This window comes from Lissotriton vulgaris, chromosome 3_1, assembly GCF_964263255.1.
Source record: "Lissotriton vulgaris chromosome 3_1, aLisVul1.2, whole genome shotgun sequence".
NCBI lineage: Eukaryota > Metazoa > Chordata > Amphibia > Caudata > Salamandridae > Lissotriton > Lissotriton vulgaris.
In genome coordinates, this window is record NC_141689.1 from 836,477,086 (window position 1) to 836,549,174 (window position 72,089).

The window sequence follows — 72,089 nt, forward strand, 5'->3', positions numbered from 1 at the left end:
TACCGGGGGAATCCCAAATTGGAGCTTGAGAATGGTAATAAGGGATATTTAAAATTCTTCTTATCGATTGCCAATTATCTAGGGCTGTCCGTAAAAGCTTCAAACAAATTTTTTTAAAAAACTTCTGATCTCCAAACTTAAAAAGAAAAAAATCTGAACTATGTGGAAGGTCTGATAACATGGCCTGAAAGAGTCTGCCATGTGAGGTGGAATCCAGCTTATTAACTAAGAGTCTAAAATTTTTAAACTGAAAGGCGTAGCAATAAAGAAGTAAATCTGGGAGTGCCAACCCACCAAGTTTAAGTCCCCTTCTCAACTTCTTCCAGGCTATTCTCGGGGACTTAGTAGCCCAGATAAAGGAGCCAATCCTCCCTTGCAAATTAGAAATATCTTTTTTGTTAAAGGTCAATGGAATAGAGTTGAATAAAAAGGTAATCTTGGGCAGGATTATCATTTTGACCAGGTTCACCCTACCATAGATGTTTAAAGGCAAGGTGTTCCAACGGGTCAAGAGCTTCCTGACTTCCTTTACAACTATTGACCAACTGGTCTTAGAAATTTCTACCAGATTATGAGTGAGATGGATCCCCAAGTATCTAATTTTTGATTTTGCTCCTGGCATCGGGGTAAGATTGTTCCAGCTCATTATGTCCGTTTTATCTTTATTGATACTATACCCCGATACTATACCAAAATCTTCGGCCAATGCAAATAGCCTGGGTATTGCCTCCTCTGGGTTAGACGTATAAAGAAGGAGGTCATCGGCATAAAGAGCTGTCTTAAGCACTAAGTCTCCCAATACGAATGGTTTGATTATTAAATCTTGCCTTAGAGAGCAAACGAAAGGCTCAATATAAATATCAAATAAGAGGGGGGATAAGGGACAACCCTGCCTTGTTCCTCTAGAGATATTCAGCCATTCGGACAGACTACCATTCACCAGAATTTTTGCCCTGGGACCCTTATATAGTGTCTCAATTCCTTTAATAAAGATTTACGGAAAACCAAGTTTTGTCATTGACTTCCACAAGAAGAGCCAGTTAACTTGATCGAACGCTTTTGCAGCTTCTATTGCTACAATAGTAAGCAGCGTCTTCTTCTCAATTGCTGTATCTATCGCTCCAATAACTTGAAATGTCAGTTCATTCAATTGGCGGCCAGGTATAAACCCCCTCTGGTCTGGGTGAATAATATACTTAATTATTTTAGCTGGTCTAGATGCCAATATACCAGAATAGATTTTTGAGTCAGAGTTTAAGAGCAAAATCGGTCGATATGACTCAATCTTTTTCGGATCTTTATTCGGTTTAGCTATTAGAGAGATTGTGGCATCTGACCAGGAGGTTGGAGTTCACTCTCCCTGTATAAATATTTTATTGAAAAGTCTTAGTAGCGGGACTAAAGTTTCTTCAATGTTATCTTTATAAACCTCAGTCGGCAGTCCATCAGGTCCGGCAGCCTTATTTCTAGCCATCTTTTTCAGTTGTGACCTAACCTCTCCCTTCGTAATCTCAGTAACTAGAAAAGCTTTATCAGAGTCACTCAACTGGGGCAACTCTCTCAAAGCCCACCAATTATCCAGCTCTTCCAGACCCCGAGCTATTCTTCTCTTGATATAGTTCCTCGTAAAAGGCTCTAGCCTCTCTTTTAATCTCTATTTCCTCTGTTAGAGGCAATCCTGTGCCACGCTGTGTTAAAAGATTGATATTATTTCTGCTCCTCTCTGTCCTTGACTTCCAGGCTAACAAGGAACCACATTTCTCACCATACTCAAAATTACGAAGCTTGCTTACTTCCCACTTATCTTTGATTATTTTGTCAGCTCTAGCTCTAAAGTCTGTTTGTAAATCTAATATTTCCCTTTCAAGACCCGGTATACTAGCTCTATCTTCGGAAGCAGCGAGTTGTAAATGCTGTCCTTTATTTTGATTAGGTTAAGCTCGTGAATATCTCTTTCTTTTTTAAGTTTCCTATTTAAAATCATATGTGAGCTATAAATTCCTCTAAGGTAAGACTTAAGTGTATCCCATACAGTTTGATCAGAAGCTGTATTCTCATTAAACATGAAGAATTCCAGCAGACTTTCCTTAATCTTATTTTTAATCTCGTCGTTTAGGAGGATAGTCCTGTCAAGTGTCCACCTGTACTCTGAGGGACTGTTTTTAAAGGTTATTTTTAGCTCAACCACCGAATGATCTGACAGTCCAACTGGAATATAAGAGATTGAAACAATATCGGCTAAAAAAAGATTGATCTAACAGAAAGAAATCTATTCTTGAGAACTGACTATACTTTTTGCTGTAAAAAGAATACTCTCTGAGATTGCCATGTTTGACTCTCCAAGCATCTAGTAGTGTATAGTCTTTCATAATATTTTTTAAGGCTAAAAGAGATTTATTTGGGGGATTATATTTAGCTTTAGAGGTGCGGTCCAATTGTGGATCTAGTAATAGGTTAAAATCACCTCCTAGTATGACTGGAACTGTGTGTTGTAACATGTATTTTTCAAGCTTTTGAAGAAAACAGGCATTATCTTCATTAGGACCGTAATATACCCCACATAGAAGTTTAGTGCCGCCAATTGAAATAACTGCAGCCAGCCAACTTCCTGACTGATCAGTCCCCCAGTCATGAATCTTAATCCCATTAGTAGCACGCACCACCATAGCTACCCCTCTAGTAGAACCAGTTTGTTTATAACCAAAAATTTCCTGAACCCAATTATATCTTACAAATATTTTCCTGCACTCTTCTGCTTCCAGATGGGTTTCTTGCAGAAGATATGTGCTAGATTCAGAATTTTTCAAGAATTTGCAGACCCTTTGTTGTTTCTTCCGGCTCCCCAAGCCATTCAAGTTCCAGGAAAGCATTTTACTACTAGTTTTCAAATTTGAAGCCATTATGTGGTGTGAATACACCCATCACCCAAAGTGGCCAGTGGTTACATTTGAGCTTAAAAACATGATGACTTATGGCAGATGAGGAAATTTTGTATCGCTTTTGGCCGCCATAAGTGTGGCAGGGTATGCTCAGACGTGAGTCCCTTGCTCACTTTGCCACTAGATTCAAGCAAGCCGGGCTGAAGACGGCTGGAATGCCAGAAACCGGTCCTCTGAAGCTTGTTTCCGGTCCAGGGAAGACATGGCTTGGCAGTTCGGGCTGGACTGTTCCCTTGAGGCACAGGGTCAAACTGATTTGCATATAGCCATGTCTGAACTGGGGTGGCAGAGTGGGCTAAAGAACGGTGATGGATTAAACCCAGATCTTTTGACTGGGTGTGAGTGTTTGATTGATTCAGATGCTCCTTCCATTACCACCCTCTTTTTTACTGCAACAGGGAACGGCGCAAAGCGCAACAAGGTCACACCTCAATTTCGCAGTGAAAAATGACCCTTTTTTCGCAAAGTGCCTAGCTGTAGTTTTTTAACCCTAGCTCTGCTGGAACCAAGGAAAACCTAGCAAACCTATACATTTGTAAAAACTAGACACCCAGGGAAATCCAGAATAGGTTGACTTGACTGCGTCCCACCAGGTTCTGTTACCCAGAATCCCTTGCAAACCTAAAAAAATCTTTAAAAAAACATATTTCCCCCTGGTGGAAGTTCTGAAATCTGCGTGGATCCACCTAACCCATGTTCCCCAAAGTCTTCCGAGAAAAATGGTACCTCACATGTGTGGGTCGGTCTAGTGCCTGCGACAGGAGATGATTCAGAAAAGGGGGTGGTGATGAACAGAATGTCTGAATTAAGCAGACCACTCTTACCCAGTCCAAACATCAGGGCTTGATCCATCACCGTTATTTATCTCACTGCACCATCCCAGCTCAGAACCTGGCTATATGCAAATCAGTCTGCCCAAAATGGGCATGCCAATGCCCCCACCCTAATTAAAATGTGCCCAAAAAATCCCTGGCGTGTAGTTGGCTTTTTGCCCCCCGGGGGCAGATTGGGGGTTATTGCCTCCATCTGACCCACAGGAAAGGCAGGAAGGCTGTAAGTTTTGCGGGCAGGGGGTGGGGGCACTTTCCAAGAAAATTCATTCATAACATCACCACAATATTGCCAGTAGGTGGCGCCAACGCCTCACTGTTGCGTGGTTCCCCCAGAGCTCACACATTAAGGCTGTAAATGTTGCAGGTGGGGGCACTGGCATGTCTGTTTTGGGCAGCCCCCTCCCTAATTAAAATTTGCCCCAAAAAATCCCTGGCGTCTAGTGGGCCTTTAGCCTCTCGGGGGCAGATTGGGGGCTACTGCCCCATCTGCCCCCCAGGAGGGGTAGGAAGGCTGTAATTGTTGTGGGGGAGGGGTTGGGGGCATGGGGATGCACGTTTTGGGCAGCCCCACTCTAATTCAAATTTGCCTAAAAAAATACTCTGGCGTCTAGTGGGCTTTTTGCCCCCCCCCCGGCAGGGCACAATGGAGGTTAATGCCCCTATCTGTCCCCCAGGGGGGGCTGAAAATCCACTAGACGCCAAGGAGATTTTGGGCAAATTTTAATTAAGGTGGGGGTTGCCAAAAAACAGGCATGTCAATGCCCCCACCCTAATAAAAATTTGCCCAAAAAAATCCCTGGCATCTAGTGAGCTTTTTGCCACCCACGGGGGGCAGATTGGGGGCTACTGCCCCATCTGTCCCCCCTGGTGGCAGGAAGGCTGTAATTGTTGCGGGGAAGGGGGTGGGGGAAGGGGCATGCCGGTTTTGGGCTGCTTCACTTTAATTCAAATTTGCCCCCCAAAAAAATCTGGTGTCTACAGGGCTTTTTGCCCCCACCCGGCGGGGCATATTGGGGGCTAATGCCCCCATCTGTGCTCCCTGGGCGGGCTGAAAGTCCACTAGATGCCAGGGAGATTTTGGGGCAAATTTTAATTAGGGTGGGGGCTGCCCAAAACGGGCATGCCAATGCCCCCACCCTAATTAAAATCTGCCCAAAAAAACCCTGCTGTATACTGGACTTTTTGCCCCCCCCTGGGGGCAGATTGGGAACTAATGCCCTCCTCTGACCCCCAGGATGGGCGGGAAGGCTGTAAGTTTTGCGGGGGAGGGTTGGCCCCACTCCCCCAGAAAATTCATTCAAAACATCACCAGAATATTGCCACTAGGTGGCGCCAATGCCTCACTGTTAGCAAAATCAGCCTCGTCAGAAAACGTGGATATCCCTTTTTGAGAGGTTATCTTCTTAGCCCCTCTGCCCCTGACTGAGTGTGTTGGAGCCCTCCCTCCACACCTCACCACAAACAGTGGAGCTGGCTGCTGTAAAGAAGTAAGCAGGGGAGCCTCTCTAGACATTTTACTTAAAGAGTTATTTATTTTTCCAGTCACCACCTCAGGGGAACTGTCTGACACTGTGCAGGCAATCACTGCAGCAGAAACCCCTTCCGAGGAAGCCCTCTTTTTAACAGTTAACCCGGTCCAAGCTTGACCTAAAACCCCAGGGGCCAATAAATCTTCCCTCACTGCCTGGCATAAAACTCTCAGGGCCTCCCTATCCTTATCAGCATTTTCACCCATTGTTAATAAACAAACAAGCCTCCCAAAGTGGAAGTAAATCAGTCAGGAGCGGCACAAAATGAGCGCGCTGCCTGCCTACCTCACTGCAGGACCCCCAACTGGCATCAATTAGAACACTGCGTTTGAAAACACTGCGTTCTAAAGCATGCGCCTTGCCTGCACAAGCTTGCTCTGGCGAAACTACATGCCGGAAGCTGCCTGGGGTGGACATTCTTTAAATGCCACCACCAAGCCCCCCATTGTGTACCATCCAGCTAGATTTTTCTGGGTCTTTGAATGTCGCACGTGGAGCCAGAAGCATCCCTATACCCAGGGCACGAGTAGGGGGTCCACGTGGGTGGACGGCGTTCCCCCACTTCTTTCACAGGGTGGATGCCATCCACCATGCCAAGATGTTGGGCCCCACTAAAAAAAAACCTGCACCTTGTTGTCAGCTTTTGATCACAACAACGTGCAGGTGGGGACGGGTCTCTCTTATTTCTGACTCCTGCTGGGATACTCGGTCATAACAAAGGCCGAGTCTCAGGGGTCAACAAGCTTCCTTTTTTTTGGAGTTGTCAGGAACCTCACACCTTATGCAAATGCAGGAGAGGGTTAACAAAGGCTTGCACCTTGTCAGCACTTCACACATACTTCGGAGAGGCAGCTTTTTACTTTGTTCTGGCTCTGTTTAGGAGTCTTGCATGCACTTGTACTTTCCCATTATTTGCACAAAATAAATTGCATTTATATACACTTTTTACCCTTGAGGAGGCGTTGTAATAAATGAAATATCACTATTTCTTTTAACGCACTATAGCTAAAGAAAGCTTAACGCTGACAAAAGGTAACATTGTTTTGTAAGTAGCGTACAAAAGTGTGAATCTTCTGCCTAAATCAGGAGGGTTTGCAAGTATACTCGAAATGTGCTCAAATGTACTCATGATACACCTGCTAAACATATTTGTGAGGGCTTTAGATCTGATGTCACTTCTTGTGATGCCAGTTTCGGTGATGTCACGCGCTGTGATGTCACACACCGTGATGTCACACGCGGTGATGTCACGTGCTGCGATACCACTTCCATACTGATTAACTAGGTGAGTCCCCATCTTCTTTTTTTAGGACTTGTGCCCTGCATATACCAGAGGCAATGACACATTTATGCGAGTCTGTTCATGCAGACATTTCCTGTGGCAGGCGCTTGCTTTGCTAGGATGCCCCCACAAAGGCAGTATGAAAGGTATGCCTTTGGTAAACTTCCCAACCCATGCAATGAGCACGGCTGAAAATGATTTGCTCTACCACAGCCCAAATGCCCCGGGAGAGAAGCTACTACATGTAAAACGAGAGTAAAATGTGTTTATCGGATGATGGTTAGTTGTGCCAGTAGGATGGATAAACTGGGTCACATTCCTAAGAGGCGCGGACAAAACAGCTCTAAAATACACCCCCTGGAAGAGGCCAAATAGACAGTAACCGCCCAACAGAGTTAAATAACGCACAGATCACCTAATTGTCTAGGATGTAAGATGTAAGGTGAAGTGATCGACGCGTCAGAAAGAGCATATGTACTCGTTTATGTTTTATGTATATCCTGTCTATGTAAAAAAATACAATAAAAATATATATTAAAAAAAACAGGTAGCTTTAGCTCTTAATGTGGCCAGCTGGCCGTTTTGAATGTACTGCTATGATCACATAGATTGGTGGAGTATGGAACCCAAGAACCCTGGCAACACTGACTACCACGGAATATCTCATTGTAGCCCATTCCACATATAAGATGGCAAATGACCAAAAACATAATCAAACAGTGAGTGTGGACGCACACACGCACGTGCGCACACACGCACACTCACACACATACCAGGGAGGGTAGACAAGTTGAAAAGGCATGATTCCTCTGCTATACACCACGCTAAGTTTTAGAGCGCCAGGGCAATCGGTAAACTTTCTACACTGACAAACTCCCCCCCCCCCCCCCCCCCCGCCCCTTCTGCAAGGCAAGATTATAGGGGCAGATGTACAAGAAAGGATGCATCTGTGAAGATGCGTCACTTTGAGAAACCCTTGCGCCTCTGTGGATGAGCACCATGGTGCAAGGATTGACAGATGCGTCAGAAATTCTGACGCATCTGTTGACGCAAAAGTCACGCATTGCTGGAGTCGTGTCACAAGCATGACACAACTCCAGCAATGCAGGGGGAGGCCTATCCTCAATGTGCTGTGTCATTCCTTATGCCTGCTTTAAGCAGGCGTAAAAATTTGACGCAGTGGCGTCCTAGAAGTGGCGCAGTGCAATCTTGTAGATTTCACTGTGTCACTTCTACAAGGCTTTTTTGCTTTGAAACGCCCACCCTGCATACATTATAGCTGACGCAGGTATAATGTGATGCAGGGCTTTACAGCGTGATGCATCTCCCTAGATCATCATGTTGTAAATTTTTACCCTGCCGCTGCGTCACAAAAAGTGAGGCAACTGCGGCGCAAAAACGACGCAAGGGGCTTGTAAATCTGCCCCTATGTATTTACCAAAATCATCTAAATGATGGCTCGAGTTGCAGGAAGCCGCTGAAACAATTACAGTACCATCTTTACGGCACCTTATTCCCTCAAGCCTCTTGCATTTTACATTGAGCCTGTAGTGTATATGAGGGCATATTGGGTCTTATTTACAAGCCCTTGTGCCGCCAGTACATCTTTTTTCCTATATTAAAAGTCACAGACCTGTGGCGCAATTGGCTTGTAAATAAGCCCCATTGTACTTAAAAACAAACACACGTCTCCCACGCCATTAGAAAATAAAATCGTCTCGGTCTAGTTTCGAAGAATTCACTTTCTTTTTCAATGAGATGTGACTAGGATACAACCTACAGGAATTCCAGGTGGTCCCCACGTCAGGCCCAGGTGCAACTTTAGGCGCAGTTGCAACAAGATCAGCACTTACAGCTCTCCAGCCCAATCAAGTCAATGTACCGCATACCATAAGACCACTATTGGACAATGTATTTATATGCATGTCAATCCATCCTGTACATGACCATCTGTACATGACATTGCTCATAGAATTGTTGAACTTTTACTTACTTTATTGCGTGCTACTCACGTGTAAAATGTTTTATAGCTTAATACACTTTATCAACTAAAATAGGCGCTTTCCAGATCTACCAGAATTAAAAATGACACATAGATTTAAAGGCTCACCCGTGTATCTGTCGATGAAAAGACTTTTAGTACTGACTAGTCATGCCCTGAAACAAATAGAGCGGAATCCATTTGCACTGAGGAGCTATACAAGTTTTACATCCATGCAATAATTCACTCGTATACAGACATGCTGTCAGGCCTACTTGAAGTCTGAGGTTGATATCTAAAATGCTGGACTGCCTCGTAAAGTAACTCTTCAATACAGCAGCTAAAGGCTAAGGGGCAGATTTACAAGCCCCTTGCGCCACGTTTGCGTCACTTCTAACATGGGAAAAGTGGGGCAAAAGTGGAGCAAGGAGCTTGTAAATTTGCCCCTAGATGTATCCAGAACAAAGCACAAAATAAAGAAGCTGTAATTATACACATTTGGGGTCCGATTTTACAAGATGTCACATAATGCACAACCTTGATGCGCTGCGCTATACGAACAGTAGAGGTCAGGCATGCACTACATTTAACATTATATAGTGTTCCTGTTTTCTCCTTGTGCTGACGCACAATGATCAACACAGACACCCTTGCGCCGGGGTACACTGATGTTTGCATTGTAGGTAGGATTGTTTTGGGGTATGTGCTGCATTCTGGAATCAAAGAGGAGAAATGAAGATATTTCTCCTTGTTGAGACTCTGGTAGGAAAGAGTATAATTCCGAGCCATTCCCAGGTCTACCAGTGTTGATAAGTCTGGTGCTGTGTCAGAATACATTGGTGGATGCATAGGAATCCCCACACTTCACCCATGTAACGACCCCACCATGCAGTGTAACACAAGGCAGCCTTGCATTATACCAGATTTACCAAGTCACACAGGGCCATGCAAGTTGGCCTTACGTGGCTTAATAAATCTGAATCTAGATTTTGCATCGCCCTGCACCAGCGTGCGTGGGCCAAGGGAAATTCAAAACGTTGATACATTTGGCACTGAAGGTAAAGGATTCATTTGTTTTGTCACAATTTACAAGTCAGTGGAAAGAAACTTAAAATCACAGAACATAAAACAAGTGACCATATGTTATGTATGTTAACTGTATATTTAAATGTTATATATTTATGTTATATGTACTGTTATTTGTTCACTGTTTTGGGAATGCCTACTTCATGTTACTGTGGCAAGGAACAGTCACATCCCTGGGCCATGAATAGTGAGAAGCTCGACTGGCTCATGTGCATTCCTTCTCTAGAGACCTGCAAACAAATAATAGCATTAACTTGCAGCACTTCCTACCACAGTCCTGTTATTTCAAGCACTGTACTCAACAAGTGTTTCTACTACCCAATTTAATATTGCTCAATGTATACACCTTTGGAGGATCGAAGGCTGACTTGACCTGAACAGGCTTCGAATGTGTGATTTACAAAAAATAATTCAAATCACTGAGCTATCTTGATGGCAAACCCATGGACTTATTTGTAGATCAATTCTCAGTTGTTCCTGATTCAGACTTCCATCCTTTAAGGGTTGATAAAGTTAGACTATTGTGTTAATTAATTATACTATCTTTTTAGGGTAACTCTAAAGTACACCTCCGTTTGGGATGGCATTTTGTAAATGATGACTGTAATTATTGTTATTACTATTGAATCAATGTTAACATGCACTGATCATTTCGGGGTTTGATTCGGATATGAGATGTAAACATCGCATGTTCCATATTCCTGGCCAAAGAAATTCAACAGACTCAATATAGTTTCCATCTCTTTGTTTCTTCTCTCACTACAAATATTTAGTAATGTCAGCTTTTTAGGTCTTGCCTACAACAATCAAATAGCTGTGTATTATTGAAGACCTATTGTGGACAATACCAATAAATACAGTAACCTTTGGGTACCCTACTGCTTACCACAGATTGATGGGCGCCACCCACACCTAGGGGCGTGGTGCCTTTAGTGGCATCTCGTGCGGAGTAGGGTGACCAACTGGCGTAGGTGCAAATTCAGGACAGTGAGTGTAAAAATTCAGGACAAAGGGTCAAAATTCAGGACCAAAATTGAGGACAAAAGGTCAAAATTCAGGACAAAAATCTTCGGGACAAAAGGTAAGTTTTACAGACACGTCAGAGGTGGTCGCGCAATAGTATATAAGTCAGTAAATAGACAACCATCTAAGTACAAGTAAAAATAGGTTTATATTAGGTTGAGACAATCATGTACTTCATGGTTTGTCAGTATGGCCGCAGCTTGCTGCCTTAGACAATTCAAAATTCGCATCTCACTCCAGTAGGTACATTAGTCACCAGACAATGGTGAACCACACCTGAATATAAGTGAGGCTGCTTTTATTGTTGATTGAGAACTACTGGATATACAAGGAACTTTGCAGTGCCAGCCCCCAGTAAAAAAAATGCCCCCCCCCTACTTTCAAGCCTCCCAGGGAAACACCCGATGCCCGGTCCGGCCAGTCGTGCCTTGCTACCACCCTTCAATGGTGCCCCTCATATTCACTTAGACCATCTCTCATGTGTATTTAATTTCTCTTATAGTGCTACTCATCCCAAGTATGTAGGGCAGGGTGTCGGAGTGCGTTACATCACACACACATTATATAGAGACAATGACTCATATTAACGTGAAAGTCAATGTATAGGAAATGTTACTTAAGATAATGGGTGCTACAAGGTGTAATCATTCTTTTATCTATTATTCAGTCTTTCACCATTCATTTTGTCCTTCAATCTATGCGCCCCTTTATATCCAAACATATTCAACTATTTGCAAACCTATCCACCATGTGTCCTTCCATCCATCATTTCACTCATCCATCCCTCCATCCACCCTTTCACTCATCCATCCATTATTCATCTACCCACCCTTTCACCCATCCATCTGTACAGTCATCCAACTGCTCTTTTACCCATCCATCTATTCACTCATCCATCCAGCCATTTACCCTTACACCCATCCAGCCATTCTTTCATTCACTTACTCATCCATCCACCCAGTCACTTATCCTTCCACCCATTCACCCTTTCAGTCATTTATCCTCTCTTTCTCTTATCCATCCATCCATCATCCACCCATCCTTCTACTCATCCATTCATTTATTCCATCCATTGATCCTATTACTCATCCATCCATCCGTTCTCTCAACCATCCACCCTTTCACTTCTTCACTCGTCTATTCTTCCCTTTGTCCATCTACCCCCTTTCACTCATCCATCCATTCACCCTTTCACTTATCAATTCAATTCAGCCATCCTTTTACTCATCCATCCACCCATTCACTCACCCATCATCTAAGCTTTCACTCATCCATCCATCCTTTCATACACTCAACCACCCTTTTACCCCTCCATCTACCCTTCCACCCATACATCCATCTATTTACCTTTTCCCTCATCCATACCTCTACTCATCCATCCATCCTTTCTTTTATCTATCCATTCACCCTTTCATTCATCCATTCATCCTTTCAGTAATCCATCCAGCCATTCACACATTCCTTCACTTATTTACTCACCCACCTTTTCACATTATGAGCTGAGCCTTTGTCTGCAGAGTTGCAGATAGAAGAGGCCCATCAAGAAATTCACCTAGCTATAGTTCCTAAAGCAAGGGGTGGGGTGCGGTGGGGGAAAGTTCACTATGCCCCTGCACATAGGCAGTCTGAAAACGTAGAAGTCATGAGTCATGCATGGTGCACAGTGCCAGGATGTGAGGTGACTGTGACCTGGTGTTGTTTCCAGGGCTTTAAGTGGTGTAAAAAACTGGGTGTTCGATGTAATTAGGGTGTAGTTTAAAACACCTAGGCTAAAAATCAGCGCTAGCATAGTGTTCCACCCGACTGGTATTATGTTGTTTATGTCATTGCATCCAGATATATATATATAATACAGCAAGTATCATTACACCAACAAAAACCAGGACTATTGGCTTTGTCAATGGTTTCTAGTTGCTTAAAATAAAAAAGCGGTACAAAAAGGGGTGGTGATGGACGGAGCATTTGAATCAATCAAACACTCACACCCAGTCAAAAGCCATGTCTTCACTGGATCGGAAACAAGCTTCCGAGGACCGGTTTCTGGCATTCCAGCAGTCTTCAAATTGGCTTGCTTGAATCCAGTGGCAAAGTGAGCAAGGGACTCACGTCTGAGCATACCCTGCCACCCTTATGGCGGCCAAAAGCGGTACAAAAAGGGGTGGTGATGGACGGAGCATCTGGCTGAAGACGGCTGGAATGCCAGAAACCGGTCCTCGGAAGCTTGTTTCCGGTCCAGGGAAGACATCGCTTGGCAGTTCGGGCTGGACTGTTCCCATGAGGCACGGGGTCAGACTGATTTGCATATAGACATGTCTGAACTGGGGTGGCAGAGTGGGCTAAAGAATGGTGATGGATTAAACCCCGATCTTTTGACTAGGTGTGAGTGTTTGATTGATTCATATGCTCCGTCCATCACCACCCCCTTTTGTACCGCTTTTGGCCGCCATATGTGTGGCAGGGTATGCTCAGACGTGAGTCCCTTGCTCACTTTGCTACTGGATTCAAGCAAGCCGGGCTGAAGACGGCTGGCATGCCAGAAACCAGTCCTCGGAAGCTTGTTTCCTGTCCAGGGAAGACATGGCTTGGCAGTTCGGGCTGGACTGTTCCCATGAGGCACAGGGTCAGACTGATTTGCATATAGCCATGTCTGAACTGGGGTGGAAGAGTGGGCTAAAGAACGGTGATGGATTAAACCCAGATCTTTTGACTGGGTGTGAGTGTTTGATTGATGCAGATGCTCCGTCCATCACCACCTCCTTTTGTATCGCTTTTGGCCACCATAAGTGTGGCAGGGTATGTTCAGACATGAGTCCCTTGCTCACTTTGCTGCTGGATTCAAGCAAGCCGGGCTGAAGACGGCTGGAATGCCAGAAACCGGTCCTCGGAAGCTTGTTTCCGGTCCAGGGAAGACATGGCTTGGCAGTTCGGGCTGGACTGTTCCCATGAGGCACAGGGTCAGACTGATTTGCATATAGCCATGTCTGAACTGGGGTGGCAGAGTGGGCTAAAGAACGGTGATGGATTAAGCCAAGATGTTTTGACTGGGTGTGAGTGTTTGATTGATTCAGATGCTCCGTCCATCACCACCCCCTTTTGTACCGCTTTTGGCCACCATAAGTGTGGCAGGGTATGCTCAGACGTGAGTCCCTTGCTCACTTTGCTACTGGATTCAAGCAAGCCGGGCTGAAGACGGCTGAAATGCCAGAAACCGGTCCTCGGAAGCTTGTTTCCAGTCCAGGGAAGACATGGCTTGGCAGTTCAGGCTGGACTGTTCCCATGAGGCACAGGGTCAGACTGATTTGCATATAGCCATGTCTGAACTGGGGTGGCAAAGTGGGCTAAAGAACGGTGATGGATTAAACCCAGATCTTTTGACTGGGTGTGAGTGTTTGATTGATTCAGATGCTCCGTCCATCACCACCCCCTTTTGTACCGCTTTTGGCCACCATAAGTGTGGCAGGGTATGCTCAGACGTGAGTCCCTTGCTCACTTTCCAACTGGATTCAAGCAAGCCGGACTGAAGACGGCTCGAATGCCAGAAATCGGTCCTCGGAAGCTTGTTTCCGGTCCAGGGAAGACATGGCTTGGCAGTTCGGCCTGGACTGTTCCCATGAGGCACAGGGTCAGACTGATTTGCATATAGCCATGTCTGAACTAGGGTGGCAGAGTGGGCTAAAGAACGGTGATGGATTAAACCCAGATCTTTTGACTGGGTGTGCGTGCTTGATTGATTCAGATGCTCCGTCCATCACCACCCCCTTTTGTACCGTAAAATAAAAAAGCAGCAACCATGGCTTTGTTGAATGTAATATTGAAAATACTTCAGTTAAAAAATGATGAGACAGTGAAAGAACAATAACCCGTTCGTTTTAACTTATTTTGCAGGCTTCTTTATACACTGTTTTCTCACGTTGCTAAAGTTGCAGTATTAGCGTTTTGCCTTTTATTTTACAGAATGTTCTGCTGTACACTGAGGCAGGGGGAGGCCGCCACATGCTTTACCAGCCCAGACTGCCCCATTGTCTCTCTGTATGTGGCAATCAGCCCCATACAGAATGACAATGGGCGGGTGGGGCTGCTCTTGTGCTCCAAGAGGAGCGCGAAGCGGCCCCATCAGTAAGGTGAGGCCTCTCATAGGGGAGCACTGCTGCTCCCTGTGATGGCCAAAATTAGAGACAAAAGGCGTCCGTAAAAGGTATCCTCATGGACAACGGACGTGAGGTCGAAATTACGGACTGTCTGTGAAATTTACGGACGGTTGGTCACCCAAACCCAGAGTAGAGTCTCTTCCGGTTACGCAAATGTGAGGCGGCATAGCTGGAAACCTGAGAATCCCCTGAGAGCATCACTAAGGTGTGCAGGTGACCCCTCCCCAAGAAAGAGATCAAAAGGTAAGGACGGGAGGGGGAAGCCCTCTTTGTCTTCCCACCACGGGTTGAAAAATGGACCGGAGCTTTAAGAAGTTAGAAAACAAACCGGAGCTTCAAGAAGTTATGATGAGTCTACCGATTGGCATGCGGTTCACCAAGGGGAGAGGGCCTCACAAAGCGTAGTTAATCAGAGGTGATTTAGTAGGAAGGTCACGTTGGCCATATACGGTCAGCAGGGATAAGAATGCGATGTTACGCTCACTCAGTAATTTGCAGAGTTTGACGATGCCGAGGGAAAAATAATTATTTATCTAATTTAATTTTCCCTCACCATCATCCCTTGAAATCCCCCCTACACAGCCCCACCGCTTTTACCTGCATGGAACGCGACTACCTGAAAGTGTGAATAAGTGACCAAAGTGAAAGAAATAAGGAGTTCTCCTTGCAGTGAGAAGAACAAGCCCAGCAGAGAGAGTCGTCAAGACTACCGTTGAAGGTTTTAAGGGAATTTTCATTATGGGATGTTAAAAAAAAGGGAAAAAAGACTAATTAAAATGGGTATAGCTTGAACATCTTAAAACTTGATTTGTATACTTAGAGAATAACAATGCAGGTATCACAAATCAGATATGGGCTTTGCTGAAATATTTTATTTGTTCTGTATTGAATTTAGATTTATCAGATTACGTCATTACTAGTGTATCGGTTCCGCACATCTAACAAACCCTCAGGCTATAATAGTACAAAGCATTTGTATAGAACAGTGTTAAACAATACTGTTAACTGCCCATCAGCTGAAACCAGGACAGCCTCCTCATCAACCAGAGAATACATGTTAAAATGTGTTCTGCCCTTCAGGTATTATTATTTTGCAGCAGTGTCAGGATTCAATACCACCCACTGCACTACATCTTAATCAATCCACAACCTAGTTTAAAGGTCCCGTTTTAATTAATTTCTATACTGTTTCCTGTCTGCCATTGTGACTCCTCACGCCTTCCATAGTTAACATACCAGTCTTATAGGGTGATCACTTGGTGGGGAGGCAAATTCTGGACAGGACTGTAAAACTTCAGGGCAAAGGGTCATAATTCAGGACAAAAATACGGGACAAAAGGTCACTTTTACAGACACATCCGAGGACAGGCCATTGCCCACTACTTTAACACCTTAGCAGCTATGGAACGTCCAGCTCCAGTGCTGAACGTTCCATTGCGCAGGTGAGGTTCGAACGTCCAACGGCCGACGGCAGCACTCCTGAGGTAGTGGTGCCGTCGGCCGTTGGACTAGGCACAGCACTTATGAGGTTATCAGTGCATTTATTTACTATTTTCTGAATAGCATTATCTATTCAGTATATCATTACCTCTAGGTATGCTACATTCAGGTGGTATATTATGTTCTTAATCAGAACTAAAAAGAAGCCTCAGCCAAAGTGTTTCGTTCCTTTCGGAACTTCTTCAGGGCTTTATTTTTTGTTTGTTTTGCCTCGATCAAGTCTGCTTAAGCCACTAGAAGGCTTTATCTTCGAAAACGCGTGTGCTTACGAGATCTCTAGCTCTGAAGCCAACTGCAGTGATAAGGGGGAGGAAGTGTCTTCACTTGTCTCTGAGGGTTGATCATAGTACCATTGGTGGAAATAAATTTAAATTAAAGATAAAAAAGTTCTTCCACTCTATAGATTCTATAGATTTTAGTGGTACGTAGATTATGTCAAGTGCAAACATTTTTTATAACTGTTCTTTCACACTCACTAGCTCAGCTTGGAACATGCCTACAATAACTCTTAAAGAGAAAATATCTTTGTCCTCAGAAAGCTTGAAGTGACTCCATCAATTAACACCTATATCAGCTTCTAAGCAGCCTTTACAATTGCAGATCAACCAATTGCAGACATTTACATTTATTTCAGGAAGCACACACCCTGGCAAGAAAGCTTGTTTCTTGTTTAGCTATCTGTCCCTCCCTTGGAATCACAGCACAAGAGACCCCCTCCCTTCCACTTCAGTTGGGGAATCTCAACTGTTGGTATTCACACTTGTCATTTAGCTGAAAGGCAAAAATTACAGACAAATGCCATCTGTTAAATCATCAACTACAGATGACTGATATTAGGGCTAAATTCCGGACAGTCCATGTGAATTATGGATGTGTCGTCACCCTGCAGTCCTTTTTAACACATTGCACACCATGAGTACCTTGTGGCTTGCAAGGAGGTTGGCTATCAAATTTAGCTAATTTGCTAGTAGTATTGTGTCCTTTGTCACATCTTTACCATCAATTCTGCACTGTGTGAGTAACGCAACCATCTCAGGTTTGGATCACTTTCTAACATCACAGACCCTATTCTAACAGTTGGTCCCTATGTGCTCTCCAGCCCATGGCAATATATTAGAACTAAAGATATGTTGTAAATTATGGGCAGGTGTTCACCCTACAGTCCTTCATAACACATTGCACACCTTGTGTATCTTGCAGCTTTCATGGGGGTTGTTTTTCAAATGTAATGAATCGTTAGTAGTATTGTTTCCAATGCTGTCCCTCTACCATCAAGTTTGCACTGTGTTAGTAACGCAGAGTTAGAAAATGGGTTTCTGGTTAGCAGAGGTATGCACCATGTCCAAGCAGGAACCACAATCCTAATCATGGTAAGTAAGATACACACTTTACATTAACCTGTTTTCACCCTCTGGTAGCTTGGCACAGAGCAGGCAGGCTTAATTTAAAAGGTAGTGTCTAAAGTATTTGTGTAACGCTTCAAACAGTAACAAAGTGTAAACACCACAAAAATACTCCACACCAATTTAGAAACATAGATTACAATTTTATTAATAAAATATAATCAAAAAGACAAGAATTCAATAAGTAGAAGTGGAGATATTATTTTTTAAAGATTAAATGTAAAAATAGCACTTAGAAACAATGTTATTTGGTCATGCTGGACTGGGGAAAAGTCAAGAGTTCAGGCTATGAAACTCAGGCCAGATACAGGAGCCACACAATGTCCACTGAACAAAGTAACTTGACCCTGGTCGCAACAGCGAGATGAGGGGTGCAACAAAGTGAGTCTGAGTTTGAGTAGTTTATTGTGTCAATTAATAAAAATTGTTACAAAAAATTCAAATCAAATCTCACTTAATTTGTTCCAGTTAATGCATACCTAGCGAGTTTTGATATGTTGTATCTGCTAAAACAAACAAACATGCTTTTTACAAGCAGGGCTTAAAAACATATAATATCAATAAAGTACTGGTATGAAGCCAATAAATCAATTCCCATATTGAAGGGTTATGCCCATTTTGTGCAAACTTTGCAAGTCTTGCAGGTGAGGGATGGAGTCACAGAGTTATAAAATGCATTCATACTTTTCTTCGGAATGTTCAAACCATATTGTAAGTAAAAAGTTTTGATGTTTTGGTAGAATACATGGGTCCGACAATGGCATGAATAAACTGAATACTAAATATACGTAGGCGGTTTCATTTCAATAAAGTAAAAGATGTACAATCCTAAATGAAGCAAGTGATGCGTCAGTGTTGACCCACAGTTGAAGTGATGCGTCGATATTCTTCATGCAGCGGTGGCAATACTCTGGTTCCGAAGACAATACGGCAAGCCAAGGGGGCATGGGTTCCACGATGCGCTGTGTTTCTCCACACAGTTGAGGAGATACATTGATCTTCCCACACTTCCCCGACAGCAATGCAGACGTTCAATGCGTCGGTTTGTTAAGGCGATGCGCGGGTTCCGAGTGCAATGCGCTAAATCTGCTTGTGCAATAGCGATCATGCTTCAGTTCTGCTTCCAACATACAGGAGATGCATTGGTTCAACTGGAGATGGCACCTGGGTCCACTTCCAATGGACGAGGCAAAGAAGCAGGTGGTGAGACTTTGATATTGGAGTCTAAAAAACAGGTGCCAAGCCAACAAGCCCTTGAAGATCACTCTGGGTTTAAGTAGAGAACAGATCTTTCCGTGCTGGGGGAGAGTATAGCAGGCAGCAGGGCAGACCAGCAGAAAAGCAGTTATTCCAAACCAGCAGGCCAGCAGAGTGACAGTCCGTGTAGCAGCACAGCAGTTCTTGTTACTGTCAGAGCTTCTTTTCAGTTCCAGAAGCGTCTCATTTGGTAGGGTCAGAGACCAACTGCTTATACCCAGCTGTGCATTTGAAGTGGGGGTGACTCCGGCTGCAGACTCTCCAAAGGGAGGTAATCCACCCTAAGTGTGGGAACAGGATAGTGCCAATTTAGGTGTAAGCGCCAGCTCCTCCCTCCCATCCCATCCTGCCCAGGATGAGCTATCAGAATGCAGATGGCACTCAGACACACCTAACCTTACTTTGTGTCTGGCTGTCTAGAGGGAATGCACAAAGTGAAGCTGCCACCATCCCCAGGTGTGAATTGGAGACAAGCTGCAGACACACAAAGCTTTAAAAGCAGAGAAATACCTACTTTCTAAAATAGCAATGCAAATTCTAACTTTGCTAGTAGAGGATTTTTCATTACCATTCCAAAGATATGAAACATGACAAAACAACTGCTTCTCAATCAGGAATCTATATCTATACTACTATTATAAAGGAAGAACTTTGAGGCTTTGAGGCGGGTAAACTCGGGAACCACAGCGCCAATCCACACACCCGATACATCGTTGGATTCCTCAGGGTGTGCAGATGGACATAGGCTATATAAAGTAAAAAAATACGTTATATTTAAAAAATTTACATTATAAAAAAAGTAGTCCCCTCAAAGTAGCGCCGGCCGCGACCTACGTGCTGACGTCAGGAGCACGGGGAGGAGCGGCATCCAGGAGCGGCGGACATGGCACGGGGGAGGAGCGGTGACGAGCGGCGAGGAGCGGTGAGGAGCTGTGACGAGCGGCGAGGAGCGGTGGACTGAGGAGCGGCGGCTGAGGTAAGGCAGCGGGGGTCGGGGCAGGCAGGGGGACGGGGTGATGTAAGGGTCCAAACTACCACCATCACGCTCATTAGTTTTACCTCAAACACAGCTCAGGAAGTTGAACTGCAGACCACCAGCGTTTCAGCGTTTCATCTTTAAGGGTTCAGGTTGACACGCAGGCATTATGTTACCATGCTGGAATCTCGGCACGCCGAGCTCCGTCAAGGGTAAACCCCGCTCAAAGAGACCCCACAGGCGAAAGTGATCTGTCAACCTCGGAGCCGTGTTTAAATGTGCCCTCTTTTCGTGGTACTTTTCATGTGGACGGGGAAAACAAACAGCCCAAAGTGCACTGCTGTGACTATCATATGTCGCCTTTTTAAGGCTCCGGGGGACAATGTTGGTGCAGGCGGGGGTCGGGGCAGGCGGGGGACGGGGCGGGCGGGGATGGGGAAAGCAAGCAGCCAGAGGAAAGCCAGGAAATCTGGTTCGGTTTATCCCCACTCTAAACACATGGAAATGGTAATTTCCAGGCGAAGGCTGGAGTAATAGCTGCAATACAGTGAGACGGTTTTACATTATAATGCACTGCTGTGACTATCAAATGTCGCCTTTTTAAGGCTCCGGGGAACAATGTCGGGGCAGGCGGGGGTCGAGGAAGGCGGGGGACGGAGAGCGAGGGGTCAAGGCTCATAGTTCTGCCCAACCCTTCTTATTTCAGCACAAGTTCTTCAACCCAATACTTTCTTATCAGCGTGCATTCTGACACCATATGGCAAAAATCCACTTGTGCTTATGGGCATTTTGGGTAGGAATATTTCACAATGTTAAATTCTACCTATCCTAATCTGGGACAAATACATCTGATGTACAAAATTAAGTTGAATATATTTAATTTGGAGGCTCCTCTTCACCTTTTTACTGTGCTCTACATTTCTATCAATTCCCATTTCATAATTTGTTTTCCCAAAGTGTTCTTACCCTTCCCGTTCAATTGCGAGGTACCTGTTTGGAAGATAGGGAACATTATCTATACTACCATTATAAAGGAAGAACTTTGAACCTTTGAGGCGGGTAAACTCGGGAACCACAGCGCCAATCCACACACCCGATACATCGTTGTAATCGTCAGGGTGTGCAGATGGACATAGGCTCTATAAACTTAATAACTATACGTTATTTAAAAATTTACCGAAAAAAGTAGTCCCTTGGAAGAAGCACCGGCCGCGACGTGCGTGCTGACGTGAGGAGCGCGGGGAGGAGCGGCGTCCAGGAGCGCGAGGAGGACCGGTGGAAATGGCGCGGGAAGGAGCGGCATACAGGCGGTGAGGAGCGGCAGACAGGCGGTGAGGAGCGACGGACAGGCGGTGAGGAGCGGCGGACAGGCGGGGAGCAGCGGTGAGCGGCGGATGAGGTAGGTTATTTATTTATTTAGTTAGGAGCGGTGAGCGGCGGAAAAATCAAGCAAAAATGACAATCGTGAGCAAGAGTAAGCAAACGGAGCATTACAAAAGTGAGCCAAACGGTGCATTACAGGAGGAAAAAGTTACGTGTGCAGGTTACAAAAGCGTACATTGTGAGCAAGAGGAAGCAAACGGAGCATTACAAAAATTAGCCAAATGGTGCATTACAAGAGGAAAAAGTTACGTGTGCAGGTTGCAAAAGCGCAGAAAGTAAACATAGAGGTATAGGAGGAAAAAGTGACGTGTGCAGGTAGCAAGAGGAAGCAAACGGAGCATTACAAAAGTGAGCCAAACGGTGCATTACAGGAGGAAAAAGTTACATGTGCAGGTTACAAAAGCGTAGAACGTAAACATATAGGTATAGGAGGAAAAAGTGACGTGTGCAGGTTACAAAAGCGTACAAAGTAAACATAGAGGTATAATACTGCAATATATGGAGTAATGCTCCGGGGGACCCACGGACAACGTCGGGGCGGGCGGGAGCCCTGAAGCCTAATTGCTCCCGGACAATGTCGGGACTGGCTGCTAGTTGAGAATAAAGTGGGGACTGCATATCTACATTTCCCATGTGCTCTCTTTTTTAACAATATCTCAGATGTAATGGCCTCATTCTCATCTGTGGCTTAAGTCTGTCTCACGGATGTACTCATAGCATTGTGTGCCAGAAAATGGTGCACTGCCACTACAAAATCACTTCTGATACGGATCAACGTGCCCAAGTAGAAGTCCCCAGCCACACGTATTACTCCCCCCAACCAAAGTGTCTTTTCTTACATTTTTGCCAGTTTGTTAAACTTCAGTAAGATCTCTTGTGCAAATACCATGTAATTACCAGACCTTTTCATATACCCTTGCCAGTAATGCCTTCCCATGCACAATTCTGTAGAATATAAGGTGGTTACTTTCATGGTCCCCAATAGTGGTTCAATAACAGATACCTAAGCAAGCCTGTACTTCCAGTCCCTCTTGGTCAATTTTTCATCTTAACCAGCACACTGACCAGAGCAGCTGTGCTGCAAGTAATGTGCTTCAAAATTAGGAGCCACCATTCTTCCGTCACTTAGTGGTCACATGGTTCTACCATCAGCTAATCTCATTCTGGATTTCCTTCAAATTAAATATAACTGAGCTATTTGGAGAGAGAAACTTGCTCCAGAAGGGAATTGATCCACTTATAGATAATACACTAAATTTCCTTCTAGAAGGCAGTTATTTTTGTTGTACATCTGAATGCCTAAGTACTAAAATTGGTCAGATTCCCATCACAATGGGGTCTCATACTCATTCAACCTATTCAGGTTATGGGGTTCACTGGGAAGAGCCAGACATGACCCCAATTTACATGTAGTTCCGATAGTTCACAAAAGCCTCCTAGTATTTTTAGTGTTCCTGGTGGCCTATGTTTGAGGTCTCTTAAAAACAACAGGGTATCATCTACGTAAAGAGTCCTTGTATGCACATCTCATGGCAAATATACTCCACACTCTCAGGCCCTCCTACATAGCACACAGACCAGTGCTTCCACCTCAAAGGCAAACAACAAGGGGGAGAGTGGGCACCCCTACCATATACCTCTTTGTATGGGTGTGAACCTAATATATTGAGTCCCCAAGATCCGTGGGACAGAATATCGAGTACACAATATTGGAAAAAATATTGACAGGCAAGTGGGTTTAGATTTTCTCTACCCAACTCCACATATATGTGTCTATGTGGTACATATATCTTCAAGGTACCTAGTAGTGGCATGAGGAAAAGTAAAGCTATTCTTCCTTATATGCACTTCGATGTAGAATATTTTGTCCCTTAATATCTTGTCATTGATGATCTTGTATCACAATCGTTTTGGTGTTAATGTTTAAAAGTATATCCTTTGTATTTGCTGCTGCTATGAGAATGTCTGGCCTGTATGGACTCACTCCATTGGTTTCAAAAACAAGAATTTAATTCATCTGAGGAAGCTCTCCCCATCCCCTCTTTCGATGCACCTCACAACGTTATATCCATTACTAGATGTTGAAAACCTTCTCAAAATCTAAGAAGGCACTGATGGGATCTAGTCTGTGGGAGTCCATTTTCAAGCACACAAAACAAACGCATCAGATTTAGATGGGTGTTATGCCTATGACTTAACCTGTTTTGATCCAGGTATGCAAAATCCCATTTGAGAAGACACCATTTATTTGCTATCATTTACCTCATGATCTTGTATTCTAAGTTCAATCAGGATAAACGTCAGTAAGACATAACATCTAGTGGGTCTCGGCCAGTTTTACGTAATTACACTAATGTGACCTACCTGACTGTACCGGTAATATACCCTTGTAATCAGCAATTTTATACATTTCCAGTAGATTTGGAGCCAACACCAATTTGTATGTCAAGTAGAACTCAGGAGGTTGACCAGCTGGCCCTGGTGCTTTTCCCTTGCCAGTTGATCTATGGCATCATATATTTTCTCTATATCCAAAGATGCTTCCAGAGCATTTCTCTGTATTGCAGTCAACTGAGGTGTGGGTGTCTCCTCCAATACAACCCACCTCCAGCCCATAGAGAGTCGAATACAGTCTCTCATAGTATGTCACGAATGAAACATTTATTTACGTATGTGTGCATAAGATGCAACCTGTCTCAGACTGATATCACATGTGGGTTTTCTTTCTTCATCTCTGCATGTTAACCATGCCAACAAGTGTCGGTCTCTTTCACACTCACTGTGCTCTCTGGTCACATATTCTTTATAGATCGCTCACTCTCTTCAGTCTGTCTACCAGCTTGGCATGTAGTTTCCCTGAAGTGATGGAATCGACCTATCTTTGGTGATAGTGAGATCTGTATCATAGTCACACATGCTACTTACATTAAAATCAATTACTCTCTGTCCAGCGATCCTATCAATAATCTGAATCGCCTCTATCCTTTGTATGTGTAGCTTGTTTAACTTATGAAACCCCTGAGGCAATTCACACTAGCGCACCCAGTGAATATGCTGAAAACACAGGAGCTTATTATCACGTAAAGTGTTATATATATGACACAGGTCTCTCAGAAAGATTTATAAGTGGCCTCAGAAATCACGAGTAAGGTGACACAGTGCAAATCGCTGGTCACCTTACTCTGAGTTAAGAAGGCGTCCCATGGGTATTGCTGTGTGCTTTCCCATGCAATACCAATGGAATTTGACACTGCTCCAGGTTTACAAAGTGATGTGAACCTGGAGAAACTCCAAATCTGTGTGCCTTCCAAGGTGATGCCTAAAGAGGAGAAATATTTGTATTTCTCCTCTTAGGATTGTTTTTGGCAGGAAGGTGCTTCTTCCTACATAAAAACAATCCTGCATGCAACTGAGGCACCCTTGCACCATGGTTCAAGGTAGCCTATGTTGGTGCTGAGCTGCCAAAATGGTGCTAACTCAGGCAAAAAGTAAGGACTGCACTGTATTGCTTAAATATGGTGCATTCCTACCCTTTCACTTTCACGCCAAAATGCCATAAATGAAGCCCATAGTCCTTACAAGTTTCCGATTCCATCACAGCACAGCTTCTCTAGTTCTACCCCAAAGAGGGGGGGTCTCATGCAGTCATGCAATATGTATTTTCCTGTGCCTCAAATGCATAAACACCTAATGGCCTTTAGGTCGGGTGCCAAGCCCCTCACGATCGAATGACACAATTATTTATTTTGTACGTGTGCTGCTGTGCATTTCTAAGCCACACAGTGCCCCTATACTGGTAATGACTGTAATCTGTCTATTAACCTTCCATTTATCATGTCGGCAGACAGGTCAACTCCGTAGGTCAATGTGCGTGTCTGTAGTCTATTTCACTCGTTATTCTATTTATCCTGAATTCTCCATCAGGCGGAGTGATGTGCACTCTAGCTTATTTATGACTCTCACCCCAGGCAGAGGCTGAAGCAACTCTCTTGCGAGAACAGCTTTTCAACATATGTACTATTTTCTTCTCCATGTGTGGTGTCTGTAACTCAAAAGAAAAGTGTAGAATTATGGGTATTACCATCCAAAGCCACACCCTGCACAAATCAGTTTAGCCCAGCATTTCTTTCACCTCGTTCTTCTCCAATTTTCAACTTTTCAACATTCTCTCCTCTAGTCTTACTTACTTAGTGATGCTATCATGTAATGGGTTCTTTTGCCATGGGAGTTACCACGTGACCGCCCCCAGTCATCTCAAAAGCAGATGCCTCCTTTGAATCCTCATCTTCATCTATTGAGCCATGGCAGTGTCCAATGGCAGTTCACTTGTATTCAACCATCTGCGCTCGTTCCTGTGCTTCTTACTTCTTGGTTGGTTTGCCCAGTGGCCTCTCTCGCCTTTTCTTATCTTTTTAATAGGGGTTAGTTTTGCAGTCTGATTTCCATCTGCGTTTGTCCTTGGTATTCCAGCATTCTCCATGATTCTGTCGGAGACACGAAAACATGCGACTGTGTCCGATGTAATCTGCAACTTCGCTGAATATAAAGAGCGTATTGGACCTCATCTTTGTGCAGTGCTTATTTAATGGCCTTATAAGCTCATCTCTGGTGCTGAATCTGAATAGTGTGATCCGGGAAAGATGTTTATTTGATTATTGACCACACAAAAGGTGATGGTAGGAATTAATGCTATTTGCCTAAAAATTGGCAATTGCTTGGGGTAGCTTGGTTCTAGTGTCACAGTGAGCACGGGGCCCATGTCTGGGCTTACCCTTCCCACTTAGGGCTGCACATCAAACACACAAAACATGATGAGAGGCATGCTTGCATTTCTTCTATCACTGGCAATCAATTGGGTAGCTTTCCAACCCATCGCCCTTTTGCCCACCATGCCATCTAATTTTCGACCCAACCATATGCAAGTTAGTCTTGACCCTGCTCCAAAAGTAACAGTTCAGCACGAACTGCCAGGCCAAATCCTCCCTGAACCAGAACATTAGCTTTCTGCTTTTCAATAACAAACTCATACTTTGGAAGCTTTCTTTCAGATGCAAAAAAGTTTATTAATCAGCCGGCTAAAACGTGCCAGCTACTCTGAAGGCCCAGCGGTCTCCACAGGGCCCTGAGAGAACGCAACATATGGGGCCTCATTAGGATGACCGGCGGACTTTGTCCTCCCGCCACCCTATCAGCATCCTGGACCGCCCGCCATAAGGGCGGGGGTCCCGTTGGGGGAATTAGGATGTGCCCGCCACAGTGGCGGGCATATCCTTCATTTTTTGCATTGTGGCGGGTGGTGCACTCTGCACCGCCCGCCACGATGGTAAAAATGCATTTACGCATTTGCATATACAAAGCGGCAGGCACCGCGCGGTGCCTGCTTTTTTGTACACGCAAATGAAGGGGGGTACCTTAGGTACCCCCCTTGTGCACCCCCACCTCGGCCTTCACCAGGGGGGCCCGCAGGGGCCCCCCAAAGCAAAGACTGCCTGCCTTTCCGTGGCGGCCTCGCCGCCGCGGAAAGGCACCTATTTGCACGCATAATAATATGGCTGGCATTGTTCATTGGACACCGCCACCATGTTATGCCCTTTCCGCCATGGTCGCAAGGCGACCGGGGTGGAAAAGCGACTGACGAAAAGACCGTCCGCCGCTTTTCCGCCATACTAATGTGGCGGGGGAATTTGGGAAACAGTGTCGGGCGGATTGCCTCTGCCAGGCCGGCGGTGGCTACCGCCAGCCTGGCGGAGGCAATCCGCCCGACATCGTAATGACCCCCATAGTGTGGGGTAGCTTGGCCAGGTTGAGAGGTAATTACGTGTGCCACCCTAATGGACGGCAGGCCGCCTGCCAAACTCGTGATTGGTAGTTTATTAAGTCAGTTTTCACATGGTCTATCCAAGACAGGGTTTCATTGGTCTAAATATTTCAAATTCAAATTGGTACAGGAAATGTATTCCAGTATGTGTTGCTATGGGAGGGCCGAAAGGCACAGGAACACTTCCTTATCTCGAGGAGGTGCATAGCTCATGCAGCATTATCTACGATGTCATAATGCTTGTGCACATAGAGAGAGTGAAATACCCAGCACAACTTCACAGCTTCATGCTTGCAACACTAATGAAATACCAAGAACTTCAGAATGTGTTTCTTCTTTCCTCTCTCCTCTCCTGATCTTCCTCCAAATATTCTATGTGAACCCCAAGAAGCTTCAACTCCTTCACTTTTCTGATGATTTAACTTGATTTGTCTTGCCTGCCTTACAATATTCTCTGGAACTCACAGCTACTCAAAGCCTATTAATTCCACCTGACTGCAGAGGTGACACATGCCAGAGTCAAATAATTTATTAAAGAACAGACACTTGACAACTGTGAAAGACTATCTACTTATGAAATATTAATCCAAGAATGTCACAGTGACAGGGCAGCAGGATAAGTGAGGTGCAAGTAGTGCCACACGTTCTTTTTTTGAACAAAGGCAAGTCATAAAATGTAGGTCACCTAGACAGTACTGTATGCAATTAAATGTAAAGTGTAGGCACAGATTGCAGCTTCAAAGTGTGATGTGTTTTAAAATTGATACACTTCTCACAAAAGATTAGCCCATGATTGCACGAGATTCGAAGACAGTTGAGGTATTCATGAAAGTTAAGTAAACAGCTTGTGTATTTCATTCACTCTGGGTACTAATTACAATAAACGTCCCATTTGATTTGGCGGATAATGTTTATAGTTCCCATCTCTGTTGGATTTAAACTGGATTATGGGATTAAGCAAAGATGTGTTTCGAAGGAAAGATTTACATTATTCAGAGAAAACCGGACGCAATTTTTGCAAAACGTTCTTCTTAGGGTATTTGACAGAACGTTGACAACATCAAAATAATGGCTGAAAACAAAAGTATTTTTGTGCTGGCATAGCAGGGAACTTCTGTGAGTGCAGATGGGCTCCAAGTGAAAAAGCAAGGTGCATTCACTCACCGCAATGTTGGCCTATAGTGGGGCTGACCCATTATTCCATGCTGTATGTTGTGATGGGCAGAAGCAAATATGCAACATACTGGTGGACGTAGAAGGCTATTTGAAAGCCCCTTAGTAAATACTATACATATATATTACCTACTGGCAGTCGCCAACAGGTATGTAGTGCTAGGAGTTTGGGGCATATTACCAACAACTAGCGATAATTATCGCTATGTTGGTTTAGCGGCGATATTTTTATCGCCGAGCTGCGGCGATTTTTATTGCTTAGGAACCTTGCTATTATCAAGGTTTATCTCCTAAGCGATAAAAATCGGCCGAAATGCATGAATATCGCTGAAAAGTCCGCGATATTCATGCATTACCGAGCTAATGCTCTTAGCCATGTTATCCACCTACCATTGGATAACATGGCTAAGAACTGCTCAGGGGCAGGTGTTAGCTTTTGGAGATATTCGCGCTTAGCGCGAATATCTCCAAAAGTTGGTAATAGGAGATAGCGATGTTAGCGACTGTTTCCAGTCGCTAACATCTTGGCACGCCCACTTTGCATGTCATTAGTGATAAATATCACTGACATGCAAAGCGGGGCCCAAGATGGTCGCTATCTCCTACTAGCTGTCGCTAACTGGTGTTAGCGACAGCTAGGTAATAGGGAGATCATTTTATCTCCGCTTTCTTGGCTTTTAAAGCCAAAAAAGCGGAGATAAACCCCCTGGATAATATGTCCCTTTGTTTCTATTCAAAAAGCATTTTTTCTTTTCCCAATATCTTTGGCGCCGGTTGATGAATCTTAGCAAAATTTTCTAAACTTATGGCCCGTTTAATCAGCTCCTATTTTGGAAGTTTTCGGGTGATTCAGCAAGTGGGGGCTGAGAAAAAAGGGGGTCCCAAAATGTGTTTTGTTCATGTTAATTCCCATAGGAAACTTTAGACACGGCTACAGCCCGAGCTGCTGAGCGGAATTACACACAATTTTGCAAAAATATAGCCCTTGGTTCAGAATGAGACCTTTTTTTTAAATGGTGTAAATCCGTTCAGTAGTTCCTGGGAAATATTTTAAAAAAGAGGTCGAAAAAGGCATTTCCCATAGGAAACTTTAGGCACGGCTAAAGCTGGAATTGCTGAACGGAATTACACCAAATTTCTCAAAAAGGTAGTGCTTGCTTCATAAAGCATGCTATTTTTTAAATGGTGTAAATCCGTTCAGTAGTTGCCGAGAAAAGCAAAAATAAAAGTTTCGATATTTAGAGGCACAGTGTACCCTCCCGATCTCAAGCTTTATGCTAATTGACTGTCAACACTCCAAACCCGGAAGTTTTGGCAGCCATCTTATGCCTCAGCAACTGAGGCATAAGAAAACTGAAAAAGAAACACAAAAAAAAAGAAAAGGGGCAGGGTAGAAACACCCTGACCTACTAGGCAAGCTCAGGGGGTCCCCCAAGGACCGCCATGGCCCAAAAAAGTTTTTTTTTTATGAAAACAAAATCTGCTGAATTCGTACTGGGTGCACAAATCCGGACGAGAAAATAAAAAGAAATGAAGCACTGGCTCACGCGCTTTGTTTAATTAAGCCCTGTGTGGGCCAGGTCCCGGGGGCAATGTATTAATTAAAGTTTGTGCTTTGTTTCAAGCATCCAGCAGCTTTACTGTTTGCATGCTTGTTTCCTGTGTGTACGTGCTTGGCGCAGCCAGTGTGAGATGTCAACACGGTGTCCACCTGGTGGGCTCAGTAATCCCGTCTGTAAGCAGACACTGGGACACTTTTGTATTTATGGCATGTACACAAGCCCAGTAATGCCAGCGCCGGGGCAGCCAGGGGGTTCACGTCTTTCAGGGCCTGCTGAGCGAAAGTTTCACCAGACTCCCTTGAGAAGGGGTGCATGGCTCCGGGTGAGCCAGCAGCCAGTCAGTGAGCCTACCTTGAGAAGGGGTACATGGCTCCGGGGGAGGCAGCGCTGTAGTTGGCGCCGCTGAGTGGAGAAGGAAGGGCTGGGGTCATCTCAGCTTCTTACGTGCTATGGAAGGGACGGAGCAGCGGTAAGTCACACAGGCAACACCAGATCACTCCTGCCTGCTGAGAGGGCCTGCTTAAGGGCCGCTGGTGGGACCTCCGATGCGGATTTGATTGTTACTGTCCTTGGGCACAGCCACTCTTTCAGGCTACGAGGCAGCTGGCGGCACCACCTCCCCCTCACTGCTGGGTGTGAGAGCAGCGTGCATCGCCTCCGGTGTTATGAAAAGTGGTTAAAGGTCGTAATTCTTCGCCCCAGATGGGGACCAGAGTATCTTGTGGAGGTTGCTACCGGGTTAATATCTTTTAGAATGTGCTGGGTGACTTTCATTTCAACCTAGCCTTCCCCCGCTCATGTCTCAGCTCTGCTCTCCCCCTCTCTGTTTCACTCTCCTCCATTTGCCTCGCAGTCTCCCGCTCTCTACATCTCCCTCTCTTGCGAGCTCTTTTGGTTATGAACTGTCTTTTCATCTTGCATTTTTTCTAATATATCACACCCATCTTTCTTTTGTCACCTTTTGAATGTTTTCTTTCTCCCTTCGCTACCCCTTCTATCAGTCATTTTTGATGTCTCTCTCTTTATCTTCACACAACCCCTCTCTCCCTTCGTTCATTTTCTCTGTAAGGGTCTGCATTGTTTCTTCTGCTTTCTCTCTAGTCTCTCTTCTAATTCTCCTGCTATCTTTTCCCCTCTCTCCATCTCTTGTCTTTCTATCCCTTCCTCCTTCTTTCGCCCCTTCTCTCTTTCTTTTTAACCACGCTACCTCTTTCACTATGCCCACTTTTCCCACTCTCCCGCACTTACCGTTCCCAGACAAACCTAACTGTCCATCCCTCGGGGCCCAGGTACTCCCGGGCTCTCGAGAACTTAGCAGCCAGCTGTAGTAATTTTATGCAAAGACTATGCTGAGAATCTTATAGCAGCTTATGGCCCCCATTAAGCTCCCTCTGATGCTGGCCATTGTTTTCTTAACTTGCATGTTTATCTATATGTAAAATGAACCTTTTAAATCAAATACAGTCTTCCATTTTCTTATGTATCCAGTGATTGGGGGCGCAACCCCACTCCTAACACAATCTGGCCTCCACACTAGGAGGCAGGGGAGCAGAGAGGACCTGTTCCCCAACATCTGTCTTCGATACCATGTTAAAAAGAGTAATGCTATCCTGGCTGAAGACGGCTGATAGCCAGAAACCAGATAGCCAGAAACCAGCCCTAGGATGCTTTAATCTGGTCCAGGAAAGACATCGTTTGGCAGTTCAGGCTGGGCTGTCCCCATGAGGCACAGGGTCAAGGCTGATTTGCATATGCCATGTCTGAACTGGGGTGGTGTGGAGTGCAAAAAAACGATAGATTTAGGCTCAGATCTCTGTACTGGGGTGAATGTATGACATTGTTCTGCAATCTGTCCATCAACTGTTGTTTTTGAATTTGTTACCCCGAGTGGGATGGGTATACTCAGACGTGAGTCCCACTATCTCCACACCACTGGAGTAAAGCTATCCTGGCTGAAGACGGCTGATAGCCAGAAACCGGTCCTAGGATGCTTGATTCCGGTCCAGGAAAGACATGGCTTGGCGGTTCGGGCTGGACTGTTCACATGAGGCACAGGGAAAAGGCTGATTTGCATATGGCCATATCTGAACTGAGGTGGTGTGGAGTGCAAAAAAACGATGGATTTAGACCCAGATCTCTGTACTGGGGTGAATGTATGACATTGTTCTGCATTCTGTCCATCAACTGTTGTTTTTGCATTTGTCACCCCGAGTGGGATGAGTATGGAAAGGGGCGACCACTCGGTCCCCCCGAACGTATGGTTGGGTACCCCGATCCCCCCGGGAAGCCATTTTGGGCGGGGGGCGTGGCTCGGCTAGTATGCCCGAAGCAGCGCAGCCGGGGCGCGCCTTTTCCCGCCCAAGAGGAGTTGTCCTAGACACCTACACCGAAGACCACGCCCAGTAGGCGTACCGGAGGAGGGTACACGCCCTCCCGCAGAAGAATAAATAGAGCGGGAATCCGAAGAAGCGTCCTCTTGTTCCTGTGCTCTGAAGGCTGCACCCACTCGTTGCTCGTGAGCCCTCGACAGAACAAGCAGCAATTTTGAGAACTTGTAATCTTGTTGTTTCTCTTTCAGTTACTTGGAGTTCGAAGAGTCCGGAACCTCGTCGATCTGCTAGGAGCAGAATACTCGACATCATGGCTGGCAAGAAAGCGGGAAAGAGTTCCGAGACGGACAAGGTGTTACGCCTATTGTCGAACCGGATGGCTTGCATGGACCGAAAACTCGGACAAGTCCAATCGATCGGTAGAGGTTTGACGGAGGTCAAGAAGCAGCTGGCTGCACTGAGCAACCCGGGTCACCCTAAGAAGGTAATAGGCCCGGCCTTGCCGGGAGTCGTCCCTGAGGGTAGAGGGAAACGGGTCAAGAAGAGGGCAGTTTCCGGGGGGGTCCCGGTTCCAGAGGTACCCCCAGTCGCCCCCATCATGCCGGTAGACAACCCGGTACCAAATCCAGATATGGGGCAGCCGATCCCGGTTGTAATTACTCCTGATAATGATGAGGATATGCCTCCCGAATTGGCCATCTAGTTGGCAGCATGGCTCAAGAAAAAATCAGGGGGATCAGTGGCCCCTGGAGATCCGGCCGAGGAGGCCAGACTACTAATCGAGCAATTGCGGCAGTCGAGAGATGTCGCAAAGGCGAATGTTCCTCTTGTTTCCCCACAGGTGGCACCGGTAGGACCTGCAGTTGGTCACGAGAAAACGGCGGGAACAACGGCCGAACCGGGTAAGCTCGCATTGGCAATGGCGGGGGAGGGTTCATTACCCTCGAGGCGGGAGAAGGTGGCACAGCACATCCCTTTGGCCACGAAAGAGTTAATATGGGGGGACAAATATGTTAACATGTTTTCATTATTAACTGACCATCGTGAGATGGAATATGCTAAAACCCAGAAGGATTTGTGGCACCCGAGCGTCTGGCGCGCCAAGATGGTGGAATTCAGGGTGGATGAGACAGTAACGAACTGGGTTAAGGCCTTTTCTATATTTACTGCAGTTATGGGGGAACGTAAACCCGAGGTGATGACTGAGTTGACTTGCTATCAAAATCGTATTATGGATTTTTATTCAATGTATGAGGGGGAGGAATGGAAAGGTTATGACATGAAATTCCGGAAAGCAAAAGAATATGATGCTACTTTGACTTGGGATTGCCTGGACTCGGTGTCATGGCACAAGCAGCTCCTGCCAGGGGCGGCAGGTACGTCCTCGCCAGGTGGGAGTGGGTCAGGGGTCGTCCGCCAAAAGCCCGCGGTGCCCTTTCGAGCGGGCGCCGGTGGGGATTACCAGCCTAAAACCGGCAGGAATGGCGGCAAGCGGGGGGTCTGTTGGGGCTTCAATCGAGGCAACTGTAACAGACCGCAGGGAACATGTAGGCTCAAGCATGTATGTGCGGGCTGTGGGAATTCCTCACACCCGGAGAGTTTATGTAGATCTAAAAATAACGGGACGGGAGGAAAAGGAGGGTTTAAGCAGGAGTGAGGTAGAACGTTGTGACCGATTGCCTACACCCGTTGATCTCATGGCTATGAATCCTTGGTTGAACAAATACCCTGATCATGTATCCGCTGGGGTGTTGAGGAACGGATTCTTGCATGGCTTCCACATCCCGGCGGAGGATTTTCGGGGGGACTCCTTTTGTAAAAACCAGTTATCGGTACAGCACAACCCAAGCGTGGCAGAGAAGAAAATAGCAAACAAAGTCAGCTTAGGGCGAGTGGCAGGGCCTTTTCATCGCCCGCCGGTGACGGAGTTCATCTGTTCCCCGTTAGGGGTTGTCCCGAAGAAAGACCCAGGGGAGTTTAGACTTATTCATAACCTATCTGCTCCAAGGGGTTCCTCGGTGAACGAGGCCATTGACCCAGAAGTTTGTTCAGTGCGGTACGCATCGTTCGATGATGCCGTGACCATGTTAAATCGCCTGGGCCCCGTGGCGCTGATGGCGAAATCAGATATCGAATCGGCGTTCCGGCTGCTCCCGGTACACCCACAGGATCAGCGCTTGCTAGGTTTTGCATTTCAAGGGAGTTATTACATGGATAAATGCATGCCTATGGGTTGCTCCATTTCTTGTGCCTATTTTGAAATGTTCAGCTGTTTTTTAGAGTGAGCATTCACCGAGGCCACAGGGCATAAGCATGTTATGCACTATCTTGATGACTTCCTGTTCTTGGGAGTAGCCGGCGATACGAAATGTGCGCAGGCGCTGCACGACTTCTGCATCCTCATGAGGGAGTTTGGAGTCCCATTGGCACCAGGTAAGACGGTTGGACCATCTACTTCACTGGAGTTTCTGTGAATTGAGCTCGATTCTGTGGAGGGATGTTTCCGTTTACCGATGGAAAAGGTGGCCAAGTTTAGGGCTTCCTTGACGCAATGCCTGGGCAAGGAGAAAGTGACCCTGCACCAGTTACAACAAACAGTGGGTCAGCTTAACTTTGCTTTGAGGGTGATACCAATGGCCCGCCCCTTCTCACGCTCTATTGCACAAGCTATGGTTGGTCTCAAAGAGGGGCACCACCGTACGAGACTGTCGGCAGAGGTTTGCCAGGATATGCGCATTTGGTTGGCATTTCTGGCGGACTTCAATGGTCGAGTCGTGTGGAACAAGCCGCCAGCGTCGTCAGATGAACTAGGTCTGTTGACTGACTCAGCGGGGAGCGTGGGATTTGGCGCCATCTTTGGTAATCGATGGTCGGCGCAAACATGGCCGACGTGGTGGAACTCCAGCGGTCTCACAGGTAACATTGGGTTCTTGGAGTTATTCCCCATTTGGGTGGCTCTGATGGCATGGCCAGACGACTTCAGGGACCGCTCAGTGGTGTTTTGGTCTGATAATATGACTGTTGTCGAATGCATTAACCAACAGGCAGCACGCTGCAAATGGATCTTGAGATTGTTGAAAGAAGTCGTGCTGCTTTGCATGAGACTGAATGTACAGTTCAGGGCTAAACATGTGCCAGGCGTACTGAATCATGCAGCTGATGCACTCTCTCGTTCACATTTGCAGGCGTTCAGGGGTTATCTACCTACAGCGGACCTAGTGGCGGCACCATTCCCCGAAGCACTGTGGCTAATCGGTGCCCCGGATTACAAGACCTCGTGGCAGCAAGCTTAGCCCCCAGGACAAGGAAGGCATACGAAGGAGCGTTTCGTTCCTATTGCACATTTTTGGGTCTGACAGGGAGTCAGAGCTGGGGTCAGGAGGAATCCTTCCTGGGGTTCCTGGTAGCGCTGCACAGAGAAGGCCGATCAGCGGCAACAGCCAGTAGGCATAGGGCGGCCATTTCATTCATGGCGCAGGTGCATGGCATAAAAGACCCGACGGTTTCCTTTTTGGTTAAGAAGGCCCTTCGCGGCTGGCAGCGCCTCGAGGGTCGCAAGCAAGATACGAGGCACCCGATTAGCTTAGACAGATTGTCTCTACTTGTAGCGAAACTAGACGAGACGTGCTCCTCCCATTTCGAAGCAGTTCTGTTTCGGGCAGCTTTCGCATTAGCATTCCATGGGGCTATGTGGGTGAGCAAACTGGTCGCAAGGAATAAGAAAGACATTGAGGGAGGCTTGCGCAGGGATCACGTCCAAATTAAGGGTGATTCGATGGTGGTCTCGATAGCCAGGTCCAAGACCGACCAGGGGGCTATGGGAAATAGTGTTGTCGTGCAGCGCACGCAAGGGTCCCCCACGTGCCTGATAAAGTGTATAGAGGAATACTTGGCACTGAGGGTGACTACATCGGGGGGGGATTTGCTGAGACACAAGGATGGCACCCCACTGACGAGGTTTCAGTTCCAGAGGGTGCTAGCTGCTGCGGGCATGGACCCGTGCGATTTTGGGACCCATTCCTTTAAGATAGGGGCTGCTACTGAAGCTACAGCCAGGGGTCAGAGTGCGGAGGAAGTGAAACAGTTGGGACGATGGTCCTCGAATTGCTTCAAAAGGTATGTGCGATTGCACATGTTGTAAAGATCAATTGACATGCACTCACGCTTCTTGTCTTTTGTTTGAATTACAGTTTCGCGAGCCTGTCACGCGGGGCGGAATTTGCAGTCGGCCCAGCACCAGGAGACCAGCGGTCAAGGACCACCGTCTGGAGAGAGAGTGGTATGGGTCGTGGGCCACTCATATGTGAGGCGCGCCGGGGACGTATTCAAAGCAGGTGACGCGACTCACGCAGCTGGGGAATACGGGTACAGAGTGGCCTTCCATGGGAAGGGCGGGCTCTGTTTTGACCAATTCGAATCATTTTTTGAGGGTCTCTTAGGGCGGCAAAGGTCACCGCCATCTGTAGTCATAGTACACCTGGGGGGCAATGACTTGGTGACACTGGGTAGACGAGTGTTGTTTGAACAAATTTTGTCTGCTGTTAGCTGGTTGGCTAAAAGAATCCTGGGGTGCACGATTGCCTGGTCCCACATAATTCCCAGGAAGGTATGGCGGGGGGGCCTTTCGGTGTCAGCACTGACCCATTGGGTGAAAAGGGTTAATAATAAAATTGGGAAATTGTTTCGCTCTTCGCAGTTGCATAGCATTCCTCACGGGTGCATTCGGGGTGATCTCATGTATCTGAACGCTGGGATACACTTGTCCAGGGAGGGGAATGATTTACTCATAGGAGACTTCATAGCTTGGCTAAGGGGTTTGAGGAAGCATGACCTTTAGGAGGAGTTGGGGGGGCCGGATAGTCGGTCAACTATCTGGCCTGTGGCGGTAAGGTCATGATCGGTGAGCAGTAATTTCAAGGTCCCTAGAGGGGGGCGCCACCCAGAATGGATGGGAGCGCCCGGGGGGAGGCGGCCATTGGCCCCTCCCACGGGGAGGCGGCACCCACTAAGGATGGGTTGCCTAGGGGGAGACGGCCATAGGCCCCTCCCATGGGGGAGGTGGCTAGATGCCCCTCCTACTAATTTCCCGGGGGCCGGATATCCGCGACGGCGGATAGAGAGTGTGGGGATGGGGGGGAGTCCACGCTGTCCTTCCTACTGATACCTCACAGGGGAACTCGGACGACCTTTAAGATGGCGTCGAGTGGAAAGGGGGCCCCCACCACGACAAGGGAAGTTACAGTTGGCAATGAGGGTAGAGTCCTCTGTGCATGCGCAACTCACACAGTGAGGGCAAGAGTTTTGGTAGTAGGGATCTGACACCAGTTAAGACCTTGCCGTTGGCCCTTTATGCTAGGATGTACAATTTTAATTTAGAATGTATGCATTTGCAGGATGTTAGACTCGGCTAGGAAACCTTTGTATTAGAGATCTGTTAAGGTTAGCCAAAGAACATGTCTTCATCGAAATGTAATAAATGTAAAATTGTACATAATTATGAAACTTTTATTTAATGTTTTAAATTTTGTTTCATATTTTAATAAATACGGCCGGGAGGGTGACTCCCTCCCGCCTTCCAAAAGTTCAAACCTGTGTCCGACTTCTCCCATCCTTGGGGATTGTGTTGAGAGGGGGTGGCGGGCATCCCGGCCATATGGAAAGGGGCGACCACTCGGTCCCCCCGAATGTATGGTTGGGTGCCCCGATCCCCCCGGGAGGCCATTTTGGGCGGGGGGCGTGGCTCGGCTGGTATGCCGGAAGCGGCGCAGCCGGGGCGCGCCTTTTCCCGCCAAAGAGGGGTTGTCCTAGACACCTACACCGAAGACCACGCCCAGTAGGCGTACCGGAGGAGGGTACACGCCCTCCCGCAGAAGAATAAATAGAGCGGGAATCCGAAGAAGCGTCCTCTTGTTCCTGTGCTCTGAAGGCTGCACCCACTCATTGCTCGTGAGCCCTCGACGGAACAAGCAGCAATTTTGACCCACCCACCAGCCCCTTATGGCAATGTTTGTTTTAAATAAAGTTTTGCTGAGATAGGCCTTTTTTCCTTTGTAGAAAAGTAAAGGAATGTTTAAGATAAGGATGTGACTTCTGCCTGTAGGATAATGTTTTTTCTTGGTAGGAGTGAGCAGTCGATGACACATCGAGGAAATGTCAGAATTTTTCCTTCTTTAGTAGGTCAACAACTGTCGTATTTATTTTGGTCGGGCGGTATGGTCATGATCGGTGAGCAGTAATTTCAAGGTCCCTAGAGGGGGGCGCCACCCAGAATGGATGGGAGCGCCCGGGGGGAGGCGGCCATTGGCCCCTCCCACAGGGAGGCGGCACCCACTAAGGATGGGTCACCTAGGGGGAGACGGCCATAGGCCCCTCCCAGGCTGGGAGGTGGCTAGATGCCCCTCCTACTAATTTCCCGGGGGCCAGATATCCGCGACGGCGGATAGAGAGTGTGGGGATGGGGGGGAGTCCACGCTGTCCTTTCTACAGATACCTCACACGGGAACTCGGACGACCTTTAAGATGGCGTCGAGTGGAAAGGGAGCCCCCACCACGACAAGGGAAGTTACAGTTGGCAATGAGGGTAGAGTCCTCTGCGCATGCGCCACTCACACTGTGAGGGCGAGAGTTTTGGTAGTAGGGATCTGACACCGGCTAAGACCTTGCCGTTGGCCCTTAATGCTAGGATGTACAATTTTAATTTAGAATGTATGCATTTGCAGGATGTTAGACTCGGCTAGGAAACCTTTGTATTAGAGATCTGTTAAGGTTAGCCAAAGAACATGTCTTCATCGAAATGTAATAAATGTAAAATTGTACATAATTATGAAACTTTTATTTAATGTTTAAATTTTGTTTCATATTTTAATCAATACGGCCAGGAGGGTGACTCCCTCCCGCCTTCCAAAAGTTCAAACCTGTGTCCGACTTCTCCCATCCTTGGGGATTGTGTTGAGAGGGGGTGGCGGGCATCCCGGCCATATGCTCAGACGTGAGTCCCATGCTCTCCACACCACTGGAGTAAAGCTATCCTGGCTGAAGACGGCTGATAGCCAGAAACCGGTCCTAGGATGCTTGATTCCAGTCCAGGATAGACATGGCTTGGCAGTTCGGGCTGGACTGTTCCCATGAGGCACAGGGTCAAGGCTGATTTGCATATGCCCAGATCTCTGTACTGGGATGAATGTATGACATTGTTCTGCATTCTGTCCATCAACTGTTGTTTTTGCATATGTTAAAAAGAGTGACAATTCGAAGTGTTGCTGACATGCCAGCACACTGACTGACACCAGAGGGTGGGAGGACCATCTTCAAACATTCCACTGAGAGCACCCTTTCCAGCTGTGTGGTGTGAGGAAAAGGGAACAGAAACACGAAATGTGAAGCAATATTCATTTTCAACAAAACCCTGAGCTAGTCGTTTGAAATCCGTGAACGTGGGAAGAGGCAAAGTCGCTAAATATGAAATTTCTCCCTGCTTTTTGTGAAAATTAAATACTTATCCATTTGTATCTTTTTTATTCTTTACTGGTGACTTAAACAAACTTGTAAATAATGCAATTGACCTGTATTTTGAACTAGCAGAGGCCACATGCGGCCGCCCCACTTCCTGCCCCCTCCCCACACTCTGCAGACACATCCAGTAAGTATGACATTATATTTAAATACATATATGTTTATAGTATTCTTGTGCATTGCTCTAGCACATGGGCGCCATGTGTAGAATGCGAGGATCCCTTTCAATCAGGTCCACGTGCCCACGCGCCTCTGGTGAACCAAGAAATTATGCATTTTAAGTTATCGTTTTGTAAGTGATCTGCCATAATATAATTAGTCAATTTTTTATTGTTATACCAAAGTCATCGGAAATGTTAATTCCAGAATGAAACCTGTGTTGGGCTCTAATAAACAGCACACTATTTTTTAAAAGGTACTCTGCTTCTTCTATATCTCGTGTTGTTTTGTGGAGGGGGCTCACCCTACGGCCATTGCATACTACCTTTTGTGTTAACTCTCTTAGGGAAATGTTCCTAGCGCTAAAGCCTTGAAATAACACTGTTTTTTAAAGCGTATTTAGGCGACCCGGTTGCTAGAACTGCTGCGGTATTTGTAGATTGAAATAATTTATGAAACGGTAGTCTAACATGGATTTCCAACGTGTCTGATGTCTGTTGGTGAATGTAGCACCAGTAAGTATGCATTGTAACCTCTGTTTCACTTCTGTCATACATGTGATCCTCAGCACATCATGTATTTCCCTCTGAACCACGGTTTTAAGTAAGTGCACTAATCCTGTTGTTTTAAAAACTGCCTTAATCCAGCATTAAGCACTATAAACACGTACTAGCCAGCAATAATTCATTTTTACCTGTTCAGTTTGTGGAAGAATGCAGGGCCCGCCTACCACTTCTTGGCTGAGCAATTGGATATTGATGAAGTTTGCCCCAGTGCCAGTGGCTCTTGGTCTCTGACACTAAGGAGTTAGGTCCTTAACCATGAAGTCAGCTGGACCATCAATTAAATGTGTACAAAACAATTGCCAACCTCACCTTACTTGACACCTCCCAATTGAGGAAAACAAACCAGTATTACTATGTGGTCTGTTTGGTATATTTACTTAATACCTTTTTGCTTTTTATTTCATTATATTCAAAAAAGTTTAGGTACAAAAAAGACACTTAAATACATTCAACAATTCCAACATAAATTTTCAAAGCAAATTACATTCCACATTGCATATATAAACACCACATAAATTACATTACATATATAGACACCATATTCATTTTGATCAACAATTAGACTCACATAAATGATATCTAACTAAACAAAGGACAAAGTGAACATTTAGATACTATTATTCAACAAGTAGCAAATTAGTGCATATTAAATTTGTCAAAGTCATTAAATGTACTGCAAATTAATGCATTCCTGATTCAAAAGCCGACGCGTACCGAACCCATTCCTGTCACTTTATGGGTTCTCATCAGGGCTCTGTCTCTTTTATTTATCTACAGGATATATGTAAAAAAGAAAAAATGAGATTCTATTTTAGTATTTGTATAGAATTCTTGTCAATCCCCTCTCTACCATTCGCAGAATGACGAAGTCAGTACCTGAATCGTTGCTGGTCGTATGCTCTAGTATTCACTTTCTAGATCGTGTGTTTCTTTATCTATAATGTAAAGTATTATTATCAGGATTTTTATTTTCTTTGAGAGCTCAGGAGTTCGTATGCAAAAGCATTGCTACACAGCCTACCTTTTACGATCTTTGTCTTTGTGTTTGCACCCTTATAGATTTTTTCGTAATATTCACGATTACTGTGAAGAAATGGAAACATTTAATTTAATATAAGTTTTTCCATTGGGTTTGTTTGTCTGCTAGTTCTCCCATAAAGGCGATTTTAAAGGCATACCTCTTTTTGCTTCAGCGCCTTCATGCGCAGGGTGCTGCACGTCTCGGATTTATTTTATACAATGGAAGGAGTGGTCCTCGTGTTCCTACAAATTATTCAAAGACAAACGGGGGAGAGTTCTATCACCCGTGTGCACTCATTTTATATAAGTGTTTCTGTATTGCTTTTAAATCGGTTAGGCATACCTGCTTTCTTTAGATGCGCGGTCCCGCACTGTATTTAAAAAAACATCTTGTTTTACTTCTCAATTGCAGTGTTCCCCTCCATCACTGGTCTCCTGTGATTACACGGAAACACAAATTAAGTGTCTGATGCATGTAACTTAGTATCTATTCGCATAAATGTATCGCGCATCTTACCTCTTTGTTGTGCATGCAGAGTATAAATCTGCTGTGTCCATTGACCTCGCGCCCATCTTGTAACAAGTTATTTATATGCATGCCTACAATGGATGGGGGCCATCTTGGAACAGACCAGTTTCCAAGTTTGTATAAAATCAATCCTAGACGTGCAGCACCCCGCGCATGAAGAGGTATGCCTTTAAATGGGTTCGAAACGCGTCGGCTTTTGAATAAGGAATGCATTAATTTGCAGTACATTTAATGACTTTGACAAATTAAATATGCACTAATTTGCTACTTGTTGAATAATAGTATCTAAATGTTCACTTTGTCCTTTGTTTAGTTAGATATCATTTATGTGAGTCTAATTGTTGATCAAAATGAATATGGTGTATATATATGTAATGTAATTTATGTGGTGTTTATATATGCAATGTGAAATGTAATTTGCTTTGAAAATTATGTTGAAATTGTTGAATGTATTTAATTGTCTTTTTTGTACCTAAACTTTTTTTGAATATAATGAAACAAAAAGCAAAAAGGTATTAAGAAAATATACCAAACAGACCATATAGTAATACTGGTTTGTTTTCCTCAATTGGGAGGTGTCAAGTAGGGTGAAGTTGGCAATTTTTTTGTACACAGTGGCTCTTGGTCAGCATACAAGTTTAGGGTCTTGTCAATCAAGCAGCAGGACATGTCCCTCCTCAAGCCAACAATAGTGCTACTCCAGCTAACTGTTAGGCTTCGCATTAAGGCTTCCGACATCATGTGAAAAAGACCCAATGGGAGGAGATGTATGCAAATAAAATACAGTAACGAACCGAGTCTGTGCAACACTTCATGTCTTTATGCCCAAGAAGAAGAGGAAACGCCCTCGAAACGCGTCGGCCACATATCAAATCTGGAGCGGGAGTGTGTTGTGACAAAAGAGGCCGGATGGCTGGCAAGCTGCAGTGACCCCGTAAAGCCTTTGGCAATTGCTCAAACACACATATATATATATATATATTGTAATTATTTCCAACATGGACCTAGGAATTGTTAAGTATGCATATTTGCACAGTATTGCTAGATTTGCACATTTTTCTAAATGATGCACTTTAAGCACGATTTTGCACTTTATAATGTCAGCACATAGCACTTTATATTTACCTTTTTATCAATCTTAGGTCCAAATCCAAACTCGCCAACATTTAGAGTTAACTGGTAGGAAGACCATGTATTTGTAAATAAGGTTCCTCCTAAGCTGATTTGATTATTTTAACTGTTTAGGGTACTATATATATTTTTTACTTATACAGTGACCGCCTCCGTGGCTAATCATGCATTAGGACCCTTCACTTTAGAATAGAGGAAATCTGTAAATAATGTATTTCACAATGATTGTCAAAAGAACTAGTTATGGATTCTAAGTTACATTGAACAACGATTTTTTTAAAGTATGTTTCATGTTAATTTCAAAATGTATTTCACATCTATTTAGAAAATGGAAATGTTATTGTTGGGTGCTTTGCCTAGTATGTCTTTTATGTCTACACGCATATTTGCACAGGTGATTTCAGTTAATCACGGACTAGCACTTTAACCCCTTCGAGGCTAATGACGAGCTGGCCTCGTCATGGCGCTTACCTGCCGTGCGCGGATGACAAGGCCAGCTCGTCATAAAACAATGAAAAACAATAAAACCCAGCGCAGGACGGGAAAACGCCTAGCAGCCATGGGGTTAAAAGGTGTACCTTGCATTACAATCGCTGTCATGTGATCAAGGCTCCGTTGAGCCGAAACGTCTGTGACTCTTTCTGCCAAATAAATCTGTAAAGCACCTCGAGGTCCGTGTCCGGTGTCTACTTGCTGGCTGAGGAAGCAGCGCGAGCTTGTGAGAAAACGGAGTTCAGGATATATATATATATATATATATATATATATATATATATATATATATCTATATCTATCTCTATATATATATATATATATATATATATATATATATACATATATACATATATATATATATATATATATATATATATATATATATATATATATATATATATATATATATATATATATCACTCACATACAAACACACCAACATAGAAACACACCCACACCCGCACACACACATGCGCACACGCACACACACACACACAGACACACACACATATATATATATATACGTACTGGCGGTCGCCAGTAGGTAGTTATAGTTAGGACCTAGTTTCCATAGGAAATCCACAACATTCTATTTGGAATAACTTTGGCGCCGGTGGACGAATCTTCATGAAATTTTCAAAGAAAATGGCCTGCTTGGTTCCGCTCCTTCCCTGAAAGTTTGGGGGTGATTTGTTAAGTGGGGGCCAAGAAAAAAGGGGGGTCTCAAAACGTGTTTTCCCCATGCAATTTTCCATAGGGACCTTTAGCCAGGGCTCCAGCCCGAACGGCTGAACGGAATTACACGAAATTTGGCAGAAAGGTAGAGTTCTGTTCGCAGATTGTGCTTTTTTAAAAATCCTATAAATCCGTTTGGTAGTTTCTGGGAAAATTGCAAGTAAAATCATAGCGATATCTAGAGATGGAGTTCAGTAAGCCTACTGAAATATGTTCAATTACGAGCGCGAGCTGCATGCTGATTGGCAGTGAACTGTCTGTCAACACTCGAAACCAGGAAGCGCTGGCAGCCATCTTGTGCCTGGCTAGAACCGAGTCAGAAGAAAACAGCAGTAAAACCAAAGTTGAGAAATAAGGGAAGGGGGTAGGATAGAGACATTCTGACCCTCTAGACTTGCTCAGAGGGTCGTACATGGATTGGTTAGGCTCTATTTTTTATTAAAGAAAAATTGCGGGGTACGTGTATGGAAATACGTACAATTACGAGCAGGAGCTGCATACTGATTGGCTGTCAATACTCCAAACCAGGAAGTGTTGACAGCCATGTTGTTTGTCGAGAGAACAGAGTCACAAGAATACAGTAAAACAAAGTTGAGAAATAAGGAAACTGGGCAGGGTAGAAACATTCTGAGCCTATAGCCTTGGTCAGGGGGTGGTACATGGATCTTTAGGCTCAATTTTTTTTTTTTAAATAAAAAATGGCGGGGAACTCGTGCAGTACTTGTACGTGGTGGAAAAGGTGATAAAAAGTAGAAGTCTGTTTTATTCATTAAGTCCCGGGGGGCAAATTACGGGGGCAATTTTTCTGCATAATGGGGGCAGGTAAGGTGCCCCGAGCACTGGGGAACAGCACTCCTCTGGGTTTATTTTGGAAGTATGCGGGGGCTTATGGTCCTACTCCCCGCAGTCTCGGTCAGAGGCACCCCTCGGGTCTTTTAAAAAAAAAAATGTTTTGAGCTCTCTCTCTCTCTCCCCGTACACGTCGCGGGGAATGCCACATTTCTGGGGCAGTGCTATGTAAAATGACCTTCCAGATCTGGGTACCTGCGTTGTCTGGAGTTTTTTATTAATGTTGGGAGGGTGGGCTTGATAATACGTCCTTGTACATTTCCATAGAAGCCTATGTGCTGGTGTTAACATGGGCTTCTATGGGAAATAACAAGGCCATATTATGAAGCTAATTATCGCCATTTTATCGCCAGTTTCCTGCCAATAAAACGGCGACAATTTTAACACCGATGCTTGATAATATGCACCTAAGTTTACTGGACATACGCGTATGGAAATACGTACAATTACGAGCAGGAGCTGCATGCAGATTGGCTGTCAATACTCCAAACCAGGAAGTGTTGACAGACATGTTGTTTGTCGAGAGAGCAGAGTCACAACAAAACAGTAAAACAAAGTTGAGAAATAAGGGAACGGTGCAGGGTAGAAACATTCTGAGTCTATAGTCTTGGTCAGGGGGTGGTACATGGATCTTTAGGCTCAATTTTTATTTATTTTTTAAATAAAAAATGGCGGGGTACTCGTGCAGTACTTGTACGCGGTGGAAAAGGTGGAAAAAGTAGAAGTCCGTTTTATTCATTAGGTCCCGAGGGGGGCAAATTAACGGGGCAATTTTTCTGCATAATGGGGGCTTGTAAGGTGCCCCGAGCACTGGGGAACGGCACTCCTCTGGTTTTATTTTGTAGTATGCGGGGGGGGGGGTTACGGTCCTACTCCCTGTAGTCTCTGTGAGCGGCACCCCTCGGGTCTTTTTAAAAAAAAAAAAATGTTTTGTGCTCACTCTCTCCCTCTCCCTCTCTCTCCGTACACGTCGCGGGGAACGCCACATTTCTGGGGGGGGTGATATGTAAAATGACCTTCCAGCTCTGGGTACCTGCATTGTCTGGAGTTTTTTATTAATGTTGGGAGGGTGGGATTGATAATATGCCCTTGTAAATTCCCATAGAAACCTATGTTCTGGTGTTAATATGGGCTTCTATGGGAAATAACAAGGCCGTATTATGAAGCTCATTATCACCGTTTTATCGGCAGTTTCCTGCCAATAAAACAGTGATAATTTTAACACCGGTCCTTGATAATATGCACCTATGTTTACTGGTCAAAAAAACGAGCAATGGGCCATATTATCAACAAAAGGCAATACATTATTGTTGCTTTTATTGGCAGGAAATTGCCGATAATGAGCTTGATAATATGCCCTTGTGAATAACCATAGCAGCCCAGGTTAACATCAGAACTTGGGCTGCAATTGGGAATTTACAAGGGCCTATGCTTTTTTATTAATGTTGGGAGGGTGGGCTTGATAATACGTCCTTGTTAATTGCCATGGAAGCCTATGTTCTGGTGTTACCATGGGCTTCTATGGGAAATTGCAAGGCCGTATTATCATGGTCATTATCGACGTTTTCTCTGCAGTTTCTTGCCAATTAAACAGTGATAATTGTAGCACCGGTCTTTGATAATATGCACCCAAGTTTACAGGTCAAAAAAAGAGCAATGAGCCATATTTTCCACAAAAGGTGATATATTATCGTCATTTTTATCGGCAGGAAACTGCTGATAAAGCAGCGATAATGGGCTTGATAATATGCCCTTGTGAATAACCATAGGAGCCCAGGTTAATACCAGAACCTGGGTTGCTATGGGAGTTACAAGGGCCTATTATCAAGCACATTATCGCCGCTTTATCTGCAGTTTTCTGTCGATAAAAGCGGCAATAATGTATCGCCTTTTGTTAATATTATGCTCCTTCATTTCTATGATAGTATGTAAAGCTTTCCTTTTTTTGGTGTAGCAGTTGTACTCTCTTCCCATGCTCAGCGTCGTTTCGAAGCCCATGTTTTCTTTTTCTTCAAGTTCAACAAGCAAACCTTTCTTTATATCAGTTAGTAAATCTGTTGCTTTCTTTCCCCGGTTCGTGCGTGTCATCCGCTGCTGTACTTTTGTACAGTATTAATAGTCACATTTTTTATATATTTATTTGAAAGGTAGTGCCGAGGCGCCAAAAGTTGATTACGTACTCCGTCCATCGCCATTTTCATAGTTTCTCACCGTTGTTTTTATTATATCTGTTAGTTAGAACTCAGAAGTTTTCAATCCTATTCTTGAATATCTTAATATAGTATTTCAACATTATTTTTACTGCGGGCCGTCATAACCCTCCCCCACAAAATAAAAGAAGTATGTAGTTTATTTAATTAACTTTTAATAAACAATAAATATAAATGAAACTGAATCATAACTATATTAGAACTGGAAAAATAACTTAATCAATGTTATAAACAAATTGTGAAATGGATTCCAAAAGGTGTCCGATTGGTAATCTGCAAAAGAAAAAAGAAAATTAGAGTTTAGAATTATGTAAATGTGAGTAAATGAGCTGAAGCATTACGGGACATATTATCAAGAACTGAGATAAAATTATTGCAGTTTCAGCGGCAGGAAACTGCAGCTAAAGTGGCGATAATAGGCTTGATAATATGCTGTTGTGAATTCCCATAGCAGTCTAGGTTCTGGTGTTAACCTGGGCTACTATGGGAATTCAGAAGGGCATATTATCAAGCCCATTATCGCAGTTTCCAGCCGCTGAAACAGCGATTATTTTATCGCCGTTCTTGATACTATGTCCCTATAAGTTTTGGTAACTCTATGGTTTTACGTGTGCAGTGTGACTCGTACATTCCAGTTCTGTTATAGTGCCGCTTTCAAGTGGTGGCTATATGGAAGTGCCTACTGCGTTACTGACGCTCGTTATGGCGACTTATTTCTAATGCATTCCTATGAAGGCTTTGTGATCTAGGCCTCTGTGCTTACCGTTGTATAAACCTTGCGGGTAAACATTTCAGGCAGTTGGTGTCACAACTTATTCTGAACAATTCTTCTACACGTCTACACGTCCAAGACAGCAGTGTCTAAGTTTAAGAGAGAAAGAGAAATGATGTCACAGAGAGTGAGAGAGAGAAAGAGAGAGAAAACAACATTAAAACTGTGTCGTGGAGTCTGGAGTTGAGATTTGTTCTTGAAAAGTCAGATGTGGATTTACTAGCTCCTTGCATCACTTTACCCATGTTAAAAGTGACTCAAAAGTGGCGTAATTAGGTTGTGGATCTGTTTGTCAGACTGTTGTAACCTATCTGTTGTCACTGCTCGGAGGTAATTATAGATTTTACAGAGAAGGTGATGTACACTATGCACTCGAGGTCATAATATCAAGCCTGGGAGACAAAATTATCCCCACTTTATTGGCAGGAAAGTGTTGCTAAAGTGGCGATAATGGGTTTGATAATATGCTCTATGGAATTCCAATCGAAGCTCATGTTAGATGTCCTTCACATCTAACATGAGCTTCGATTGGAATTCAATAGAGCATATTATCAAACCTATTATGGCCACTTTAGCGGCAGTTTGTTACCGATAAAGTGTCGATCATTTTGTCGCCAAGGCTTGATAATATGGCCCTCTCTCGTTTCACAAATAAAGCTAACACTACAGTTTTATGAGTGCAGTGTACCTGGTAGATTTTACTTGTTATAGTGCCGCCTTCCAGTGGTGTCTATATGGAAGTGCCTAGTGCGTTACTAACGCCTGTTATGCCAAATTATTTCTAATGCATTCCTATGAAGGCTTTGTAGATCTAGGCCTCTGTGCTTACCGTTGTATAGACCTTGCGGGTGAACATTTCAGGCAGTTGGTGTCACAACTTATTCTGAACAATTCTTCTACATGTCTACATGTCCAAGTCAGCAGTGTCTAAGTTTAAGAGAGTAAAGAAATGTTGTCACAGAGAGTGAGAGAGAGAAAGAGAGAGAAAACAACATTAAAACTGTGTCGCAGAGTCTGGAGTTGAGATTTTTTCTTGAAAAGTCAGATGTAGATTTACTAGCTCCTTGCATCACTTTACCCATGTTAAAAGTGACTCAAAAGTGGCGTAATAAGGTTGTGGATCTGTTTGTCTGACTGTTGTAACCTTTCTGTTGTCACTGCTCAGAGGTAATTATAGATTTTACAGAGAAGGTGCTGTGCACTATGCACTCTAGGTCATAATATCAAGCCTGGGCAACAAAATTATCGCCACTTTATCGGCAGGAAAGATTTGTAGATCTAGGCCTCTGTGCTTACCGTTGTATAGACCTTGCGGCCAAACACATACGAAAGTAGACTTCACAACTTCACTTCATTAATTCTTCTACACGTCCAAGCAGACAGCAGTGTCTAAGTTTAAGAGAGAAAGAGAAATGATGTCACAAAGAGTGAGAGAGAGAGAAAACATTAAATCTGTGTCGCAGAGTCTGGAGTGGGGATTTTTTCTTGAAAAGTCAGAAGTAGATTTACTAGCTCCTTGCATCACTTTACCCATGTTAAACATGACTCAAAAGTGGCATAATAAGGTTGTGGATCTGTTTGTCAGACTGTTGTAAGCTATCTGTTGTCTCTGCTCAGAGGTAATTATAGATTTTAGAGAGAAGCTGCTGTACACTACACACTCTTGGGTGTTAATACACATGTTATAATATGAAGCTTGAGTGACAAAATTATCGCCACTTTATCGTCAGGAATGTGTCGCTAAAGTGGCGATAATGGGTTTGATAATATGCTCTATGGGATTCCAATCGAAGCTCATGTCTGATGGAGAAGTGTGGCTCAATGGTTAGAGCGGCAAACCCTGATGCAGAGGTCTGGCCCGGGACCAGGGTTCAATTCCCCTCCTCTTGGGCTCAAAAATTCCACGGACCTGATAATTCTCGCCTCGGTGCCTATTCCAATCATGGAGTCCCACTCTGCAACTCTGGGCAATAGCTTGCTTAATCTGCACAACGGCCTCCACAACGCTAAGGATTCCTGGCCTACACCTTGGGGGTGCCCAGGAGTGGACGCCTCACAGGGAAAGCCAGGATGGCTTCCACAGCGGTATTCGTACAAGCGATTTGAGACCCTAGCGGGTGAGTAGTGCGCTATACAAGTATCAATTTACAATTTACATGTCCTTCACATGTAACATGAGCTTCGATTGGAATTCCATAGTGCATATTATCAACATTTTCCTGGCGATAATTTTATCGTCCAGGCTTGATAATATGGCCCTCTCTTGTTTCACAAATAAAGCTAACACTACAGTTTTACGAGTGCAGTGTATGTGGTATATTTCAGTTGTTATAGTGCCGCATTCAAGTGGTGTCTATATGGAAGTGCCTACTGCATTACTGACGCTCCTTATGGTGACTTATTTCTAATGCATTGCTATGAAGGTTTTGTAGATCTAGGCTGCTGTGCTTACTCTGTATAAAGAGTGCGGCCACCGGAGTTAACCATTTGAGTTGAACTCTGCTTCTATACGTCAAAGTATATTCAATAAGTAGCAGAGAATTCCATTGCTGTTGCTCGATAGGCCGTGGTTGCTTCTGAACGATGTTTGCGGAAGAAAACAAAAGGACAATTTGAATATTCATCGTAAACTGAGTTGCGTAACAACTATCAAAAGTGAATTTTAAGAGGTAGAGAGGTAGAGGTGTAGCGGTAGAGAGGTAGAGGTAGAGAGGTAGAGGTAGAGAGGTAGAGACTAGTAGAGAGAGAAGTAGAGAGAGGTAGAGAGGTAGAGAGTAGAGAGTGAGTAATAGAGAGTAGAAAGTGAGTAGAAGAGAGTAGTAGAGAGCAGTAGAGAGCGTAGCAGAGAGTGAGTAGTAGAGAGTAGTAGAGCGAATAGTAGAGTGAGTAGTAGAGAGTGGTAGAGAGAGAGTAGTAGAGAGTGAGTAGTAGAGAGTAGTAGAGAGTAAGTAGTAGAGTGAGTAGTAGAGAGTGAGTAGTAGGGAGTAGTACAGAGTGAGTAGCAGAGAGCGAGAATAGTAGAGAGTAGTAGAGATTGAGTAGTAGAGTGAGTAGTAGAGTGGTAGAGAGAGAGTAGTAGAGAGTGAGTAGTAGAGAGTAGTACAGAGTGAGTAGTAGAGTGAGCAGTATAGAGTAGTAAAGAGTGAGTAGTAGAGAGTGAGTAGTAGAGAGTGAGTAGTAGGGAGTAGTAGAGAGTGAGTAGCAGAGAGAGAGAATAGTAGAGAGTAGTAGAGATTGAGTAGTAGAGTGAGTAGTAGAGTGGTAGAGAGAGAAGTAGAGTGTGAGTAGTAGAGAGTAGTAGAGAGTGAGTAGTAGAGTGAGTAGTAGAGAGTGAGTAGCAGAGAGTAGTAGATAGAGAGTAGTAGAGAGTGAGTAGTAGAGAGTAGTAGAGAGTGAGAAGTAGAGAGTGAGTAGTAGAGAGTGAGTAGTAGAGTGTAGTAGACAGTGAGTAGTAGGGAGTGAGTAGTAGAGAGAGAGTAGTACAGTAGTAGAGAATGAGTAGTAGAGAGTGAGTATTAGAGAGTAGTGGAGTAGTAGAGAGTAAGTAGTAGAGAGTAATGGAGAATATTCCAAAGTTTGGCACAGCACCACTTGCACAATAATTCCAATCAAATCATATCACTTAGAGTCCTTATTGAAGCGCTGAATCTTGGTGCATATTCAAATGCTTTTATTTTCCTTAAGTTTATGTACCACAGCCAGCCATCGCATTTCGTTCTGTACAACAGAACTTCTTCAGGGCGTTCTTATTTCCTTCAAGTTATGTCGGTATCCTGTTGTCATATTACTAGATATTTCTTCCAAATGTCAGACGAGACGTAAGTATATTCTTATTCAAAGTGACTAGGTATCAATTTTACCCACACAATTCGGGCAGACTTGAGTAATTTATAGCATCCTCAAAGTCAGTCTTTCAAAAATTCCAAAGTATAGGACATGACAATCCAAATAAAAATGTTTCTCAAGAAAAGTCATTTTCAATCTTTCGGAATATCGGCGTTTGCGCAGCTATGACCCAGGGACCCCCAGTATGCAAGGGGAATTAGTCCCCCTCTGCAAACGCGCCAGTGGCTTGCGTTGCAGAGAGGTGTAAAAATGGGCATATCCTCATTACACCTCTGTGCAATGCAGCCACCTGGCGCATACTGGAGGTTCCAGGTGGGCTAGTTGGCCCCCAGGGACCCTCAGTATGCAAGGGGAATTAGTTCCCCCTCTTCAAACATGCACGGGGGCTGCTTTGCAGAGAGGTGTAAATAAGGGTGTGGCCTCATTACACCTCTCTGCAATGCAGCCCCCTGGCGCATACTGGAGGCTCCTGGTGGGCTAGTTGGCCCCCAGGGACCCCCAGTATACAAGGGGAATTAGTTCCCCCTCTGCAAACGTGCCAGGGGGCTGCGTTGCAGAGAGGTGTAACAAGGGGCATAGCCTCATTACACCTCTGCAATGCAGCCCCTGGCGCATACTGGAGGTTCCAGGTGGGCTAGTTGGCCCCCAGGGGCCCCCAGTATGCAAGGGGAATTGATTCTCCCTCTTCAAACATGCACGGGGGCTGCGTTGCAGAGAGGTGTAAAAAGGGGCGTGGCTTTATTACACCTCTCTGCAATGCAGTCCCCTGGCGCATACTGGAGATTCCTGGTGGGCTTTCAGGTCTTACATAGTTAGGAATTAGCATTAAAAAAACCTTTGAAATTCACTGAAAAAAACATAGGTTTCAGACCTTATATAGTTAGGAAATAGCATTTAAAAACCTTGCAAATTCACTGAAAAAACCATAGGTTTCAGGCCTTATATAGTTAGGAATTAGCATTTAAAAAACCTTTGAAATTCACAGAAAAAACCATAGGTTTCAGGCCCTATATAGTTAGGAATTAGCAATTAAAATACCTTTAAAATTCACTAGAAAAACAATAAAGTGCTCCTATATAGTTAGTTGTACTAACAATATAATCCACTGCTGATGATGTCACATATTACATCATTCATGACATGGTCAGTGACATCACTGATGACATCTCAAATTACATCACTGATGACATCATCCACGTGACAATCACATACACCTTTTCATACACTAGTAAAATCTTTCATCACTCTTTGTAAAATACAGAGTATCATATTTGAATCCATTGTTACAGCAATACAAGTATCTAAAAACCCACTTAGTGATTCATAGATGTATACACACATCTAATCACTTACCTGTAGATTCACTCATACATGCTGTCAATGAACAATAGAACACTATCAAAAATACTTATACACCTAAATCGACATTACACACCAGCACACATCCTATTTACATATGAAGTCATCCTATTCACTTATGCAAACAATGGATCATACTTACATATTTACTTAGCTACCCACTTATAAAAACATAATTTCATCTATTCATTTAGATAGTAATTCATACTTAGTGAATTATAAAATCATTATTACAAGTATAAAGTTATCCATACAGTCACTCACACAATCATTGAGTCTTATGTATACTTATTTATATACAACAACTGACACATCCACTGCCTTTTATTTTTCAAGTTTGTTGGACATGTACCATTGAGAAATATATTTGCTCATCACCACACCCATAAAGATATTCACTCACCCAAACAACTGTTAGAACATGTAGTTTTAACTTCATATATCTAGTGAATCAACTATTCACACATCTTTGGGCAGTCACACCCCCCCCCACCGAACCACACACACATTCACTCTCCCATACAAATACTCAGTTAACTAATCAATAACTAATATAGACTTTCACATAGCTAGTAACCAACTGGAGAACCCTGGGGTACCCTGGTTAACAACTCATAACCCAAAAATTGATTGGGTGAACAGAACAGTTACTTTGGATTCCTCATTCTGTAGAACCAATTGCTATCAAGAAGCAGGTACAGAACAGAGCTCAGTAATACACTGTGCTAGTGTTACACAAGACGAACCAAGTCTCCCTTCTGAATCTTCTGACTTTAAAGACGTTTTTGATCCAGTGAAGGCTAGTGTGTTACCCCCACATCGGTCATATGACTGCCGTATAGATCTCATCCCAGGGGCCCCTTTACCTAATAACAGAGTATATGCTTTGACTGACGAAGAGACCAAATATTTAAGAACTTACCTAGACGACCTACTACAGTCTGGGTTCATCCGACATTCCACATCTCCGGTGTCATCTCCACTTTTTTTTATCCCTAAGCCGGATAAATCTCTGCGCGCGTGTATCGACTATAGAGGACTAAATAAGGCTACAATAAAAAATAAATATCCTCTTCCTCTAATACCTGTGTTGTTGTATCAATTAAGACATTCTACTGTATACAATAAAAAACTAGATCTGCGGGGAGCTTACCAACTGGTCCGAATAAAAGAGGGGGATGAGTGGAAGACAGCTTTCAAGACAAAGTTTGGTCTATTTGAGTACACAGTAATGCCCTTTGGGTTGTGTAATGCCCCTACGGAATTTCAATTCTTTATAAATGAGGTCGTATACAAATTCCTGGATGTTTGTGTCATAGTATACATAGACGACATCCTCATTTACTCTAAGAACCCGGAAGAACATACCCAACATGTTTGTGCTGTATTATCAAAGTTAAAAGAAAATCATCTCTTTGCTAAATTAGAAAAATGTACTTTTAATGTCAGCAAAGTGGATTTTTTAGGATACTGCCTGTCACCTCAAGGAATAATTATGGATGAAAAGAAAATTACTGCTATTACTGATTGGCCAGAACCATCATTTGTGAAGTATGTTCAGAAATTTCTGGGTTTCGCCAATTTTTATAGGAGGTTTATTTCTCATTTTGCAGACATTGCGGCCCCAATAACCACCTTGTTGCGGAAAGGGCAACGATTTCTTTGGTCTGATGAGGCGCCTCACGCCTTTCAACTCCTGAAACAAAAGTTCACTTCAGCCCCAATTCTGAAACATCCTGATCCTGACTTGCCATTTTTTGTCGAAGCGGATGCTTCACAAGTAGCTTTAGGAGGAGTTCTCTCTCAACGAGATGCAATAGATAGCCAATTACATCCTATAGCCTTCTATTACAAAAAGTTATTACCAGCTGAACAAAATTAAACTGTGGCTGAAAGAGAACTATTAGCTATCAAAGTAGCCTTTTCTGAATGGAGGCACCATTTAATGGGAGCCAAGTACCCTGTTACCATCTTTTCTGACCATAAGAACCTACAGTTCTTTGGATCACTAAAAGCATTAACTCCACGTCAGATGCGCTGGTTAAATGTTTTTTTAGTACATTTGACTTCATTATATCCTATAGACCAGGTGCTCAACAAATTCAATCTGATGTGTTATCTAGATACAGACATACCTCAGACATGAAACAAGACAAAATAGGAGAACCCATTATTCCTCCCCAAAAGCTTTTGGCACCAGTACAAAGAAGGATTTCATCACAGATCTATATAATGGACACATGCAAATGGCACCTCAAGATTGGTTAAAGGATTCCCATAACTCAACACAACAAGGTTTATTGTATCACAACAACATGATGTTAGTGCCCACCACAGAATTACAAACACAGGTGATAATTTGGCATCACGCTTCACCGTTGGCAGGTCATCCTGGCTGGGTAAAAACCCTGGAAAATTTGCGAAAACACTTTTGGTGGGACAATATGAGTAAGGACATTAAGTAATTTGTCACTACCTGTCCAGTTTGTGCAAGACATAAATCTTCTCATAAGGCCCTTGACGGTTTGTTAATACCAATGCCATCACCCAAACAACCTTGGCACACTGTGAGTGTAGACTTTATTGTAGGTTTACCACCAGTAAAATGCTTCACAACAGTATTAGTGATAGTGGATTTTTTGTCTAAAATGGCACATTTTGTACCATTACGGAAATTGCCAACTGCAGCAGAATTTGCCGATATTTTTATAAGAGAAATTGTGCGTTTACATGGTTTGCCAAGTAAAGTGGCGTCAGACCGAGGTAGCCAGTTCAACTCTAGATTTTGGAAAAAATTATGGAAAAACTGAAAATAGATGTGGCATTATCCACTGCTTTCCATCCAGAAACACATGGACAAACTGAACGACTGTATCAAACTTACTTCAAACGCTACGTTGTTTATTGGCTGATTATTCTAGTGAATGGTTGTAGCGGAGTTTGTTTATAATAATACTGAGCATGCAGCTCTACTTTGCTCACCATTCTATTTCATGTAGGGGTATCATCCGACAGCTATACCCATTTTATTAGAAGATTCCCTGTTGCCTACAGTAACAGATAGACTAACGAGATTAGGTGACATACAAGACAAGGCCAGGAAACATTTATTAAAGAACAAAGAAAGCATGAAAAGACAAGCAGACAAACACAGATCTGAGGCCCCAACGTATAAAATCGGTGATAAAGTATGGCTCTCCACAAAGAACGTAAATATAGAGGAATCCCGAAAGCTGCAACCACGTTTCATTGGACCCTTTAGTATAACTGCCATAGTAAACCCAGTAACAGTAAAATTGGACGTACCAAAAGAATACCCAGTACATGCTACATTCCATGTGTCCTTGCTTAAGCCGTACAACCCAAATACCCGACCCGAACCACCCCCTCCACCCATACGAACTAAGGGAAATCTAGAATATGCAGTGAAAAGCATAAAAGACGCAAAAAGAATTCATGGACGTCTGTTTTATTTAGTAGAATGGAAAGGATATGACGAAACTGAGAATTCATGGGAACCAGCGTCCTATGTACATGCCCCACGTTTGATTAGACAGTTTTATCTAAAAAATCCAGGGAAACCCCGTCCAATAGGAGGGCCTTTGAGCGGGCGACTGTTAGGGTTTGTGCACAGCAAAGAGCATGTCCCCTCTCATTGCACTAGTGGTCTCTGTAATAGCTCTCTTTAAACATACTACTGAAAGCCTTTCTTGTTATCTCAGCTCCTCCCTAAGACTTCTGTGTTTGTTGCTCAATGTATTCACAAGTTTGGACATTGCTGTCTTTTTTGCACATTGGACCTTGCTTCAACCAAGGCTTATTTAGAAAACATTGGACCTTGCTTTTACCAAGTCTTATTTAGAACACTCCTCCCTAGGCCATGTGTTACTTCAACTCATTAGCATAATAACTGAAGCTCTGCAGACCTGCTTGTGAGAACCACACCCAGTTCCTCGAACCACACCCAGCTCTCCAAACCACACCCTGCACTGTCTATAAAAGGCAGCCCCTGAGCCTCACCCAGTGCTTGTGCTCGTCTACCTCCCACTTACCTGAGAAAAGATCCTTCGGAGCTGGCACTCCTGCTCTCTCCAGACCTTCATTGACTTCAACAGGCGGGGCTTCTGGCTCTTCCTTCTTCTGTTTTCCGGCTACTTCTTGCCTCAGCCCCTCTTCTGTCCACTGCAATCGACCTGCAAAAGAGAAAGAGGTCAAGGTTAGACTTATCAGTATCCCTTTTCAGCAACAAGTAAGTGCAAAACCTTTTATTACCTGAAAGAACTTTATCAGCGATTTCTGGATTCATGTAAAGACAATTTGGAATAAGATATCTCCCACGAACTTTGTGGTTCAAACCCTTTGTTAAAAGAATACTTTGTGAAATAAACATTGTTTTACATGGAACTTTTTTAAGAATCGATCAGAGGAAACCATTAACAGCAAGGCAAACAGTAAATCAAGGACTTGCACAAACTACCTGCTGTATTTTGTTGTAAAAGTACAGTATTTGCTTTATAAAAAGTCTGGAAATGTGTGAAAAGTGAGTTTGCTATTAAGAATTTAGGCTTTAGTTATATTAAGGTGAATGTTAGACTTTGGTAATTCTGATAATGATATTTGTTTGATTTTACTGACGTTTTACAGTAATAGAAAGCACATCCCAGAACAGTAACACATTCCAAACCTGGAAGCTTGAGACCAGGATCCAAGAGGTACTTTCAGAAGAGAATTTCTAATAAGATTAAGGTTTAGTCAGGAACACATTTAGGGATAGGTTGCACTTATCTGTTCTTTGTTTATGTTTCATTAGGCACCAGTTTCTACAGAAGTCAGAGAGGGCCGCAGATTTTAGCAGCTCTTCTACTGTGGAAACGCAAGAACGGTGTTGTCTCTCTTTTTTTATTTTATCCACTCCCCCCCTTCACTTGAGCTTCTGGTTCTTAGTGCACTGTTTTAAAACTAGTGTGCTGGAACAAGCAGTTTCAGGGTGGGGTCGCACTGTCTTCAACCTCCATCAGAACTGAACAGAAACTGAGGTGAGCTGGGCTTTGACACAACCAGTTCCTAAACAATGTTGTGTTTTTGTTGATATTGATCGCCAGCTCGAGAGCAGTGGCTGAGGATGAGATAATTTGTGTGAAAGGGCTTTGGGATAACAGGTAGTCAGAGAGATGTGTGCAAAGAGAGTAGACATGCTTTCAAAATGGATGTCGGGTTTAGGCTAATTTAGAAGGTAAATAGCATATTTGCATAGGCCATACATCACCCAACCCTGGTTAGGCTGGAGACGTAAGGGGCAATAATAAAAACAGAGTTCAAATGTCTAAGCCTACTTAGAAAGTTATTATATGAAAATATTTCAATTGAACTGTATTAAAAAAATTGAGAGGAAAAAGTCATAAAAGTTGGAAAAAATCAATCCAAGAATAACGTGAAATTCTTACAAGTCTTGAAGAATCTAGTCCAGAAGTTTTTCAGCGGCTTAAGATGCGTAATGTTCCAAGAGGCGATTGTTGCCATCGTGTGAGAAAAGCGAAGCGATACAATTCATATCCTCGAAGGGACAGTAATGTTCCTCGAATGTTGGAGCGGCAATTGGAATTGGCAGGCAATCTGCGATAATGTCAAAGGGCGCACATTGCAGGAGATCTTTCGTGGCTGCGCAGAAATCCCATTTCACCAGGATACCTTTTTGCGTTGCATCCACCATTTCCCCACTGCCCGAACAATCAAGTTCATGGTTTTCAAGATACTCCATTACCTGCTGGATAGCGGGAGCGATTGTTGCGATGTTGGCAAGGCATAGATCCATTTGCCAGTCGAATGGGCAAGTTTTGCAATAAAAAGATGGTTGCACACAGATTGCATATGTGTAAATAAATGTCATGTTGTAGCTGGCTCCGATAATAGATCGAGGCAGGCAGCCGAAAAGTTGTTCCATTTTTCCACTGTATTGATTTAGCTCCGCGTAGAGGCGTATTGTGTCAGACTTGTTTGTTACCACAGGGAGCGCAGCCATTTTTTACAAGTATACGGTTATATAAAAATATTAGTAGGATGGCCGCAAAGAGAGCAAGAATAATGGGCACTGCTCCTGTTATTCAAGAGATGATCGAATGAACGAAGTCTGGTATTATACCAAAAACAGTTTGAAAGCCTGTGACAAGGTCGGAGGAGACAGTGTTAAAAAAGTGTGCCAGAGCTTTAGTGTCCGATCTGTTGAAAATTGTGTAACAATTCAAAAAGTGTAATGGGAGGTTTGTATTTTAAAGGGACTGTATTTTTCTTGAAGTTCGTGCTATCTGCAGTTGAAAAGTTTTGTTTGCAGAAGTGAGGGACACTTCTGTTTGAAACAAAAGCGCTTTCAGTTTGCTCAGTTTAATGAAATCTGTTTTCAAAGTAGGTGTTGAAGGCCAAGTTGGACTTTGGTAGTTACTTTGTGTGGGTGGGACTAGACATTGCCACAGGAAGTTACTCGGTTTGAAACAGTAAGGGCATACGGTATGCCAGCTCACATTCCGTAGCAGTCCATGTTATTAAGAAGCAGATAACTGCTGTTAGAAAGCTGTGTGAATGTTGGTCTGATTGTGGGAGTTGGCGTGCTTTTAAGAAAGAAAGCAAGATTGGGGGCTGTAAGCTTAGAAGAGTCGTGCAGTTCGACATTCTTGCATAGTAATGAATGACTGCCATAGTGGTCGCACTTTTCACCTGTGAAAAAAACTTCTGTATCTTCTTTAAGACAGCAATATGTAAATGGGAGAAACCCCTTCCCGTGAATAAACGTGCTACCTTATATAATCACATACAACATGACAAACAACATGTACACCTAGCAGACACAATGACAGTATGTACTGTGGGAACCATGGCTAATGTTAATGTTAATGAAATAGGTGTCTTATATAGCGCTCGGCTACTCCAAGGAGTGTCCCAGCGCTTTCTAACCCACAGCAGACTACAGAGAGCAGGCAGAAAAAAAGAGAAAAAACAAGCAGATCACTGTCCATAGAGCCACCACTTCAGACCCTTTCTGAAGGCCAGCAAGTTCGAAGTACGGCGTAGCGACAGAGGGAGGGTGTTCCATAGCTGGGGAGCCAAGCATTTAAAAGAGCGTCCCCCTACCCTTGCTTTCCTAACAGCAGGGACAATGGCAAGACCAAGAGATTCCGATCTAAGGGATCTAGTTGGTTTGTAGAAAGCAAGACGTTTCTGAATATATTCAGTTCCCACAGCATGGAGTGCCTTATGCGCCAGCGTAAGTGTTTTAAAATCAATCCGCTTCCGAATAGGGAGCCAGTGTAGGGAGTGTAGGAGATCCGAGGCTCTCGCTCGGCGAGGTAGGCCAAAATTGCCCGTGCCGCTGAGTTTTGGACTACCTGAAGTTTTTGTAGTAGATAGTCAGGAAGACCCAAATATAGACCATTTGAGTAGTCCAGCCTAGAACAAATAAGAGCCTGGACGGTAGTCTTCCTATGTGCCAGCAGGAGCAGGGGAAGGAACTTGCGTAACATTTTGAGGAGACCATAGCAAGTGCCAGTCAGTCCAAGGATCTGGGACTTAAGCAATAGGCTGTTGTCAATTTTGACCCCCAAGTTCTTAGCAGCCAGAGAGGAGGACGCAGGAGGGAACATTTTCACAGGCCACCAACCTTGCCAGCTCGTGTCAGCCTGACACCCGAAGAAAAGCACCTCGGATTTATCTGGGTTGCACTTGAAGCTATTTCGCTGAAACCATTCGAAAACAGCCCCAAGACACCCGCGGATGCTCTCTCCATCGAACTCAGCCCCCTTACCACAAATAAAAAGGAGCTTGGTGTCATCGGCGTATGACACGATCTGAGCCTCAAAGGACTCCGCCAGCACCGCCAAAGGGGTCATAAAGATATTAAAGAGAGTCGGGCTCTGCACCGACCCCTGAGGGACTCCGACCTCCAAAGGCAGCACTTCGGCTGAGTATGGGGGGGCCCAGACCACCTGCCGGTGACCAGCTAAATAAGATCTAAACCAGCTCAACACCGTCCCTCTCAGACCGATCTCATGGAGTCTGCTGAGGAGACCCTCATGAGGGACGGTGTCGAAAGCCGCCGACAGGTCTAACATTATCAACATGGCCCTTCCTCCTGTGTCCAGCACTTCCTTAATGGCCTCATTGACCTCCAAAAGTGCCGTCTCGGTACTTAGGTTGGATCGAAAGCCCAACTGGGTGGGGTGCAGCAAGCTATGGGTTTCAAGAAAAGTGGAGAGCACAGTATGAACATGCTTTTCCACTATCTTTGCGAAAGCAGGCAGGAGGGAAATCGGCCTATAATTGGCATGGATCTCGGGGTCAAGGCCAGACTTTTCAAGGAGTGGGACAACCATCGCCAGTTTCCAAACCATAGGGACCACACTACTAGTCAGTGACAAATTCAGAGTGGGATTAATTAGCGGGTTCAGAACCTCCGCTGCCCTAGCCAGAAATCTAGCAGGGCAGGGGTCAGATGGTGAGCCTGACTTGAGTTTGAGCAGGAAGTCCTGAGAGATAGAGTCAGAGAGAGATGGAAACTCCGAGAGAAAGGGTCCAGGTCCAGCTGTCGAATTCAGCTAGCTATGTACACAAACCAAACATGGCATGGCAACTCTGCCACACAATGCAGAATGCGGGGAGAGATGGGAGCAAAGTATGCGCGAAGGTGGCAAGTGATTCTCGATTATTAAAGTATACAATGCAAAGTGTTGAGGGGATGTGCCGGACAGACTTAGAGTATGCAGAGCACAGACATGTACATGTCAACATACTCATGCTCTATTGATTGAAGTGGACAGTGGACGCAACAATGATAGTACAGTCAGTAGGGAAGATTACGAAAACATAGCGCGTACGTGCCCCCTCCCCACCAAATCTTTAGCGTAGTCGGCTGGCTCGGCGTACGCAAGGCTAGCGAAGGGGTATGAATAAAAGGCATGCTTCTCTGGGTGTGGTTCTCTTCCGGAATGGCGAACATGTCTGCCAGGTCTGCGCAGCTTAAACGGCCACAAGGCTGATGCACTGAGCGAAGGTTGCTGCGTGAATGATGCTCTCAGCCTGATGGTACACAGAAACCGTCATGGCCGCTGCGACGCACATATGCCCCACAGTTCACCTTTCGACACCACCGTATGTGAAAGAGGGCCTACCAAGTGCCAGCGGAAGCTCCTGGGCCAAGGTCTGCGAGCTCGGAAGGCTCCTGAGATCAACGCTGGCTACCGCGACACAGGCACTCAGCGCCCAGCCTGAGGCCCAGCCCCATGGAGTGCTCTGTATACTACTAACACAGTAGACCAACAGGTCCCAACAGTGGAACGGTGTCTTGATCCCACAATGGACGATGTCCGATATTACCTACTGCTTGGTTTTAATACAACTCCCTCTGTTGAGTTTCATCACACTCTGTGCTTCGGTAGCTAATTGCTGCACGTGATTATTGGGCTTGGCCGACTGCAGTCGCTGGACTACACCGCAGTTGAAACAGTGAAACAGGGTCTTGATTCTATGATTGAGGATGTCAGAAGTTAAAGTCTGCGATGATTTCTGTGCACCCCCTCCGATCAGGTGCAACCAACTCCGTGCTTCCGAATCCAACGGCACATGGCTGTGAGACGTTAATGACTACTGCCTCTGGCCTACATTGCGGTCAGCGGGGCTCACAATTCACATCGAGTGGTGATTGCTTAATTACAGAATCCAGTAGGCAACTAACTACAATGTCTATTGAAATATACACAATATCCTTTTAGTATACTTGCTTGAAGAACTTTTTTTTGGTATACACCTGTTACAACGCATCTTTTACAACTACCTACTATTACAACGCAACTTTTACAACGCATACCATTACAACGCATTGCGCTGGGGGGCGCTCTAGGATAGGGAATAAGTATAATTTACTATCCAACACCTTCCCTAGTGTCCACGGGGACTGGAGTTGGAATAGTAAATTATACTTACCACTATCCAGCACCTCTAAGCGCTATGCGTTGTATTGGTATGCGTTGTAATGGTCGCGTTGTAATAGTAGGTAGTTGTAATGGTATGCGTTGTAACATGGTACATCCCTTTTTTTTAGATGAGTTATAGGTTTACTACAATGACCAAATTCTTTTTGGTAGTAAAAAAAACACTGAATAAAAGTCTACACTGTGGACAGCAGAGATCGCAATTCGAATTGTTTTGATTTATTTATTGCAGAGTTTTTTGTAAGTCATGTTGTTGTATTTTGTGAAGAGGAAGTGAGAAAACATATTCATGGATGTCTGTGCTGACTACTGCCTTCCATTTACGCTGCAGACATCTGTGTTGACAATTCAGATCGAGTCGCTATTGTAGATGACACAGTCCTGTAGGCAAAAGACATTGCTCCAGTGCGCTCTGTTCCCCCACGCATATGCATCATAGCTGGCTCCGCACACACTTTTTGTAGCTTCGTGTATTACAAACTGGGAAGCTCAAGTAAACGCCACGTGGCTGTGGGCCCTTGCTGAACGCTCTCTCTGGCCTACACTGCAGACAGCAGTGTTCACAATTTAGATCGAGTCGTTATTGCAGATGATGCAGTCCTGTAGGCAACAGACATTGCTCCTAGTACGGCCCGCCCGCAGCACGCATCATCGCTGGCAGTGCACATGCTGAATGCTTTTGATATGGCTATCTGAGTGCACTAGAACTGATTGACCCTTTATGCTATAATCTTCTTGTGTATTATTTCAGATCTACTGCCTGTGTCTCAGTATACTACAAGTTATGGTGCTTTTAAGATAGAATCTTTTGTGTGTTATTTCACATCTACTGTCCCTATCTTACTGCAGCACAAACAATTGACCCTTTTATTATTAAATCTCTGTGTGTGATCCAATGATTACTGTTGTAGTTGATGCTAGCAGCAACCATTCTCTGAGGGCTGGTTTACACTCACCCTACACGCATCCAGCACAGACGTCACTGAATATGTGACCCTGGTAATAAAAAGGAGTCGAGCGCAAGTGCCCGTACCCACTTCCACTTTCTATCTGTGTCCATGTGTTCATTATCTATGAATGATACTGCCCCTGGGCCGCACCACATTACATTGTGCTGTGGACAGTGTATGCAACCATGTTATCTCTGGCAGTGGGGAAAACTTTGGGTATGTAACTTTTAGGTGCATGGTTATCACAGGTGGAAGGCTACTCTACAGACCATGAATATTGATGGTTGCATGTTGTGTGTAGTGTAAGATATGTGTAGATAGCAAAATGTTTTTAAAAAAGCACTCTAAGCAGAAGAGGTGTGTCTCATCAAATGCTGTAGAGAGAATGACTAAAATATGTGGCATTCTCCAACTGCTACAATGGAAAATGTTATGAACTAATCAAATGCTTTTTTTTAAGGTCACATGGCAATCGCGCACCCAGCGCGCAAGGAAACCGCACCCGAAGCTATTTTGAGAAAATATATTTACCATAATATAAGTTTATTTCACTTAGAAATATAGAAATGTTTAAAATATTTTAAATTATCGCTTGCTCTTATATACACTTTTAAGTTATTTAGATATCGTTTTGAGACATAAAAAAATGAGGGAATGGTTTACCCGACGTGACACCATAAGTCTATGATGTAACACAGGGCCTGGCAGCGTGCACTCGTCGCATACGCAACACGCAGTGAGCGCAACCCCATATGTACATGACGTAACGCGCTACTTGGTACTGCGCACCCGTCGCATACCAAAGTAGCAGCTGGCGTGGCCTCATACATATATGATGTTACGCAGGACGCGGTGCCACAAACCCATTGGATACAAAATGTGCATAATTTATGAGTTTAGCAATATGGCGGATAGGATTTGAGTGCTGATGGAGCTTGGTACACTACCGGTACGGGACTCCAGTATTCTCAACAAAAAAAACCTATTCATATTTTTTGAAGATATAAAACATTACATCATTATTAAAGTTAAACAAAAAAGTTCCAAAATATTGCAAAAAAAAAGAAAAAAAATATAGGTTTTATAAATATTAAAATATGAAATTAACATTTAAAAAACTTTCGATATTCAGTGAAAAAAACATAGGTTTTACAGATGTTATAGTTAGGAATTAGCTTTTAAAAAACGTTTGAAATTCACTAAAAAATAATAGGTTTCAGGGACGTTATAGTTAGTTGGACATTTGACTCATATCAAACCAGAGAAATTTGCTCGTGATAGTTAGTTGAGCTAACTATAACTCACGTGCCTGCAATGCACTGCTGATGATGTCACATATTACATCACTCAAGACATTGTCAGTGACATCACACATGACAACTTCTATGACATCATTGAAATATCACTGCAAAATTTACAATGAAAATATTTATATGAAAACTGTGAATGGCTCAGGCTCAGGTTTATAACACATGAAACGTACTTGGTGGGCAGGGTATTGTCACGTATCGCTTTAAAACTGTGAGGGCATTTTTTACTCTGAAATCCGGCTCGAAATTAGCAGGGACCTTGAAAACCCAGAACTTTTATGTTTCATACATTTTTGTTTGAGGTGTATTTCCAAATGTATACCAACATCCAGAAAATCCAGCATTGTTTACTCAGTTATGCTCACCCAGTCTCTGTTTCTCAGTTGTGGTGATTCGTTTCATTAGCAGATAGTTTCATCTTAACACTGTGGATTCTTGAAGCTTCAGATGTATCTTCAGAACTGCAAAACAGGGATTCCAAAGCAGTGTCATGGTAAGGTGTATTGGTATTACAGCTCAAATAGCCTCTCATATATGAGGACTCTCCTATCTATCTAGTTCTTTCTAGGCATTGTTTACCCAACATTTTGTTCTGAGGGCTAAAAAAATGTATCACAATGTCAAAAGTGTATTTGCTGCTGAGAAGGCATTTTTTGTTATTTAGAAAATAATGTTTGTTTTTGTGTTTAAGTTAGCATAACTAGGCCGCAAATTTAAATTTAAATTACTAGGCCTCAGTCTGCCTGCACTGACATCCATTTTAATGTGGCTGAAGAAAATGTGGCTTCTAATTTGCATGAGCAGGTTCCCAAAATGCTTGTGTCTCTTTTGTGATTTTTTTTACATAAACTAAATGAAATAGATTAATTTTACGGAGTTGTTTTCCTGTATTGATTAAAATGTATTTACTTGTCTGCCTTAGGAGGAAGCTATGTATGGATATGTATATATGTTGCAATAATCAAGACTTGCTGGTAAACTATTTCCTTCTTATTATGTGTGAACAATAGGTGTCCCCAAATATTACTTATTTTATGCATACTAAAAGTATTGTACCTGGCCCTTTCTGCAGGGTCATTGCCAAACATTTTTCTTCTTTCTCCTATTTTTTGTTGGCTTTAGGAATCTGTGAACTTTATAACTGCTGACAAGTACTAAAGTGCTTGTGATCTCCCCTTGAAACATGATAAATTGGCATTTCCCCAATTGCCATATTTTATTTCCTTTTAAGTCTCTAGTAAAGTGGCACTACATGTGCCAGGGACAAAAATTAAATGCTACTAGTGTGTCATCCCCTTTAGTAGCCCTTTACACATGTCTCAGGCCTCCCATTATGTCCTGTGTGTGCAGTTTTGTGCTGCTATTTTGACCTGGCAAAAGAAACCTTTTGCTAGGCCCAAATCCACCTTTCTAATACAAATAAGTCACCCATAGGGTAGGCACTGGCCCGTCAAAGGGAAGGATGTAGTGTATTTGAAATGTGGGACTTGTACTTCTAGGTTTAACATGTCTTGGTAGTGAAAATCTCTTAAAGCCATTTCTTACTACTACAAGGCTTGTCTCTCTCAGAGGATAACATTAGAGTTGTCTTACTACAATTTATAAGTTAAGTTTTAAATGGGAAGAGATGGCTAGTTCATGTTTGGTGTCCCTGGAATCCTAATTTAAAATCCTAGCTTAAGATGAAATCAGATTTCGAATTACACTTTTAAAAAGTTGGCATGTTCTTGCCTTAGTCACTTGGTGCCTGCAGTCTGTCTCTAGTCATACACAATGGGAGCTTAGATGTGAGTGATGGGCCATCACTGGCAGGATGGGAGGTAGAAGCTGTGCCCAGTGTCACTTACACCTGAATAGGCTGTGTCCTGTCTTCCCACAAAGGGTCAACAACCCTGCATTGTCCCTTCAGTCACCTTGGAGCCAGGGCATGGGAGTCTGGGAATTCCAGACACTTCAAAGCCACTGTCTAAACGATTCTCCCACCTTCTAGAACCAGGTCACCAGTGTATTAAAGACAGACCTCAGACACAACCATTTCAGTACACTCCTGGACCTGTGGATACTCTGTAAGGAAGAATGATTGCTAAGGACTGCCCCTCTACTGGACTGCAACTATGAAGGAGCTGCTACCCTGCTGTGCTAACCTGCTGCCTACTGCCCTCTTGCCTTGGAAGGAAGAACTGGACAGGGAGTCCATCTTGAATCCAAAACCCCAGAGTGACTCAAAGGACTAGTCTGCTGACCTACAGGCTTCCCAACAGCTCCTGAACCCGTCTTCAGTGAGTACCTTACACCCACCCCAAGAGGTGCCTCACAGTTCCTAGACCATTGGTGTGGGTCTTGAGGTCTTAAATTTAAACTTTTGAGTTCTTAATGACCTCAAACCAGTCCTTTAGTACTGGAACCTTGTTGCTCACATGGACATTCAGCACAAGTCGTCACCAGCCACTCTCTTCACAGAGCAAGCTTCGATCACACACTCCAGTCCACCCCAGTACGATGTCCAGCCTGGCCTTCCTGCCATGCCAACCAAGAAGAGACAGTAATTTTTTATTCACGTGATCACTTCTTGACAGAAAAAGTTCTGCCCATATGCCTTGTTACAAGTAATCACATAAGTACTTCTAGCAGATATCTGTCTTTGGAAGGATAAAATCTGATGCACTGATATATTTTTTTAAATAATCTGGAGTCACTCATTTTATCATGCGTTTAATTTTGAATTAAATACCTACTATGAGAGGGAGCCTATTTAACCTCTGTGGAACAATTTTCAGATGTGTTTGTATAAGAACACATTGTGTCTGATCTCCGACAGTCGGCATGCTGTGCAGCATATTTTATAGCACTCGAACATACAATACTTTACACTGATAAATCATCGAACATATTGATACACAAAAGAGCAGTGGTCTTTACTCAAAACCTATCTATTCTTTGGAAATATCTAGAGGTAGTAGAATGTAGGACTCATTACACCTGCTGCATTTGAATAATAATTTAGATAAGCGTGGGGTGAAGACTCTTGTGGCAAGAAGCCATGCTTAACCAAACAGCAAAGCTACCTAACAAGCTTGGAAAAAAAACACTCTCCTGTGGAACAGGAGCACTAGCAATAGTGCAGCCTCTTGCATGTACAATACCTCAGAGGCTATATTATGCACATCACCTAATACTTTCGGAGTGCCTTTGCCTGTATGAAAATGGCCAGCTGGGAAATCACTAGCACTAAATTGTTTTCAAGATGGTTCCTAAAGTTTACCAATTGTCCTTTTTTTAGAGTTCATATGTTAAAAATGTTCTCTTTACAAAAGCCGTGGCCGGCTATCTCCAGTCCTGATCTTTTCACCTACAAATCATTATTTCAGCTGGGTTAGTCAAATTTGCTCAACAGAAGCAACACAAGACTACAACACACTGAGGGAGATATTCTCAAGAACGTGTAATAAGTATCGCAAAATTAGCTTAACGCAAATTTCAACATCGCAGTCTATCTCGGGAATTTTCGCAGTGTTAACTAAGTATTCACAACACAGTGGTACCATGCGATAGTCTCATGTTAACGCGTCAAATGACCGCGTTAAAACCAAAGCGATGCCGCAAAAATGCAAAACATGAACGCAAAAAAAGCTGAGATGTGGCCAATCGCAATACAAATATCTGCGAAAACCAGCCACAGGCCTGCAATTCACATGTGTCAGGTGGGAATAATCACCATAAAAGTAGAAAAAAAAACACACAAACAAATGCCAAACAACAGCGAAGCACAATGGATGTTGCCGGAGCAAGTACGGTGGAGAACCAGAACCCCACAAGCCCCCGGAGGACCTGCCTGGGACCTCTGGGTCAGGGAAAGCCAACGAGAAGAAGAGTAGGAAGAAGGGGTTCAGTCCGCAGGAAAACAGGATCCTGAAAAAGGAGGTGGTAGAACACCATCAACAACTGTTCGTCACCTCCACTGTGTCATTGGCAACAAAAAATTAACTATGGCAGTCCATTTTGGACTAGGTGAATGCAGTCGCAGTGCTGAGGAGGACAGAGGACGAGGTCATGAGGCACTGGAATGATGTCAAGAGCAAAACCAAGCTGAAACTCGCAAACAATCCTTAGGCAGCAATGCAGACTGGAGGAGGGAGGCCAGCACCACAGGAGGAGCTAGATGATATGGACAAAATGGTGTCCACAGTCATCAGTGGGGAGATGGTGGCAGGAGTTGGGGGACTGGATACTGCTCAACATGACCGGACACAGCAGCACCAGGGGGAGTAACAACCAGGGACTGGGGAGACAGCGGGAGATGGGCACAATGACACACATGTACAATTGAGTCGTGGACATCTGCGCACAAACCATGCCCCAGCCCCCAACTCCCACCAAGAGACCAATGTACCCAAGTATGCCACATCTCAGCACTGTATAAGCACAGACGTCAAAGGCACAACACATGAAAGGGAGAAGGGGCAGCAAGTAAAGCAAATAAAGAGCTGCAGGGGTGACTACCCCGAAATGCAGCACACACACATGACATGCAGAGCACATCAACGCTGACAAAAATGTGGTACAAACCACAACACGTCCACAACAGAACACAGGACACAACTGGTGCCAACTGGGTGTAGACACTACCCAATCACATTTGGCATTGCAGGGAAATGTGAGTTGACAATGTACAAGTACAAACACACAAATGTCATGTGGTCGAAATGTCCACTGTCCCCCATCAAACAGGCAGCTCCTCTCAAACGGCCACAATGTACACAGTCATGCAGGCTGTATGAAAACATGTACAATGCGACAATAAACATTTGAACACATTGTTAAACAGCATCTCCCCTTCACATTGCAGAGGGATAATCAACACCTCCTGCAGAGCAGGCCAAACTGCTCTTCTCCGATGACGAAGAGGACCACCACAGCTTTGACTCCAACGCCCCCCAACAGCTCATGGACAGCCTCTGCAGCCCACCTCCAGGAGCAGGGCAGCCCAGCTGCTACGAGGAGACCTCAGACCCTGCATAGACCACACAGCACAGCAGGCAGCACCCACCACCACAGCTTCGTCCCAGGACCCCCACCAACAACACATGGCATTCTGGGGGTGCCAGGTGAATCTGGTTGAACAGGTGCGGGTGGGCTTTGACCACATGGCAGACAAACTAGATGCCATACATGTGTGTCCAAGTCCCATCAGGGACCACTCATAATCCCTAACGGACACCCACAGTCTGCTCCATGCTCTCCAACGGACCATGGCTGACATCGCTGGAGCCCTAACTCAGAGAATAGAACATCAGTCCAGTCAGAGTGGCTTTAGCGATGTTACACAGGAGTTGGAAAACATGCAGAGGTTAATGGAGACCAAGGAGCAGGCAAATGCAGAATGAGTGTCTGCCATAGATGCACACCAGAGAGTGGTAGCTGGGTTCCTAAATGACCTCAAGACCATCCTCATGGCATTGCTGCCACAAGGCCTGGCGGTGATGCATGCTGCTGCTACCAATACACATCTCTGCCCCCTGAAGTGTCAGTGCCACACAGTGCGGCAGACATTCACCTCCAGCCCCTGAGGTATCACGGCCACACAGTGCAGGAGACAGAATACCACCACCCACACGTGAGGCGCATGCAACAGCAGAGGTTGAAGATGCGGATGAATCTTCCATTGTGGAAAGAAGGGCGGAGTAGCATTCATCTCCGCCATATGGCCTGTTTCTGCTTGTTTCTGCCCTCTGCATCATCACCTTCCACTGTCCCCCGATGCACTCTGCGACACTCACTTTGGACCTCGACATGGACTGCCATATGTCGTTTGATCGCCAATGACACAGCAAACAGACTGAGGACTGAACTCATCCTCTTCCTTTGGACTTGTCATTCCCTGAAGGTCTCTGGCTGGCCCTCCACCGGCCAACATCGTCATGTGGGGTTTGCATGGCCCTGTACTGCTCCAGATGCAACACCCCACTGAATGTGCATGAAACATTCCTAAACACACAGATGTGTCATGTCTATGGTCTTTCAAGTGTGGAAGTATGGATGAATGCAGGCTCAGTGGATTCCTCTTACCTCCATGTGGCTTCTGTCGGTGACACATTCCAGAATGCCGTCCGGGTGGCGCTGACACAACAACAGGGACACACGCATTAGTTACTTCCTTATCCAGCCCAGTACGGAACCACGCTCAGAGCCCCGGGGTCATTGTGCACACCCTTACGCTAGACTGGCATACGCTAGGCCAGCCCACTCCGCTTATACTCACAGTGGGGGACGGCAAAGCTATATGTCCCAGGTATTCCCTGTAGTAGTATGCTGGTCACTGGTCCAGTTGTCAGGATGCCATGGACACTCCCTCATGGTGTACACCCACACCACACCTATCCAGCACACGCAACACAGGACATGTGACCCTGCCAAATAAAAAAGGTCAGGTGCATTTGCTCGTTGCCATT